Source organism: Cryptotermes secundus, unplaced genomic scaffold (assembly GCF_002891405.2).
Source record: "Cryptotermes secundus unplaced genomic scaffold, Csec_1.0 scaffold93, whole genome shotgun sequence".
Lineage (NCBI taxonomy): Eukaryota > Metazoa > Arthropoda > Insecta > Blattodea > Kalotermitidae > Cryptotermes > Cryptotermes secundus.
Window position 1 is genome coordinate 195,200 of NW_019736393.1, and position 72,089 is coordinate 267,288.

At 42.4% G+C, this 72,089-nt stretch overlaps 1 protein-coding gene across 1 annotated transcript; it reads left to right on the forward strand.

The window, feature by feature from the left end:
* The first annotated feature begins 13,477 nt into the window (after window positions 1-13,477).
* On the forward strand, window positions 13,478-57,120 carry LOC111869780 (protein decapentaplegic). Its single transcript, XM_023861538.2, has 3 exons — window positions 13,478-14,442; window positions 50,755-51,081; window positions 55,538-57,120. Exons 2-3 carry the CDS (start codon window positions 50,769-50,771, stop codon window positions 56,608-56,610), a joined length of 1,386 nt encoding a protein of 461 aa, XP_023717306.1. The 5' UTR covers window positions 13,478-14,442; window positions 50,755-50,768; the 3' UTR covers window positions 56,611-57,120.
* The last annotated feature ends 14,969 nt before the right edge of the window (window positions 57,121-72,089 follow it).

Here is a 72,089-nt window from a genome sequence, read left to right on the forward strand (position 1 = left end):
GGTCTAGGAAACCGAAATTAACGGCCATGGGGATTCGTTGCGCTAGCCACGCGACACCCTCTATCCATTAAAGTTGGCACTAACTTCGCCGACAAGCGGCGGTCGCTCGGTCGGTATAGTTCGCTTGCGGACTACAGGCCACGGAGTTTGTTTAGGTGCTGGCAGTGAGTTTCAGCGAAATGCCTGTTACGATATACAAGACTTCACGGCGTCACATCCCAGAAGTCAGTAATCATCAAGAAGAAGATGTTTTTTTCGTCTTCACAAAAGTTCACCACTGGACAAGATTCTGATCTAGAGGAATGAAGTCCACAACCTCATCACGTTTCGTTAAGAAACACAGGTGCCCTCGTTATAACGAACTAATAGGTAGGAAAGGGTGTCCGTTATCGCCGATGTCCACTATAACCGAGTGAAGGAGCATTCACGGAAATACATAGCATACATAACCAATACACGCAATAAATATAGAAACATACAGTGTGATTACATATAGGGTTTTATAATGGGGGTCTTTTCATTATTTTGAATAGTTTTCTAAAAATTTAAAACTGTATACAACATTTTGTCCTTTATACCGAAATTCTTCATGACCGGGTCCGTTATAACGAAGTGTTACTGTACAAATAAAGTAAAGTTATCCCTGTAACAGGCCATGGAAGCCCATAGGGTTGTGAGACGTCGAGGCTTCCACATTTTCTGCAGACAATTGGCTCACAGATGGCGGTAAGGTTGTTAGCCTTACGCGCAGGCCGCCCTTTACCCCCAGGAAGATTCCTGGTACTAATTTCTGTTAGAGGCTAAGTCGACCCCAGGGCCATAGTGAGGCTGGAAGGATTAGGTCACATGAAAAATCCAATGACCTCAACGGGTGTCGAAACCGAGACCTTCAGGCTTGTAGAATAGTGTCTCAACGAACTACGCTATGGCATGTAATTGATGGAGGGGGGTACTGTTCTTAATACTATTTTCTATCTACGCTTAGGTTTACCAAATAGGCTCTCATTTCTCGCCCTTCCTGTCTCTACTAAATGATGCGAAATGATTTGATGATTGAAGAGAGCAAATTGTAGATTTCATCATGCAGTTGTCTCCATGCTCTTGTTACCTTCTCACTCCCTCTCTCCCTCTCTGATGTCCAAATACTGTTCTCAAACCACTTCCTTTTGGTCTTCCCTTAGGGTAAGAGACCAGATTATACGCCCATTCAAAACAACAGGTAAAATTACAGCTTTGTGTAGCCCATTTCATATTTATGTTTGTATATAGGAAATGGGGGGAAAAACAAAGGGATTCTGAACTGGTTGGTAGCAAAGAAATTCTGAATTTAATCTGTTCTTAACTCGTATGCGAATAGAATTTTGATTTGTTACTGCTGTTCTCAAATTTCTGAACTTTCTCACGTTTTTGGGTCTGTTTCCATATTGAACGCAATTCCTACGTAACCACAGCGTTCACAAAATAGTTACAGCCCTTTGAGCTAACCCATATGATCAGTTCATTTCATTCCCCTGAATGTCTGCAAATAAAATAATATAAAATAAATTCCACGAGGAAAATTTGCTGAATGGGTGAACACATCTGAGAAAGCACAACCGAATACTGAATTTATAGGATCAATTTTCGTTTCTGATAGTTTTCAAAACCCTCTCTGTAATTAGAGAAGCACGCGGTAGCGTAGTTGGTTGAGGCACTATGCTACAAGCCGGAAGGTAGCCGATTCGGTTCCTGATTACGTCATTGGATTTTTTAAATAACCTAATACTTCCAGCCGCACTATGTCCCTGGGGTCGACTCAGCCCAAACGAAAATGAGTACCAGGAATCTTCCTGGGAGTAAAGGGCGGCCGGCGCGTAAGGTTGACATCTTCACCGTTGTGAGCAGACTGTCTAGAAATTGTGAGAGCTTCGACGCCTCACAACCCTATGGGCCTCCACGGCCTGTTACAGGGATAGCTTTACCATTTGTTCTGTAATTAAACGCCACAAACACAACATATCAGACAACATTAAACTGAAATTAACGCTCTCAATTATGGTGATGTTCTAAACCACCTGCATCTTTGTTATTTCTGGTACACTTTAAACCCGCTGTCAGTGGCCCTCTGGCGTTAAGGGGAGAACATATACCAAACGTATTTGAGAACAGGGTGCTGAGGAGAATATTTTGACTTAAGAGAGATGAAATAATAGGTCAGAGAAAATTACATAATAAGGAGCTTCATAACTTTCATTCTTCGCCAAATATAACCACAATGATCAAGTCAAGGAGGATTACATAAGTAGGGCATGTAGAACACATGGGGAGAAGAGGAGCACGTATTGGATTCTGGTAGGATAGACAGAAAGAAAGAGGCAACTGGGAAGTTCCAAACCTAGATGGGGGAAATGTTGTTAACGTTAGACGAATAAGATGGGGGTGTGGATTGGATTTATCTACCTCATGATAGAGACAAATGGAGGGCTGTAATGTACACAGTAATAAACTTTCAGGTTTCATAAAATGTTGGGAAATTCTTGAGTATCTGCCCAACTGGCGGCTTATGAAGAAGGGCTCACGTCTCTGGAGTTATCAGTATCTGAGATTGCAGCCCTACAGCGTCGAATGCTGGGATTGGCAGTGAATGATTAATTGAGAAGGATGTGAAAGGAAGCGGTCGTGGCCAAATTTGAAATATTATCCCGGAATTTTCCTGAAGCGATTGAGAAAGACCATCAAAAACGTCAGTCAGGATAAGCGATGTCCCTGTTGACATTGGAACCCAACATCTCCCAAATAAAATCCAATTTTCTCGGTGAAGTTTAGTAATCACACTGCTCTCTTCTACCCTGAAGCTGGAGATAGTATGTTCCTTAAATATTTGATAAGAATTTACCAGACTTTATGGAGTCACATCTCAGAAGATTCACTGACATCCACGAGGACTGCGAATTTCACATATTTATCATAGTAAGTAAAAAGTAAAGGAAAGGTATCCCTGTAACAGGCTGTGGAGGCCCATAGGGTTGTGAGATGTCGAGGTTCCCCACATTTTCTGTAGACAAACGGCTCACAGATGGCGGTGAAGTTGTCACCCTTACGCGCCGGCAACCCTTTACCCCCAAGAATATTCCTGATACTCATTTCTGTTAGACTCTGAGTCGACCCCAGGCCCATAGTGCGGCTGGAAGGATTAGGTAAAATGAAAAAAATCCAATGACCTTATACGGATTCGATCCCGCGACCTTCCGGCGTGTAACTTAGTGCCTCTACCAACTGCGCTACCGAGTGCCCCGTATTTATCTTAGTTCTGAATTATTATTTTCTTCTGGTATATAACACTGCTTCGTGCTTGTTTCTTACTTAATCTTCAACATATGTTCTGCTGAAACGTCGGTTGAGTTTCAACGGACTACACCGCGTTATTATATCCCAGAAGATAGAAATGTTCATAATCATCGCTGTGAGAACCTCAAATCCTACTTATCACAGCTTTGTTACACCACGGCAATGAATACACCTGTGATGTAGGGCACCAAAAAAAAGTTGAAAGTGTTGAGAGATCAGGTTGGCCTTGACATCTCGGTAATTGACACCCCTGGCCGAACAGGTGCACTGCATGCAGTAGCATTATAGAGGTATGTGTTGAGGAATGTTTGTCTAAACCACTCCCCCACACAGTTCTTTCCCAAGCTCAACCCTCCTTTCCTCCCCCCGAACAACTTCCTTAACCCCCCCTCTCGTGCCCCCCTTATCATCTTCAAAAACTTGTAATTATGCATACCTCTGTAATACCAAGAAGTGGGTATGTAAACACTAACGTAGTCACAAACTGTTCCCGCTTCTTGTCTCCTTCTTCCTATTGGCTGAAAATTCGAGATGCATTGCGTTGACTAACCTTTCGTCTGATCCGCGGTTGGCTGAAAGGAAGAATTAGGGGCGGGTTGTAACTTTTTTTTTTTTACTTTGAAAAAGAAGAAACGAAACTTCAAGATGTTTGTGAGAGAGACAGAGAAGAGGATGGCATATTTCCTTAGTAATGGAAAATAATTGAAAGAAGTTTCCAAAAGAGGCGAGAAATTTTTCAGTACGTAGACAATTTTTTTAATATTAGAGAAGTCATTTCTGGAAATTAACCACCTTCACTATTCTCATTAAAAATATATAATAACATGATACTGGTGGGTTATAGATAACCAGAAGAATATGGGGAATTTTGTAAGATTAACTCCGTGGCCTGTAGTCCGCAATCGAACTATACCGACCGAGCGACCACCGCTTGTCGGCAAAGTTAGTGCTAACTTTAGCGGATAGAGAGTGTCGCGTGATTAGCGCAACGGATCCCCACGGCCGTTAATTTAGGGTTTCTAGACAAGAGCCGCTATTTCCTTGAAATAGCTCCTTAATTATCCTCATGAGGCTAAGTGGACCCCGTTCCAGATCCACTACTTCTCAGAAAATCTGGCAGCGCCGGGGAATCGAACTCGGGACCTCTGGATCTGTAGCCAGGAACTCTGACCACTAGACCACAGAGGTTGTCTTCGTGAGATTTTACTTATTATTCAAGATTTTCAAGTGCGTTAATTTTAAATTTTACTGAATTTTATTGATTTATGAAATCAATAGAAATGATTCAGAGTGAGCTGTACTTCACGTCATGAATGATTGTGATCAAGGCTGTTGTTAAACATTATTAAAGCTGTTAATTTTCAAACGCAAGAAGCATCCCACAAACCATAAACTAGGTACAGATAAAGATATTCTTGTTTAGATGAACCCTTCGGGTTTCACGATTAAAATTTTGTATACATATCTAATTCTTCCCATAGGCGATACATTTCGTTGCTATGCCATCCTCCTGGTTTTGACCTCTCTAACAATATTTGATGAAAACTACAGAATACAAAGTTCTATCGTCCTGTAGCGCTTTCTTCACATATTTAGACAACATTTCTTTTCAATAGCCTACTCTCAGATTATGAGCATATTTAACTTTCTACCGGGTGATCAGCCTGGTGAGGATAATTGAGGAGCTACTTGAATGGAAAAGTAGCGGCTCCGGTCTAGAAAACCGCAATTAACGGCAATATTTTAGTATTAGTTTTATTAATTCTATAACTGTTTTAATAATAACTGGCAGTTTCGAATCCATATCAAACCATAATTTATAACCCCAAAATTTACTAAATTCTTATGTGGGATTACAATTTATTTCAAGATGCAGACTCAAAATTTCGTAGAGTAGCCATCTTTGTAATCCCAGAATTATATGTATATATCATTCATAACACATAGAAATGTTTATAATCTATCTTCCTATAAAGCTTCAAAAACCCAACTTCAATAATGAAATAGTTACTATTGCCAAAATAATGTTTCTTGCACTGACGCCATGTTGTTTTACATTCTAGAAAAAATCTGATAGCGATTTCAGTGTTTCATAGATTCTATGACGATATATCATTTCAATATTCTACATCAATGGTTAGCTATAAAAAAATAAACTCCGTGGTTTTAATCTGCAAGCGAACAATACCGATCGAGCGACCGGCGCTTGTCGGCGAAATTAGTACCAACTTTGGCGGACAGAGGGTGTCACGTGGTCCCTACGGCCATTAATCTCGGTTTTTTAGACTGGAGTCGCTACTTTTCCATTCAAGTAGCTCCTCAGTTATCCTCACGAGGCCGACTGGACCCCGTTCAGACACACTACTTCTCGGAAAACGTGGTAGTGCTGGAAATCGAATCCGGGATCTCTGGATCTGTAGCCAGGAACTCTGGCCACTAGACTACAGAGGCGGTAAATCGTTAGGTACACTCCCATAAATTTGTTGCAAACTCACAAAAGCTTCAATCTTTCTGTTTACTCTAGTGCAGTCACAAAATATTCAGATAATGTACATCAACGATAATTTCACAAATTATTTCAATCTAGGCAAAGGTATGTTGTCCTTACGCTTAATTAAGCACAATGCCAAGAAGACACGTGATGTTCGGAGTGGAGATACGGGCCCACACATTCTTAAATCTCGGCACTAGATGGGGTTCAGTGGTTAGGTTCATGCCTAAGCGGCTGTACATGCCGGAGGAAAAAGGATGAAAGATTTACGGTGAAAAATACTGTCACGTAGTATGTGTGTGACTCTAGACGATGTTTTGGATTGGGTATTGGATTTTTTGACCATTTATAACATACAATTCGGAACTACAAACAATCACAGAGCCACAGCTAATCCCCACAGCACCCGCTAAGAGTTTCCAGCATGCTGTCTTCATCGGGCGTTCCCTGGTAAAGATTTCTAATACTGGGGATTCTTCAGCTACCGCGATCTAGTCCTCTCTGAAAGGCAGCTCCCTTCCAACTGTTCCTTTTCTTCACAGCTTCCCGTAAAGAACTGATTTGGTTGCACCAGTTGTCTTCCTTATAGATCATGGGCACGGCCCGCGCAGATATCATTCCTCTGTTACTTGCGAATTCGTTGCCGCGGGAACGTGTTTACCGAGTCGTTCCCTAGTGGCGGTCATCTTCCGAGTCCCGCTGAATATAAATGCTTTGTCGGTATCTCAACACAGGAACAACTACATTTCGAAGAAAGAAAAATCTTCGAATAAAAAGAAACTAAATGTATTTGAGATTAACAATCAAGTTCCTTCCGTCAAATGTGACACTTTTTTAAGTTTTCCACCTCGTCAGCACCTGCCTTACATGCCTTAAAAGTATTTGAGATTCTCATAGCCATGAATATGAAATTATTATACTCTGCTGTATGACGCCGTGTAGCCCGGTGGATGTTTATCGAAGTTTGCATATGTTCCCTTCGTCTTCATGGTTCTACCAATGTGTAGTGTCTTAAAAGACAGTATTTTCCTTAAGAAATTAAACTTCTATCGTGTTATTAAAAACATCGAGGCTCATGATTCCTGTCACACCCAAAAACTCCACGCAATACCCGCACATAGATTTAAACAGCCGTGGCCAGCATACACATTGATAAGACTAAGCAGTGAGGCGAGAAACAGAAAAGTTAAATGGAGGATTTGAGGTTTTCACAGTCGTCGTCACGAGGAGTTATATCTTCTGGGATATAATACCGTGTAGTTCGTTGAAATTCAGGCGACGTTTCGGAGGAACATATCGCGTCTTGAGGGCCGAAGAATAGGCCAAGCAAGAAACATGGAAACATGTTCCTCCGAAAAGTCGGTTGGCTTTCAACGGACTACATTGCTTTATATCCTAGAAGATAGAACTCCTCAGAAATTCACATTCTCTACCAGGTCAAGGGCCCCGCCATAGCTCAAGCGGTTAGTCGCTGGCTTCCCAAAGCGGCGGCCCGGGTTCGGTTCCGGGTCTGGTCAAGTGGGATTTGTGGTGAACAAAGTGGCGCTGGAGCAGGTTTTCTCCGAGTACTTCGGTTTCCCTTACCAATCTTCATTCCATCAATTGCACCACAATTACCCTCACCTATCATCTGCGGCTGGTACAATAGGTCAGAAGTGGCCGCAGCACAAGGGACTTAATTCCACCCCACTAGCAGTAAAAAAAAACAGGGGAAGCTGTTCAGGTCGGACTGATGACTGAAGCTAGTCTGAAGACAATTCCCGCTACCATCTTTACACCATATTCTATAACTTCCTGATGCAAGGTTCATAAATACACTAATTGATATAAAGTAAGGTAAAGGTATCCCTGTAACAGGCCGTGAAGGCCCATAGGGTTGTGAGATGTTGAGGTTCCCACAATTTCTAGACAATCGGCTCAAAGATGGCGGTTAGGTTGTCAACCTTACGCGTCGGCCGCCCTTTACGCCCAGGAAGATTCCTGGTACTCATTTCTGTTAAGAGTCTGAGTCGACTCCAGGGCCATAGTGCGGCTGGAAGGATTAGGTAAACTGAAAAAAAAAATCCACCTCAAACAACTTATTCGATATTTACGAAGTAGATAAATCTATATATCCCATTAAAGTGATGCAAAAAAAACATGGAGGTAAAATAAGTTAAAATTTTCGTTGTGTTTAATTAGCTAAGCACTGTGTCATGAAGACATACGGGGGAATTGTGGTATAGCTCCGTCTTTCTTGACCTCGGCAATAGATAGAGGTGAGTGGTCATCTTCACGTCCCTACCGCTTTACTCCCGGGGAAAGAACGCCAGATATCCATTGGATATGAGGCTGGGTAGGCCCCAGAGATGGTCTGGACGCTGTGGAAGAGAGAAAAATCTTGTATTGCTGGGAATCGAACCCAAGCCAACCAGCTTATATCATGACGGAAAACATGAAATGTGAAGAAGATATTCCATGGATCCCCCGTAACAAGGACATTGTTTCCATACACGTGAGAGCTGATGAAATAAATGTCCTACACAAAAATTCACATTTTTAATTTTCTGTTGTTTTTTAGTTCGATATTTTTTTATTGCTAGTGGGGTGGGACTAAGTCCCTTGTACTGCGGCCACTTCTGGCCTATTGTACCAGCCCCAGATGATAGGTGAGGGTGACTGTGGAGCAATTGGTGGAATTAAGATTGGCAGGGGAAACCGAAGTACTCGGAGAAAACCTGCCCCAGCTCCACTTTTTCCACCGCAAATCCCACTTGAACAGACCTGGGATCGAACCCGGGCCGACGCGGTGGGAAGCCAGAGACTAACCGCTTGAGCTATTGCGCGGCCTGAGTTCGATATAACGCATTTCCTCCTGGAAAGAAAACACTATAGGACCAGAATGCTGGACGCTGGATGTGAACGTCATGACACTGGTTCACCGCACTGTTTGTACGTACTGTACCCGCCCTCAACGATATTACATGGTAGCATTATGAAATCTTAAGTGGGTTGAAAATACAGTAAACCCTAGCTATGACCGCGCCATAGCTCAATTTCTGAGTTTTCTATCTATGAATAAATGTGTTGTACGTTTATAGTTTTTAAATAAAGGTTCTATAGTGATATTTTTTGTTTTCATTAGCACTATTTATATCGTTAAATTTCAAATTTATTCGTTTTCTAAGTTTTATTGTCGTTTAGGATGCATTTTGCTTCACTAATCCTAATTATCGCTTAATCCAGATGGCTTCTCCCCCTCCCCAATTAACCCGGATTAGCAAGGGTTTATTGTACTGCCAATCACTGCATGAATGAAATTTGGAAAGCAACTATATTTAAGGTTCGGTCTAGAAAACCGAGATTAACGGCAGTGGGGATCCGGTGCGCTGACCACGCGACACCCTCTCTCCGCTAAAGTTGGCACTAACTTCGCCGACAAGCGACGGTCGCTCGGTCGGTACAGTTAGCTTTCGGAAAACAGGCCACGGAGTTTTTTTTTTTGTTTGTTACTATTTTTAAGGTTAGGTTTATCTCGAATGAGTATTAAATGTATTGCTAAGATTTCTGGGTAAAATAAACTGAGATTGATAATGTCTAGTCCTGAAAATAACTTAGCGTTGTGGACAGGACCGACTTGAAGGAAGAAGCTTCTCGTTTTTCCGCAAGAGCCAGAGTTCGCACCTCACTCCATGCATTTGTTTTGTGGCTCTTATAAGCTTAAACTATAGTTATCTTCGTAACAGAACACATAAAATTTTTTATAGTAATTATTCTTGCGTTGGAAAATTATGGCGACCGAAATAATTCGTTGTTGACGCATTTCATTTTAGTAATAAAAAAAAATTGCACATAACACATTTAACTTTCATGACTACTATTTCTCAGGAATTATGTTTATATAATTTTATTTCCAGATTTATACGCTTTAAAAACTAAACAAATGAGGATGAAATTGGCGGGGCATATACCACGGATAAGGAATGCGCATAAAAATTTTCTCGGAAATACTGAATGGAAGACCCTCACTTGTAAGATCTAGGCATAGATGGAAGGATAACACTAAAATAGATCTTGAAGATATAATAGTGTATGGAATGGATTCATCTGGTTCAGGATAAGTAATTAGCTGAGAAACTCCTAAATTCTCAGAGGACTCTTTTCCTCTAACTTGGTTATAGTTACAGAAGCAGCAGGAAGTTCCGCGTAGGACATCGAGTCCTGTAAGTTTCATGCAACTTTAATGCAATAAATTCAGTTTAGCTCTCCTCTCTCTGTACTCAACTCGTGCGCAAATAGCCACGAGAAATAAGAGAAGCTGGAAAATATTTATACCGCTTCGAATGGAAATTATTTTACATTTTATTATTATTATTATTATTATTATTAGTATTATTATTATTAAATAACTTATTATTTAAGTAAAAATTTGATCTATGTTAATTTTATTTAAAATAATCTTTAAATTTCGTATCGTCGCCATGTTTGTAACTGTATACCGATAACGAAAATGGAACATAGAATTTGTAGGCATGCCTGTCATCTCTGTCGACGTCAAATATAAAACGCCTTCCTCCAATTATGCATTAGTATTCTTACGTACATAAAGATACAGCTAAAGCTATCCGTATAACAGGCCGTGGAGGCCCATAGGGTTGAGACGTCGAGGCTCCCACATTTTCCCTGGACAATCGGCTCACAGACTGCGGTGAGGTTGTCAACCTTAAAAGCCGGCCGCCCTTTACCTCCAGGAGGGTTCCTCGCAATCATTTCTATTACAGGCTGAGTCGACCCCAGGGCCACAGTGGAGCTAGAAGGTCTAGAAGCCGTGACCTTTCGGCTTGTAGCATAGTGCCTCAACCAACTACGTTACCGCCTGCCCCTCTGAATGCGCAGGTACAGTATGAATTTCACTGATACGAAGCCCGGACCGTCTGATCTTTTCAGTGCTCTCAGTCATCATTCTGCACATAAGTCATGAAGAGAACTGTATAAATTTCTCATCTCTCTCTCTTGCTTGCGTGCTAAGTATTTGACTCATCATTTTCCTAGTAATTTAATCACTCCAGTATTTCGAGCCCGGTCTAGAAAACCGAAATTAACGGCCGTGGGGATCCGTTGCGTTTACCACGCGACACCCTCTATCCGCTAAAGTTTGCACTTACTTCACCGACAATTGGAGGTCGCTCGGTCGATATAGTTCGCTTGCGGACTAAACCCACGTCCGCCGTCCGAAGTCGCTACCAATCAACGGCAGTGAAGATGTGACACTAGATTATGCACAATAGTGGAATGTAGTCACACCGTGTATCAAAGAGTTCAATGGCTCCGATCATCAATCCAAAACCAGTCAACAGTCACTCTACATAAATCGTGTGAAAATATGAACTATTAAATATTCAAATGTAACTACGTCCTTGTGTTTCATTAATTATTACTCTATTAAGACTTCTGGGGGTGGGGCAATAGAGATAGAGCTCCATGCATTCTTAAACGTAGCACTAAATGAAAGTGAATGGACACCTTCAAGCCTCGATCGCTTTAACTCCAACGAAGAAGTTCCGGTACGTCTGTGTAGGGGGCTAGGTGGGCCCCAGTTACTAACGGAATTCTGTGGAGAAAAGAAAAATCTCTTGCCCCCCACCGGAAATCAAACGTATTTATATCGGAGCAGTCGGTTGGGTAATCGCTATACCGACTGGGTTATTCCGTCTTGTAAAGACATTCTTTCATCAGGAATCTGATCTGCTGGTTCCATACTTCCACTTAATTTAAGCTAAATTATCTTCACAGAGAATCAGAGCAAGTTGAATAGAGTTCCGGTCTACAAAATCGAGATTAACGGCCGTGGGGAACCGTTGCGCTGACCACGTGACACCCTCTATCCGCTAAAGTTTGCACTACATCTCCGACAAGCGGCGGTCGCTCGGTCGGTATAGTTCGCTCGCGGATTACAGGCCAGGAAGTTAAGTTCAGTAGAGTACATTTTCAGAATTTAATAATTACTCAGGTAGAAAAATGTAATGCTATCCCTGTAACAGGCCATGAAGGCTCATAGGGTTGTGAGACGTCGAGGCTCCCACATTTTCTAGACAATCGGCTCGCAGATGGCGGCGAGGTTGTCAGCCCTACACGCCAAGCTATCCCTGTAACAGGGCGTGGAGGCTCGTAGATTTGTGAGACGTCGAGACTCCCATATTTTTCTAGATAATCGGCTCACAGGCGGGGGTGAGGCTGTCAGCCAAGGGAAAAATAAATATTAAAATGAGCCTTAAAGAAACATGGGCGTAAAGTGTGTTCATATATGGAAAGATGGAGGATTATTATTAACAAAGAAATGAATATTCGGGTTTCATAAAGGGCGTGAAATTCCTTAAACAGGCAGACAAATATCAGTTTCTCGAGAAGAATTCTGCTTGGGGGAGATAGTTTCTTAAACAGTTATTGAATTTTCTTTCAGTACTGAAATGTTTACATTGCTAAGAACTTGTTTAATTAAAGTTTACTCCTACATGCGTTTACACAGTCATCTTAATCTGCTGTCTCAAATGTTTGCTGTGAGGGGAAGGTGTATTGAAAGGAAATGTAGCATGTTTTCATAACCTCCCGTACTCACGAATTCCCAGTGAACTCAGATGAACTCAAATCGCTGTTATATTCACTTAGGTAGATTTTATTCTGATAAGCCTAGAATGATGTGTTCTTTCGAAATAATATCTATGAAGCATATAGCCAAGTCTTCACACATCAGAGTAAGTCTCTAAGATGGTACAATAGGCCAGAAGTGGCCGCAGTACAAGGGGCTTAGTCCCACCCAACTAGCAATTAAAAAAAAAAAGTCTCTCTGAGGTCCTCACAGCAGTCATATAACGTCGTGGAGTCCGGTGAAAGGCAACTGACTTTTCAAACACATCGCTTCCATCTTCAGGGTTTAAGAGAAATTCGAGCAAGTAATTAGCGTTAAGGAGACAGCAAGTAGAGCTTACCTTTCGACCCTGAAGATGGGAGCACTGTATCCAAGGAAACAGATCTCGTGTATTTATATAATAATTTTCATAACCTCTATGTCTAATACAAATCAGTTATGTAAAGTTAAATTTGTCCCTGTGCTTAACTAATTAAGCATTACGCCATGACTACGTATGGGGAAGTGGATGTATAGACCCACCTTTTCCTCATCTCGGCAATAGTTAGAGGTGAGTGGTCAGTTTCACTGCCCGGCTGCTTTACCCCTAGGGAAAGAGCCCCCGGTACCTTTTGGATAAGAGGTTGGGTGGGCCTTAGAGCCGATCTGGACGACGCGGAGACGATAAAATTCTTGACCGTACCGGGACTCTTAACTCTGAACCCTCGGTCTAGTCCGTAGCCAGTCGCTATACCGACTGAGCTATCCCGGCTGCTAAATCAGTTCAATATAAAACATAAATCTGTTGCCACTTCCTTTAGGAACCACTACACATAGCTTTCTTCTGCTATAAGAGTCCCCGTATATAATTACAGTCCTCTTACTCGGTATGAATCCATTATCGCATTTAAAATATCGGATTCCCCACCTCTCGTGCTCGGCGCTGTTGGCATCCTTGTAGTGCAGCTAAGTGTCTCTTTCTCTCCGGGAACTCCTAGGCCCACTGGAGGCCCCATGGAGGCTGACTCCTCTATGTCTCGTTAGTCGTGTGCCTATCGCTGTGGGGACCGGTTGTGGAAAGCGGTTCACACCAGCCACTAGCTCTAAGCCGCTGTTCTGTGTAGTTACGGGCGTCAGGCCAACTAGATAGTCAGTTAGGGGAATATTCGGAAACCCGGTTTGAAATCAGTGGTAAGAGGAAATTAGATAAATTATACATCATTCTCTATTGTTAACTGTAGTTTATAGTATTATTGGCATAAAGTATATACTGTTGTTTAGGGAACGCGTTATGAAGTACGTGGTGTTGGTGATGTCTCTATACTGTTACCAGTGAATGCCTTTCTAATCTGTGGAAAAAAGTTTCTGATAACCAAGCAACATGTGTGGTGTGCATACTGTGATTTTTTCTCGTGTACATTAATGAAACCAACATACATGAAGAGGAAAACTGGAAGTTTATTTAGTGATCTATCTTCCTGCAACATTTCAAAAGTGAGGTGTCTTATATAAGGACTTTTAGTTTGAAATAGTGTTACCATATACCATCAAACTAAAATAATTAAATCCCTACTTATATTAATTAAACTTTGCATTTAATTTTACTTTAATTATCTTTCGGAGGTGACTTCGAAGAATGAAATAAACAAAATGATTACGAATATTATCCATTCAGAATTTGTGTAAAGTTAAAGAACGTAAATAAATAAATAAATCGAATAAGTGAATTATCGATAAAAAGTTTTGTGCATCTGAAAGCGCATCAGATCATCAGTGGTGATGCCTGCAGTATCATCTAGCCGGACACGATTATTGTCATATTCCGAAACTTTTGACATTACTTCAGATATCCTCAAACCCAGAAGCATCAGTGGTCACCCGCCAAGCATATTTTACACACAACATCGCCAACACAACAATCGTAACACGACTAGAACCGAACTCAAGTCCTGCTCTCCCCATGTAGCGAATGTGTGCCCAGCATTTCAAGTCTATAGACGACAACACATAGACGAGAAAGGTGAGTTATTCGCATTATTGCATCTGAACATGACAAAATACAACACTGCACATTTCTATATCACGTATACATGTGTATGCTACTGCAAGGAAATGCCTTTACTCATTTGCAGTCCGGTCTTCTAGACAAGATATCGCATATCTTCTTTTGAGAACAAAAAAATATGATTCTATTTCAAAGAAAGGTTTCAAAAATCAACCAGCTGGGACGTATTTTATTACATAGACTAAAAAATATGTTACATGAGCCGGGATAGCGTAGTCGGTATAGCGATTGGCGATGGGCTGGACAACAGAGGGGTCGGAGTTCGAGCCCCGGTAGGGTCAAGATTTTTCACTTCTCCGCTTCGTCCAGACCGTTTCTGGGATCCACCTAACCTCATATCTAATGAGTACTTGGTGTTCTTTCCTTTTGGGTAAAGCGGCAGGGGCGTGAAGCTGATAACTTACTTCCAACTAGTGCCGAGGTCAAGAAAATGTGGATCTATGCATTGACTCCCACTTACGGCTTCATGGCGTAGTGCTTAATTAGTTAAGCACAGGGACAACTTTACCTTTTACACTACTAAAACAGGTGTTGGTTCCCATAAATATTTAAGGCTTATTATATATAATATAAAGAACTGTATTTTTCTCAAAGAATGTATTTATATGCTTGGAGTAAACAGTTATTTTTCTGCAAGGGCACGAGGAGCTTCATAACTTGTACTCTTCTCCAGATATAATTAGAATGATCAAGTCAAGGAGGATGAGATGAGCAGGGCATGTAGCAGAAAAGGGGGGAAGATGAATGCATATAGGATATTGGTGGGAAAGCCAGAAGGAAAGAGACCAATAGGAAGACGAAGACGTAAGTGGGTGAAGAATATTAAAATAGATATAACAGAGATAGGATGGGGTGTTATGGATTAGATTTATCTGGTTCAAGATAGGGACCAGTACACGATACTGAATCTTCTGGTGCTACACGCCCTTCCCATCTCATTCTTTCTGACTTGATATTAGTAATTGTATTTTTACTATTAAATTTTTATTATTAAATATCGCAAGTACTCGCCACTTGCAAGGCGTATTCTAGGCAAACTTTTCTTAGATGCAGGAACGCGCCCCACTGTTAGGAGCCAATAGGTGGCATCGGGAGACATCAAGTCTCATAAATAGCGTTCAGTGGAAACTAACCTTTGAAATAATATTTAAACAGTACCTATATTCCAAACAACATCTACGCCATACACAAAGACGACAAGCATACATGTCGCATAACAATCTTACTGTTAAGTTTTAGAAGACTAAGCAAAAAGTATTGTGTACCTTTTGCCCAAGAATTATACTAATAGTTTGATTTGTTTCATTCTGGTCCGTCACACTAACAATTACAAATATAAATACTATGTATTGTAGCACATAAGTGTACGTACTTTACGTCTAAACAACATATCTGATGTAAGATTTAAGGCTTTCACGGCGGTGACTATGAAGAAAGCAGTCTTTTGGGATTTGGCANGTAGTAAAAACTTACAGGTCACATTGGACGGAGTGATTTATATTTGTAATTATACTAATAGTTTTCAATGTTCAGTGACTTTTACATGTGATGTTACTATGCGCCTATTTATTATTTGTTAATCAGTATTATTTTTAACGTTCAGTGAACACCTGAAAGGCCAATGGATCCATTTAGCTATTTTCTTTCATTGCTAGTGGGGAGGGACTAAGTCCCTTGTACTGCGGCCACTTCTGGCCTATTGTACCAGCCCCAGATGATAGGTGAGGGTGATTGTGGAGCAATTGGTGGAATTAAGATTGACAGGGGAAACCGAAGTACTCGGAGAAAACCTACTCCAGCCCTATTTTGTCCACCATAAATCCCACTTGACCAGACCCGGGATCGAACCCGGGCCGCCGCGGTGGGAAGCCAGCGACTAACCTCTTGAGCTATGGCGCGGCCCCATCTATTTAGCTAAATTACATACATACTTGATACACATACAACCATAACACAAATTTGGTTATGTATTCAAGTTTACATGAAAAATTTTATCCAAGTTTATGATAGAATAATTACAATTAAAAACCAGACGCAAATATGGCACACATGTACCTAATCACGTAGTTCTAGACAGCAAATTCCACCTGCTGGAAATAGTGTTGTGTTGACAGGAATATATTAAATGGTATCTGTACGCATTCAAGTATTCGAGAGTCTAAAGGACGTGACAGAGTATAAGTTGTGCGACTGAAAATTTATACATTTCGAAAATTATGACTGCGTTGCAAAAAGTTCAGCTCGCAGGAACTTCCTACACTGTAAAAATAGGCTCCGCAGAGTACTTCTTGCTAATAAAGCGATATAGTTTTATATAATTATAGAAAAGTGCCGGCGCTACCAGATTTTCTGAGAAGTAGTGGTTCTGAAACAGGGTCCAACTCAGCCTCGTGAAGATAATTGAGGAGCTATGATTGCGGCGCCGGTCTAGAAAACCGAAATTAACGGCCGTGGGGATCCGTTGCGCTGACCACGCGACACCCTCTATCCGCTAAAGTTGGCACTGGCTTCGCCGACGAGCTGGGGTTGCTCGGTCGGTATAGTTCGCTTGCGGACTCAAGCCACGGAGTTTGTCAATAACATCTTACATAGCGCTGAATAATGAAAGGCAGTGAACAATTAGTTGGAAAGGATGTGAAAGGAATCGGTCATAGTGTAATTGAAGATGTTATTCCAGCATTTTCCTGGAGTCACTGAGTAAATCTACGAAAAATATCAGTCATTTAGTTTTCTGGCCGAGAATCGATCAGAAGCCGTCAGAAGCGGTTACCGATTGAGCCAACCTTCTTGTTGGACCTCTGTCGGAATTCTGGTTTATTGTGGTCCAATTTATTCCTCACAGTTGAGTCCTAGGATACAGGAAAGGTAAAGTTATCCCCGTGCCCAATGAATTACGCACTAATCCACGAATACATACGAGGACTGAAGGTGTATAGCTCAGGACTAGATGGAGGTGAACGGGCAGCTTCCCCTGCTGCTTTACCTCAGGGGAAAGACCTTGCAGTGGGCCATAGCTTAGGTCTGGACGCGATGGATTAGAGGAAATTTCTTACCCCTGCCCAGAATCTAACGAAGACTCTTCCGGCGTCCATCTGGTAGCCTGGTCACGGCTCCTCGACTATTTGAATTATGCCTAAATATCTTAATCAGGCCACAAAAATATTATAATCAATCTTCTGTATCTAGGCTTAGCTGTAAGCAACACGCAGTACATTTTTCTGTGAGCTCATGAAGCTGTCCCGCAGTAACGGAAATGAGAACAGGCCTCAGCTTGTAGATTCAAGGAAAACGCGTTCTTATTAAAAGGTATGCTTGACATAAGACAGGATCTAGCGTCACTTGTCCATGTGAAACTCACTCTGTTCGTGTTACACAGCGGTTCTCAAAAATAAGTCTTTGGGCCATGCCAGGTTCTTCTCAGATTTGAAAAGTAACTTTTGTGGCATATACGACGCGGTTCTGAAATATAGGTCCTCAGGCTGTGCCAAGTTTTTCTCGTATTTTAAAATTCACTTTTGTGGTTGGCTCAATGTCTTTATCAAACAAGTCCTCAGGCAGTGCCAAGTTTTTCTCAGATTTGAAAAGTCGCTTTTGTGGCACATACGACGCGGTTCTCAAACTTAGGTCCTCAGGCTGTGCCAAATATTTCTCGTATTTTAAAAAGTCACTTTTGTGGTTGGCAGAATGTCTTTCTCAAAGAGGTCCTCATGCAGTGGTAAGTTTTTCTCAGATCTGAAAAGTAGCTTTTCTGGCTGGCATACAAAAGTTATCAACATAGGTTCTCAGTCCATGCAACGCCTTTCATCGGGTCTGAAATACATTTTCTTTACTTGTCACACAGACCCGACACGAATGGGGCATGAAACTGAAACTCACTCTTGTACGTAAGACTAAGAAATGCTGTCAGAATGTGTTAGTGCATATAGCGTATTGTAACTCGTGTATAATATATGCAAGGGTACATAAATGTTGGCTCATTTTGATTGGCAATTTGCCTGAATACCAGAGCGTATTTATCTTTTTATATTAAGATGAGATACAACTAAAGTGGAAAGGTGACATATTTTCCTAACGATACCTTTGCAATTCTTCCTACGTCACTGGCCATGATACCCATTTATTGCAACTACAATCCCATTAATGCAAAGGTATTCACACCAAAGATACCACACTCCATTAACAAATAAACTATTTTCCTATATGTAGTCTCCATCTTCATGGTAGAAGCCTGGAGATGGAATCAAAAGGTTCCCCCGAATAACCACAAAGAAAGCACAAATATGGTTGGGACAAAGATTTTATAAAGAAAGCAGTCTTCTGGGATTTGGCACCGTGTATATGTGGTGTTAACCGACGTTTCGGAGGAACGTATCGCCTCCATCTTCAGGGTAGAAGGAAAAATATAAGAAATCCGCAAGCGAAGAGACCGTGAGAACCGGTAAAAGCAGACTGCTTTCTTCATAGTCACCGCCGTGAAAGCCTCAAATCTTACAAAGATTTTATAACTTAGATGAGAGATGGACGTTATCAGGTCTGTTACTAGCAGACGTGTGAAGAGATGTTCTTGAGGAGAAAACAGTCACTAGTCAATAAATTATAGAACTTCTAGAGAACACGGAGCCAGATTAATCCAGATAGCATCCTTACACCCGATATAAAATGGCCTCTTTTAATACTAAATAATATTTGATTCCCGAAAGGGTCAAGAGATTTTCTCTTCTCCACAGCTTCCAGAAGGCCCCTGAGGCCCACCCAGACTCCTCACCAATGGGAAACGTGGGCTCTTCCTGGAGGTAAAGTGGCAGGGGCATGAAATTGACCATCCATTTCCACCTACAGTCCCGCCGCGTTAATATGAACCCTCAGTATTAGAACTCAGCATTATTTGTCTCGATACAGAATTGGCCGACAGTCACGTATTTGCCAGGCGCGTTGCTATGCGTCTTTCTTTGCGCTGTTAGACACATTGGTACGTATTTAACCGCTGTAGTCTTGAGACTAGAATAGTTTTCGACTGTTTGTAGTTAATATAAAGATCTGACAACAGTGCTACATTCGCCTGCCTGAACTGTCATAAGTGGATAAAGGAATCTTTAAATGGCGACGTTCGAAGTTCTACATGCATTTATCATTTCTTCCATGCATACTACAGTTCTTCCTCGTGATTCTGCCACAATAACATGTCTATCTATCTATCCTGTTGCTCCCACTTGGAGCATAGGGCATCCGTGAAAACCTTTGTTTCACTTCAGTTTCTTGATCCTATGCACAGTCGGTAGGATTCCTTGGACGGGGGACGAACCCGTCGCATGGCCGCTACCACAGAACAACACAAACAGAACAAACGCCTACAGACATCCATGACTTGTGTGGGACTCGAGCCCACGATCCCACTGTTCGAGCGAGATAAGACGGTTCATGCCTTAGACCGAGCGGCCACTGTGACCGGCAAGCAGTGTATAAGGTTCGATAATTAGGACACGTCCAATGTGTCAAGCGAGACAGAACAGATGACGCTTCCCGCCGGAAAGCCCTAGACGCCACTGAAGACTCAAGATGCAGCAGAAGCCTGCGCATTTTCTAGGAAATGAATTCATGAGAGAAATCGACAAACGGGCACAGTACGAAGCCTGTAGAAGCCCGTACATCCGGAACATGGACAGGGGAAGTGTTCAGTTACACCACATGCTAAGATGCGCTTGCATCGGGGTCGGCACACTTCCTATAAGTAAGAACTGAATTCATCTGGCTCAGGATTCAGACACTTCTTCCCAGAAGTGATATTTTTTCACTACCTAAGCAACCATTCAGTCGCTACGGGATGGACGGCCGGAGTTCTATTCCCGGCAAGACTTTCTCTTTTTCACAGCTTCCACACCGGCTCTGGGGCCAAGTCAGCCTGCCAAGCAATAAGTAGTAGGATGCCGCGCCATAGCTCCAGCGGTTAGTAGCTAGCTTTCCACTGCGGCGGTCCGGGTTCAAATCCGGGTCTGGTCAAGTGGGATTTCTGGAGGACAAAGTGGCGCTGGGGTAGGTTTTCTCCGAGTACTTCGGTTTCCCCTGCCAATCTTTATTCCACCAATTTCTACATCATCATAATCACCCGGGGCAGGTACAATAGACCAATCAGCAGCCGCCGTGCCGAGTGGATCCAGCTGGACTCCACCCCCGACTATGCGAATTAAAAAAAAATCAGTACTAGGAGCTATTTCCATGGAGGTAAAACGTCAGTGACATGAAGCTGACTACTCAACTCCATCTAGTACCGAGGTCAACAATGTGGAGCTACACATCAACTCCCCAGTACGTCTTCATGGCATAGGGCTTAATTAAGCATTAGGACAACTTTATCCTTTTTCACCTAAACAACCATTGGTTTCAGTTAGAAAACACAAGTCCGTCCAATGTGACTATTTCAGTTTTCTCACTTGATGATTCACTAGCCTTACATGTTTCGATCCATTTGGATCATCTTCAGAGCACCAAACACTTTTTTGAAACCATTGGTTTCTCAAAAAACTGTTCCATGTTCCAGTTCACAAAACTCTAAGCAGACTCTTACACTGTGCACTGAAATTGCGGAAGCAAGTGGTTCCACCTTCATTTTTGATGCATTTGGCCTCATTTCCGTTTTAAATCGTTTTTAAACAATAAAAAGATCCTTGTATCTGTCTGTACCACACTATCAGTACCTATATAGTATATTATATATTATAAAATATATATATTATATAATATATTATTATTAATTCTGAATGAAATGATTTCAGTAATGTCTTTGGGCAGTTCAGATTAAAAAAATACTGATCGAAAATAAATTGGACACTATTCGAGGCCACGAACACGCTTCCTCATATACATAATAAACCGTTAGTCAAACGTTAAACATCATGCGACCGCAGCGAACTGTGAACAATGCCGCTGGGAGTGTTATGTACTCTTACAATTACGTTCTGAATTTAGATGACGTCACACTACGCCATGAACCGCAGGGTAAATGTTTTCGAATAATATTTATAGGCATAAGCCGAGTGCCTGAGACTTTTACTTAAAAATAATATATATGGCACACCTCTACGTTAAGATTACACATTTTTTTACTGTTTTTTGTTTACTGGTTACAGAGACTTTTATGCTATAATTCAGAGAAATTGTTTTCCTTACTCCTATAATTTATCTAAAACTTCTGGTTTTATTTCTTAAAATCTTAGGTAGATGTGTTATGTAATATCAAAAACTAATTTAGATGAATTTATGTACGTTTTGTTACAAATCTTTTTCTTCTTCCTGTGTTATCTGGTTTTGGGGGTGCGCGGTAGCGTAGTTGGTTGAGGCATTACGAGTATGTTACTAGCCAGAATGTCGCGGGTTCGATTCCCGATGATGTCACTGGATTTTTCAATTGACCTAACCTTTTCAGTCGCACCAAGACCCTCAGTTTGACTCAGCCTCTAACAGAAATGAGTACCAGGATTTTTCCTGGGGGTTAAGGGCGGCCGGAGCGTAATGCTGACAACCTCACCGCCATCTGCCAGCGGACTGTCTAGAAAACGTGAGAGCTTCGACGTCTCACAACCCTGCGGGCCTCCACTGCCTGCTACAGGGATAGTTTACCTCTGTTTACCAATTCTCTGGTTTACACGTTATGTATAACAGAATATTTTACGCAACATAGTGTCTTAACCAATGTGACGTCTGCAGTTACGATCTAGCAACAATCTTCACGTCACTAGAACGACTGGAGAACGTAGCTTATCTGCTGAACTGGTAGTCTATAACTGATGATACTGCGAACTGAAGACGTGTAGAAGGAAGGGGCAGTTCTTGGTTTCTACATAAACAATTAGTCTATGTGCCATTTAAAGATCAGTACATATACTGATAGATACTGCGTTCTAAAGCATGAACTGTCTTCGTCCCTTCGTTCGCTCGGATTGTGGGTTCGAATCCCACTTGAGGCATGGATGTCTCTTTGTGTTTATTCTGTGTTTGTGTGCGATCCTGTGTGCAGGTAGCGGCCTTGCGACAGGCTGATCTCCCATCCAAGGAGTCCTATGAACTGTGTAAAAGATTAAGAAATGAAAGAATGGCCTAAGACCAACAGGGGGCAATAGAATCACAGATAGATAAGCCATACTGACTCATTGGGTTTCCAGCTATTATTTTTTTCTTACGGTTCCTGCGGTTCGGGGACGTCAGAAATGTTCTACATTTAAGGGTGAAGCAGGGAATCGCCACAGCAAATAACTGTAATTTATTGTTACCCTTGCTCGGAATCGAACCCATTTTCTTCGGTCGCCCAGCCCCTAGCCTACTTCTTGCACCGAGCCATCCCGTCTCTAAATACCGGTACTAATCATAAAATTCAGAACTCGTATTCCAATCACATTCAAATATTCTATTTTTATCGCGTACGTGGGCGACAATCTGGTGCATACCTTGAAATTATTTTCCCCGGAACTGCAAAAGCTCGTAGATGCTGTCCTGATGCGACTGCGCCTAGCCACGGTTTGGGCACACTGTCATCATAGTGAGACAGCAGCTCCTTCACAAGGTCCAATTTGAGCCTAATTTCCTTATCTTGATATAAGTAAAAAAGGCTTATGAGATTACCGACCGTGTCTGTGGTCCAGTGGTCAGAGTTTATGGCTATAGATCCAGAGGTCCGGGTTAGATTCCCGGCGCTATCAGATTTTCTGAGAAGTAGTGAGTCTGGAACGGGTCCCACTAAGCCTCGTGATGATAACTGAGGAGCTACTTCAAGGAAATAGCGACTCCGGTCTATAAAACCGAAATTAACGGCCCTGGGGATTCGTTGCGCTGAACACGCGACACCCTCTATCCTCTAAAGCTCTCGCTAACTTCGCCGACAAGCTTCGGTCGCTCGGTCGGTATAGTTCGTTTGCGGACTAAATTCACGGAGTTTCTTTTGTTTATCACCTTGCTGCATCTAGTCCCTCCGTAATTGTTGTCAGGAAGCTTATGAGGTTACAGCGCTGTATGTTGTGTCTGTATGTGTCCGTCTTACCGTTGATAAGCAACGGACCGTCTGTGTATCTGTGTCACACCCAAATTTTTAGTCTTCTATGTGGCACGTGTCGTATCAAAGGAAAATAGGCGATTAGTTTTTTTTTCCCCAGAACTTCATATCAACCTCTAGTAGACGTCTTGATCTTGTTCCAAGCCTACTCACCAAAGTTTTATATAAAAAAAAAACTTGTTTGTATAACCTCCATGTTACAATGACTCACGTACTACTAGGTAAGAAATTCGTGGTATCTCAACTGGTTAAGGCAAATGATACAAGGTCGGTATGTCAGAATTCTTCTGATATTGGTTCTAGGAATATTCTCAGTTTCCTATGCAGGAATATGAACTATAAAAGCGCCCACAGAGTGGAGATGTCACAGATAACATATACTCCAAAAGACAGAATGCATGTACATAATTATGGCTTGTGTGACAGTGAATAAAAAAAACAATCTCCGAGGCCTGTAGTCCGCAAGCGAACTATACTGACCGAGCGACCGCCGCTTGTTGGCGAAGTTTAGTGCCAACTTCAGCGGATAGAGCGTGTCACGTGGTCAGCACAACGAATCCCCAGGGCTGTTAATTTCGGTTTTCTAGACCGGAGCCGCTATATCCTTGAAATAGCTCCTCAATTATCATCACGAGGCTGAGTGGACCCCGTTCCAGACCCACTACTTCTCAGAAAAGTTCTGGTAGCGCCGGGAATGGAACCCGGACCTCTGGCTCTGTAGCCAGGAACTCTGACCACTAGACCACAGAGGCGGTCCGTGATAGTGAATAGACTATATATAATAACCACATGCTTTACTCTATCACATATAGAACTCGACATATACGGACGTGATAATGTGTTGCTTTCTTCTTCTTATAAGCTAACAGTCTCCCAGATATTCAAAAAATTTCACACATTTTACGCAATTTAATTCTTCATTATTGCGCTCACCAATTGAACGCACCTCACACTCTCTTCCTACTCCTTTAATTTATTATCCTCCAATTTAAGCCTACAATTTTAAACTTATCTTTATTCTTCATGTCTCCCCTCTAAAATTACCTGAATATCTCATGTTTTCCATGAGCGCTAGATGCAAATTCCTCAGAATGTTACAATAGGATTTTAGGCTCCCTCATCGGTGTTATGAGGACTTCTACCTTCTGGGATATAACGCGCGCGCAGTCCTTTGAAAAACAACCGACATTTCGGAGAAACCTTCACCTTCAGGGTCGAAGATCATAGAAGAAAGAAAGCAGCTTGAAGCAGGTAGCAAGTGTAGGAATCCGTTTGCCGGAAGCTCAGTTTACATAGCAAACAGGAAGTAACTGCAAGCCGTCTCGTTAGTTGTCACTTCTATAGTTAAATTTCCTGAACAAAGAGTTTTAAATTACTGTTCTTTTTCTGCACGTAAAGAAATTACGTTTCTCACGAATAACGCAGTTCTTTACAACGGGCGAAACAAGAACAAGAATTGTTATGGCTCTTATGAGGCCTAAAATACAAATACGATACGGCCATATAATTCAAAACAAAAACTCCATGGTCTGTGGTCCGCAAGCGAGCTATACCGACCGTGCGACCGCCACTTGTCAGCGAATTTAGTACCAACTTTTGCAGATAGAGGATGTTACGTGGTCAGCGCAACGGATCCCCAAGGGCGTTAATCTCGGTTTTCTAGACCGGAGCCGCCTTTTCCTTGAAATATCTCAATTACCTGCACGAGGCTGAGTGAGCCCCATTCCAGACACACTACGCCTCAGAAAATCTGGTAGAGCCGGGAATCGAACCCGGACCTCTGGATCTGTAGCCAGGAACTCTTGACCACTAGGCCACAGAGGCGGTCACGTCCACATAATATAGAAGGAAAAGTAAAGTTGACATATTCCACAAATGAGGACACAGGCTTACCATTATGTGGTAGAAAGGATTAAGCACGAAAATGCAGAAATAAAAGCAAAGCTGTGTGCTGATGCGCATGACAAAAGAGTTGCCATTGGCTCGTCTCCGTAAACTCAATGCCTGATCTGATGTCTGTCTTCAGCGAGGGAGAGCATAGACCGGACAGTTCGCGTGCAGTGCACCGCAGTGAAATCCTTTTGGAAGTCTGCTACTTAGGGACCAAGTCACTTGTCAAGTGAAAACATTATTCTCGGCTTTCGGAAGAATGGATAGAGGGTGTTCGTGAAGAGGATACTGAAGGAAATATTTGGACATAGGATAGAGGAAATTTTGACAGGGACACCTAAGTCAGTAGAGTGCTTAGCCTACGAGATGGATAACCGTAGAGTCGCGTGTTACATTCCTGGTGGGAAAAACAAATACAAATTTCCTTCACAGAGTTCAGACCGGCTCTGGAGTCGACCCAGACTCTTCAAGTAGTGGGTATAAGGGGCCATTTCTCCTGTAATAAATCTCCTAAAGCGCGAAGCTGGCCATTTGCCTCCATACAGTGCCGACATTAGCTGATCACAGTTGTCGCGCAGACTAAGGCATGAAATATCTTCCCCCGCTCTAACACTGGGATCGTAGGTTCGAATCCCACTCAAGACATGGATGTTAGTCTTCGGTTATTGTGTGTTTGTGTGTAGGTAAAGGCCTTACCCCGCTCAAGGAGTCCTACCGACTGTCTAAAGGCGCTTCCACATTACTCGTGCTCGTCGGGAGACTCGTCTGGCTTTTACTTGTGCTCCTAAATCTTCGTCCACACTACTTCAGTTGCTCGCCAGGCTTCGGCGCGTTAGGACCCTTATATTTACTCGTAGTGTGTAGAGGCTGTAGTCGTATTTTAATTTATTGGCTATAGTTTTTAAATTAAAAATTTGCTTGTCTAGTGACTTGTCAAATCGTCCACATTACTCGCGAGCATAGCGAGTCACACGAGCACGGGTGATGTGGACGCGCCTTAAGATCAAGAAACTGTAGTCAAACGAAGCTTTTCAGAGATGTCCTATGCTTCGAGTGGGAGCAACAGAAATAGATAGATAGATGCGGATAGAAGGTGTCGTTTGGTCAGCGCAACGGATCCCACGGCCGTTAATATCGGTTTTCTAGACCGGAGCCGCTACTTTTCCATTTAAATTATATCTCCTCGATTATCCTCACGTGGCTGAGTGTACCCCGTTCCAGACCCAGTACTTAGAAAATTTTATAGCGCCGGGAATCGAACCGCTAAAACTGAACGAATGAGACCAGAACATGTTTTAGAGAAGCTGGCTGAGCGAGGGATATTCTTCGGGAAGCTGTTCCCTTGTTATCGTTATCAGCAGACGCAGATATCCTCTACCAATTAACGCAACACATGAAGTATATAAAAAGATATGCCTCGTTCGTCATACAGAAAGCAGATATGAAGCCACGCGTGCGTTCGTGATAGCTGCCGAGAAATTTTTCATATCTTTATTTTGACGTATTTCCCACGAGTGCTTTAATGTTCGGAGTAGCATCAGAGAGCGAACATATTGTGATTCACTTTACAACGATGTTGACGCTTAGGATCAAGTAATGCCGAATGGAAAGATGATTGATGAAAAATAAATTTTAAAATATTTGGAATGTATAGGATATAATCTAATTGAGATAAAAAGGTAAAGTTGTCCCTGTGCTTAACTAATTAAGCACTATGCTATGAAGGCGTATGTTGCAGTGGATGTATAGATCCCCATTTTCTTGACCTCGGCAGTAGCTGGAGATGAATGGTCAACTACACGCTCCATCCGTTTTACCCTCAGAGAAAGAACACCCGGTGCCCATTGGATAGTTGGTTGAGTGGGCCGCAAGCCGATCTGGATGACTGGAGAAGTGACCCTACCGGGACTCGAACTACGACCCCTCGGTCGTCCATCCCTTAGCTACACGCTATACCGACTACGCTATCCTGACACCGTGTAGTTCTGTACGATCTTTTCAACATTAGGAGGAAAGCTGGCTCCATCTTCAGATAACAGATAGAGGCAGCAGGTTCCTTCCTGCCAAATTTCAAGGGTTCATAACCCAGAAAATTATAATCAAATATTAAACCTCAACGTTTATGAATTACTCAATTTAATCATTATCATCACTGTTACGGCGACAGTTGTCTAAGCCGGTACGTTCAGATTTGTATTTGTAATCGGGAGGTGCATGGTTCGAATCTCGGCTGGGACAATAACTATACTAATCGAGTTTCTCTGTGGTTTCCTTCAGTCCCATGGCAAATGTCGGAATACCAACTCAAACTGAGCTGCAGCTGCTCCCCCCCCCCCCACATCCATTCCAGTTTTATTAGTCGTAGCCTAGCCCATCACAGTGGCCGCGCGCGCGGTCTGAGGCATGAACTGTTTTCGCTCGGTCTAACACTGGGATCGTGGGTTCGAATCCCGTCGAAGGCATAGATGTTTGTCTGCGTTTATTCTGTGTTTCTGTTATCCTGTATATGTAGTGGCCTTGCGACGTGCTGATCCTCCGTGCAAGGAGTCCTACCAACTGTCTTAGGATCAAGAAACTGAAGTAAGATGAAGCGTTTCACGGATGCCCTATGCTCAAAACTGGGAACAACAGGAAAGAGCGCGAGAGTCATAGTTTAAGCTACTGAGAGAGACATTAAATAAACCATAAGTAAGGAAATCATAATATTTATTTACTAGTTCTGTAAATTTATTAGGGTTAAAAAAGGCTGGAAAATTATTGGAATTTTGTAAACAAATTCTTACAGAATTCAGTTTCAGTACCCGCCAAATGTGTTGGACATAATGAGGTCGCAGAAACAATGCGTTGTTTGATACATCTGACCATGTTCATGCAGACTCTTAAACAAAGTTTACCTGAAGTAACAAAAGGTTTCTGTAATGGTCAGTGTCCTTTTCAATAGGGTTCCTGTACACTTTCCAATAGCCTTCCCATATACCTGCAGTATCGCGAGGGAGCATCCAGGGGTGTAGCAAATTTTTAAAGATTAGGTCAAGTTAACTGACACATATTGGACATCTTACATTAATCTCGGTTTGGTGCAAGATGCGAAACTGATCAAATAATTTCGCATGAAGGAACTCGAGAACCGCTCAACTGATTTTCATGAAAGTTAATTCTGGGAAGTTTATAATTAAATTTCGCTGACGTATTCCAACCCTAGTTACAGTCCAATAACAGTGGATAATGTTGCCTGAGGTTTATGGATGCGGTTCTGTGCTTATCTGCTACGTTAACACGACAAAGATTTATCGGAGAAAAAGTATTTGGAACAAATACTGTGAAGAAAAGAGATATTATTGTTTAATATTAATAAATCTTCTAAGGTTTTACGCATAACTAGTGTAACGCCCGTTGAAACGTGAACGGAGAATCTAATTATCTGTAATATAAGCTCGTGTAATCATAAACCATCTCTTATATAGTATACTACATTTCATATATCCACCTCAAAAGTATCACATAATAGACACGATACACTGAGATAACATATTTCTCGCTTGTCTGTCATCTAGTAATATAAGTTTATTCAAATTTTTAATGCTCAAATAATTCGTTCTTACGATAACCATAAATTGCATAAGTTCAGGGCTTTCATCTCACCGTTACTATAAAAGTATTAATCAAAATATAGCAAATGAGCCAAAACTGTTCAGCTGTATCTACCTTTCTTAATTAGGCCCACCATTTTAGGACTTTCAGCCATTTTGTTCTAAACGTAGCTGAAGCCTTGAGTACAGGAATGCAGGCCATGTCTCTTACTACATGCAGAGCTATATAGGAAATAAGAATANAAAACAGTGTAATCTTACAGAAGTTTATCGATGTTTCGGAGGAACGTATTGCTTCCATCTTCCATGTCGAACAATAAGACAAGCAGGTAGCGCCCTGATGATGGACAAAATACGTTATTCCGAAACTTCGGTACCTAACTACACGGCGTTATATTACAGAAGATAAGACTCTTCATCGCCGAAGTTGTTAAGTATACAACTTGTTGTTGGAGGATGTTCCAATTACATTTAAGTGTGAAATTCAAAATGGCTGATGGAAAGGCAAAACCTGTAGAACGAGTCTAGCTGGTCAGTGTTGGCTAATATTTCAAGGTGGTATCTATACTACTATTACACAGCTGCACCTATATTTAAAGTCTCAATAAACTTATTCTCTTTATTACACAAAAGATTTGTAGGATCCACGTTGCACCGAATTACATGTCAAACAGAACTACACCATGAACTATGAAATGCTCGTATCAGATAAACGTAACACTTAACGGTTTTATGTTCTAGCGTCTTAGGTCTTCAATATGAAGACTTGTCGGGCGTATATTGAGCCGTGCGTCCTATATTGCGGCCAATGGTCACAGAAAAGTGAACATGCTTTGTTCAGTTATGATTTATATAATGACGCTTTATAATTTATAGATTACATAAGGCACATCAGAAAATGTTTTTGAATGGTGCATTGACGATGTGGGCGATATCGATCATAGTGTCATGTATATGAGTGTCTAGAGACCGGGTTTTGGATTGGTGATTTATTTACTGACCACTTACAGATAGTAAATACTCGTGCAAGTAATTATAAGGCTCTCGCTAATTGAAGCATTCGTCTTCTCACTAGAGCACATATTAAGCTTTCTCAGTTTGATTTCATTAGCCGTTTCCTGGTAACGGATACTAACAATGTCCTCTGCTTACGTCCTTACCGCCTGGCGAAAGTCACATAACTGACTCATTGCTCAGACTTTCCAGGTTGTAACATCTCGGTACGGACAGCGTAGAAAACACCGTTTCAATGTTGCTTTTTAATTGCTTTCATGGGAACATGTTCGTTTGAGAAGCCGTTACACAGTAAATGCTCCTGTATATTTCATCTACATTCTCATTTGCGTTGCTTGCCTGTTCCGAACCGGAATTAATTCTGGTGATGAACTTTTTTCTGACCATCCTTGTGGTCTAGAGGTCAGAGTTCCTGGCTACAGATTCAGAGGTCCCGGGTTCCATTCTCGGCGCTAACAGATTTTCTGAGAAGTAGTGGGTCTGGTATGGGGTCCACTAAGCAAATATACTGTCATAATTTAGGCTGCTGTTGCCTGACTTAAAAGACGAGTTCTGAATTAGATGATTGCATTTACTGACACCTTATACACAATACGAAGCCGGGATAGCGCAGTCAATATAGTGACTGGCTACGGGATGGACGACCGAGGGGTCAGAGTTCGAGTCCCGTTGGGGTAAAAAGTTTTCTCTTCTCAACGTTGTCCAGACCGGTATAGGGGTCCACTCAACCTCCTATCCAATGGGCACCGGAGTGTTTCCGCGAGGGTAAAGCGGCCGGGGCGTCAAGGTGAGCACTCATCTCCAGCTAGTGCCGAGGTCAAGAAAATGTGGATCTATACATTAACTCACACATACAACTTCATGGCATACTGCTTATTTAAGCACAGGGCAATTTTACTTTATACAAAATACTCTCGGAACTACAGGCATTTACAGCGTTATCGATATTCCCACACTTTACAGTTCACCGTTGCTCACACTAGGGTTCTCAGTGTTCCCTGGTCGTATCCTGACAACGGCAACAATCTCACTGTATCTTCACATATGAAGTCTTGAAATTCGACTCAATTTTTTTCAACTGAACTCTTCTTTATAACCATTTTGCACGGACCACGCACAAAACACAGCCTTCTATTGTTGGGAAGTCGTGTGAACAGCAACGGAACTTACTGAATTATTGTTTGCGTATTCATAGATTGTCAACACTCTACCATCAAGGCATACTCGGACACAGTAACAGACGAGTTGTGGAAATTAGCAACCCACCAAATGTAAGAAGACTGAGGAGACAGCGGCAGTCTCACCTACCACAACCCGCAGATGACGAAGATTAAAACCATCATCATTCCTCAACAGGGCCTGTCAGAATATCATCAGTGGATGACTTCTCTACTCAAGACACCTACTTAGAACAAATTCACTTATTACTCCATATTATCGGGAGTAGATTGTAAATATGCTATTAATTAAATAAAAAATTGCCGCCGATGCGTTTACCGAGTAGTTGCCTAGCAATGGACGTCTATTCTAACTTCGCTACTCGGGCATCATGTCACAATATATTCGTACAACTCGAAAAGCGGCTGGACAACGCATGAATGTCAGCCACCCATGATTCAAGGGGGACGGCGCTGAACGCTAATGGTAGGGATCACCAAATCCAGGAGGAACTGCAGACGAAGAAGAGTGATCTATGTCACCGGGTAGAGATAACAGCAGAATGAAATGAAGAGACGGCTGGGTGAAACCGAGGTCCGTTCTGAATGAGGCGCAAAGGCAACTATAGACCTATTATTTTTTCCTTTTATTGCTAGTGAGGTGGGACTAAGTCCGTTGTACTGCGGCCACTTCTGGCCTATTGTACCAGCCCCAGATGATAGGTGAGGGTGATTGTGGAACAATTGGTGGAATGAAGATTGGAAAACCTACCCCAGCGCCACTTTGTCCACCACAAATCCCACTTGACCAGACTCGGGACAGAACCAGGGCCGCCGCGGTGGGAAGCCAGCGACTAACCGCTTGAGCTATGGCGCGGCCAACTATAGACCTAACTCCAGATAGCACAGTCCTAGAGAAAACGATGATTGTTCAGCTGCATAGAAAGTTCCTTGTGTCACGTGGAACCTCAAGATTCATTCACAAGAGCGCGCTACTTGTCGCTATATATAGCGACATGAATCCGATACACATCCCGTATGAAATCCATTTTAATACTGTCTCGATTTAACGGGGTTGCACGTGACTTATAGGCGGGTTTCGGATTGGATTTATTGGCACCTTATTCACACAACTCTTGACTACAGGAAATTACAGCGCTATCGCTGATCTACACACTTTACGGTTCACCGTTACACACGCACTAGGGTTCTGTCTTCACGAGTCGTATCCTGGCAACGGATTTATAGCAGCCTCACTGCAACTTCAAATCACACATGAAGATTTCTTCACACAGCCTAATTCATTTCTTGCCATTATTCTGCAACTGCCAATTCCGAAGACTCGACTCAGTTCAATTCCTCTGCTCCCAAACTCATATCCTGGCAGGCTGCAGTCTCGAAACTCAACTCTTCTCAAGTGAACACTTCTTTACAACCCCTTTGCACGAACCACGCAGAAAACACAGCCTCTCTATTGTTGGAAAGGCGCATTTACAGCGCCCTTTCATAGCAACGGGACTTAGTCGATTGTTGTATAAGTATTCGTTGCTGCGGGAATATATTTACTAAGTCGATGCCTAGCAATGAACGTCTATTCTGACTTCACTATTTCGGCTTTCATGCGTCTTGTCACAATATACGTACTATCCCGTCTAAGCAAATATCTCCCAAATGGTCTCTACCTGTCTTTTTTTTTTTTGTTTCTCGTGTAAAATTGTCTATGTATTCATAATTCCATGTCTTTTTTATACCTTGCCTAAAGTGCATCTCCCTGATTTGATCTACTATCATCCTTATATCCTATTGCTACCCCTGGACTCTTGAACGTGAAAGTCAGGTAGGAGCGCTCATTATCAGCGCTGATTCAATGACAAAAAGCATGCAGCNAGTAGTAAATTCATTTTTATATTTATTTCGTTTAATCAAGTGATAAGTTATAGGTTAAGTATCGTGTAAAAAATTTCTAGCCTCTGTCAAATTCCTTCCCACTTCATAGAACACGCATGATCTGCTGTACAGAGCCTGGACTGACAGAGGCCATGTATATGTTGTATACACATGCATTTAATTACATGAAAAATGTGATTTGTACACACTGACAGACTAATTATGCAGACTGTGACTCTGGCAGACGATAGACTCGTCCTCTCGTCAGAGAGAACACATCAACATACCTACAATACTCTGAGAGTAATAAAGATCTGGTCTTAAGCCCCAGATGGGTGCCTTATTCCAAGACAGACTGGTCGACTGACCGTCGGTCGTAACATAACTTTGACTTTGAGCAGTTAGTTACCGCCAGGAAATGAGTTAGACTCTGGAGTTGGCAGTTGGCATTGTGATTGAATGGCAAGAGAGGAATTAGCTTGTGACGAGGACTTCACATAAGATTTGAAGTGACAGAGAGACTGTTATAAATCTGTTGTCAGGATACGACTAGTGAAGGCTGAGAAACACAGTGTGTGTGCAGCAGTGAACTGTAATGTGTGTAAGTCAGGGATAGCGCTCTAATTGCCTGTATTTGCGAGTACGCGCACACCCCCTACACGTGACAATATGTTGGTGTGTGTGTCTACCTGACTATACAGTGTTACATCATATTCAGACTTTCTTACTTACTCATGGAGCTGGGCCCTTTTTGAGGAGCCGCCAATTCTGCAGCCACTTCCAAGTATTCTATAGAACCCGAAGGTTCATTACCGTGTTCACAAGAGCCTTCCAATGGTCTATATCCTGAGCCAGATCAATCCAATCCATACTATCCCATCCTATCTCTCTAAGATCCATTTTAATATTGTTCACCCACATGGGCCTTGGTCTTCCCAGTTGTCTCTTCCCTTCTGGCTTTCCTATCAATATCCTATATGCATTCCTCTTCTCCCCCATTCGTTCTACATGCCCTGCCCATCTCATCCTCCTTGGCTTGATCATTCTAATTATACTTTGAGAAGAGTACAAGTTATGAAGCTCCTCACAGGTGGGTCTCTTGTCACAACGGCATGGCGCGTCCTCAGGTTGCGGGTGGAAACGCCCTCCAGGTATGGAGGGAAGTTGCAAATAAGCTGTCGCGGACAGCCGACAAGGGGTTGTCCTCCAGCTTGATACTAACAACGCACCGTAAATACTAAGTTTGTTACGAAAACGTTAAAAAAACCTCGGACCTGTACGGATTATATTAAGACACCTTACGAAATTCTTCATTACGAAATTATTTTCAGACTCTTCCTGTTAGGTCCACGTATTCTCCTGAGCTCCCAGTTCTCAAATCCCTTCAATAAAATAGTGTGATAATACAAATGAATAAATATACGGAGTCAGGATTGACAGGGCTTGTTGTGGAGTGCAGTGTGCTACAAGGGTCGGTTCCGGGTGTATATCTAAGGTCTATCCATCATCGCAGTAAGCTCTCTCTTTCTCTCTGGTGGGGAGACAGAGGTGCCGAGCTGGCTGGGGTCTCACCACTGAACTGTACACTACTGGATCTGTACTACGATAATAACATGAAGTCATGACTCAGTACTTGCTTCCGAATGCGGGTAATCAATTTGTAGACATTGGATTTGAGGTTCTCACAGCGGTGAGATATGACGCCATATAGTCTGGTAGGTTATCGATATTTCGGAAGAAGTTATTGCTTCATCTTCAGGGTCAAAAGCGTAAGTGAAGCAAGCAAAACTTATAGTTCAATCCTGAAGTTGGTGGTGGTACTTTTCGTCGAAACATCCACAAAATTCTACCATTACATGGCGTAACATCCAAGAAGAGGGGCCCAATCTACAGTTTGTAGGCGCGTTTCGTGACAGCGCATGAGCTCTGTGTCTCGCCCGTTTCCCTAGTTTATAGATCAGCTGTATAACAACTACATTCCTAATGAACGGATTTGGGAGAAAATTTGTAGGATCTGAGGAATGGATAAAGCGGCCGGTACTTCAAGCTGACCGCGCACATTTGTCTAGTACCGGGGATATGTGTGTGTGGAGCTCTACCTCTACTCACCCACTCTTCACGGTAACGCACTTAATTAAGCACAAAGATAGTTTTACAAGTTATACCCAGTTTATATAACTTAACCTTAACAATAACACAATGACCACAGGACATATCTTACATACAGAGCATGGACATTCAGAATTACACGAAGCGCGAAAAGTCCGCTCTGGCAAGGTAAACGTGTCCCTTTTCTTAATCGATCATGCAATTAAGCATTATGCCACGAAGGCGTAGGGGATGGAGGTATAGTTCCACCATTCTTGTCCTCAGCACTAGATGGATCTGGTGAATTCAGTCGGTATAAGATCGAAACGAGGTGAAAATTATTGTCCTTCTGTGCGTTACTTTACGACGCAGTAAGCAATCAGTAAAAAGAAAAGTAAAAGGTAAAACTATCCCTGTAACAGGCCGTGAATGTCCATAGGGTTGTGAGACGTTGAGGGTCCCATATTTTCTAGACAATCGGCTCAAAGATGTCGGTAAGGTTGTCAGCCCTACAATTAGCGAGAGAGTGAAGTTACCCAGCGTGGAGGTGGGTTGGAATACCTCCATCGTAGCCCTGCGAGTCGTAGGAGGTTACGAAAAGGCAACCCAGTGCCTGGGGGTATAATTGGGCCACACTATTCTTGGGAGTATAAATACGGGGACCTGCTCTTGCAGATTGGGGGAGTCTCAAATCTGAGAGAGCAAAATGTGGTCATGAGCCCCGCTGGACTCGGACTCAAGAATGACTACACTGGCGAGGACCAACAGCAATTGTAGATGTTATATGAGGACAATAATCGGAAAGGTTCAGTTGACAAAGATACTGGCCGGGTTCTCAAGAGGTTTGTCGCCAAGATGAACTGATTGGCGGTAAACAGGCACTCTGACTTTGACTTTTGAGAATGCAGTGCAGTTCAGTTCAGTTCAGTTCAGTGAAGTGCAGAAAAGTAAAGAGTTGGTTGGTGAGTCAGTGAGTTAGAAAACTGAGGTTCAGTCCTTGTGAGCTATTGCTGTTAGAAGATGGCAGCTGAGGCACGGGGATAATTTGGGAAGCCATAGTGAGGGGAAAGTCTGCCATTGGCAGCCGCTACCAGGCAACGACTGGTGAAGACATTGGGAAAGGCTTAGTGTGTGCTGTAGCGAACTGCAGAGTGTGCGTATGAGCGATATAGCGCTATAGTTCTTTGTAGTTACGATCTGTAAGTGGTCAATAAATTCAATTACCTATCCAAACCCCGTCTATAGTCACTCATACACGTGACGATACAGTATTATAAATTGAAAATAAATATGCAGAGGGGGAATACTGGGTTCACGGAATCAAATCCAATGTAACGCTTCGACGCTTGCGAGTGTGCGTTTATTCACTGAGAAAACAAACTCCGTGGCCTGTAGCCCGCAAGAAACTATACTGACCGAGCGACCGCTGCTGGTCGGCGAAGTTAGTGCCATTTTTTGCGGATAGAGGGTGTCACGTGGTCAGGGCAACGGATCCCCACGGCCGTTAATTTCGGTTTTCTAGACCGAAGGCGCTATTTCCTTGAAATAGCTCTTCAATTATCCTCACGAGGCTGAGTGGACGTCGTTCCAGACCTACCACTTCTCAGAAAATCTGGTAGTGTCGGGAATCGAAACCAGGACCTCTGAATATGTAGCCAGGAACTCTGACCTCTAGAACAAAGAGGCGGTCAAGGTTTCCAATAGCTTCATAAAAGTCTTTACAGCATCCTCAGCACCAATTTCTCCTAGACCTTGCAGGAAACTTCTTCGAAAAATGTCATTATATTTCATCATAGTGGTCAGAAGCTGAAAAGTGTGATATATGGATATGAAAGCGAAGACTTTCCGACAGATTGAGAGATGGATGGGCAGACTGCTATTCAGGGCATGTCTACGAGTAGGCGTATAAAACGTTCAATGTGTTAGACCAAGCGCGTGGAATTCAAATGGTGACAACTCCATGAGATAACATTCCTATATCCATTTTTTTGCAAGTTTTATTCTAAATATTTTATTCTAGAATATTCCTGTCCTCTATCAGCTATGATTTCTCCCAATACCTTTTTCTAGAGGATATGTTAATCTACAAACATTTTTAATACATTTCACAATTAATTTTTTATTATTCTTTGAAGTACTTCCGTTTCCTTCTAACAAATTCACGTCCCTAGCATTAAAATAGATCATGGACCATACAGATCCATTAGTGACGAGTGCAAACCCTGTTGAAATTAAATACAGATAATTTTTTCTTATTCCCACCCTTCATCCATTTTTCATAATTTCCCTTATCTCGTTTATCTCCTTCTTTCCTTTCCCTGTAAAATAGTGAATTAATGTACGTCTTTTTCATTCAGCTGGCACAGTTGCATACATACAGTTGCTACCTGTGGAAGTATGTGAAAATTATCACAGCGCGACGATATAACATAAGCTCAGTCAGATGATATAAATCAGGGCTTGAAATTGTAGTAAACGGAGGTAGACATCATCTATTTTAAGCGCGCCATTCCTAGTGCGTTAAGATACCATGAACAACGTTCCAAACAAAGATAAAGTTCGAATTCAGGGTTTTGCACGCGGTAGCGTAGTTGGTTGAGGCACTATGCTACAAGCCGGAAGGTTGGGGGTTCAAGTCCCACTGAGGTGGATTTCTTTTTCAATTTACTTAATCCTTCCAGTCGCACTATGGCCCTGGGGCCGACTCAGCCTCTGGCTTCTCTACTGATCTGGAGCGTCTACCTATTTCTGAAGCCATTTCCATCCTTGATAGACACAAATATCCCCTCATTACAGACTGTAGATTTGTAGATACTTCTTTATATGTTATCAGGCACACGATCCGCAAGATTGTAAAGCATCCCTTCACTTTCATATACAGATATTTAGCGTCCATCAAAAAAATTTAACAAGTACGAAACCTTTTTGAATGGGAGTGCATATGAAATCCTCAGGAGAGTGAGGTTAAAGAGTCGATATACTGCACAGAATACACATTACTATTCATCCAATATGTCTCTGATATAGAAGAGTTGAATAATATTTTCCCTTTTACTCCAAAATCCAAGATTTTCAGTCCATAATTTTTATGTTTATACATTATAGAAGTGGATAAATGTTTTATATTATTTACACCAGTTACAAGTATAGAAATATTAAATGACGATGACATAAATATCACAATTTATTATTATTATTGTCTCCTAATTTGTGTGAAATTATGTAATCACTACTACCAACCGTATCAAATTATATGCACTTACAGCAGGGTCAAGTTAAGTGAATATTTCTGTAAAATATACGTTCGAGACAACTCGAAACACGAAGAATATTATCTTCTGTTTTGTAATGCCGTGTAGTCCGGTAGAAGCTCACCAACGCTTCAGAGGAACATACTAATTCCATCTTCAGGTTCAAGGAGTAAACCAAGCAGGCTGTCAGCAAGAAGTAGTTGTCAAGCTTGTTTGCTAACTGCTTGGCTTTTTGTTCGATCCTGAAGATGGAAGGAGGGGAATGTCTTCCCTAAGATCGGTGAACTTGTACCAACGTACATGGTGTAACATCCCAGAACAGTGTGGGCTTTACAGTGACCGCTGAAAGAACCTCAAATGGAACAGTTCGACATACACTGCCATTTTCATAGAGATCTATATAATTTGTCTTCTGGTTAATTTCAAATCGTTCAGAAATTTCGGAACATTTTGTGCTGCACTCGATGGATCTGTTTACGTGACAAGTCAGCACTATACACGCTTACATCAAGCAGCATGTGTCCCAGATTACTCACGTTTCGATTAATATATCTACTTCCTGTTTCCGCTCGGTTCTCTGTATTCTCCGCTTGTTACAGTCAACTCCGTCAGCCTCGAAGGCGTTAAACGAGAAGTCGAGTGTTCGATGAATCGCCGAGTATGGAATTCCCTCTCTCGTCTTATTCGCAATTTGCATTTTGACGCAGAATTCCTCTGCCTACAGACCCGTCTGATAGCGACAGGCCTTGTTGCGTCACTGTGCTATGTTGAATGTTATATTCACGCACTTAATGATGTTTCTGGTTTCCCTTGTCTGGAACTACACAGACGCCATTAATCAAAACAGCGCGAATGAAACTTTAATTGTATTCGTCTAACTGGCCACCGGCAAGGTAAAGGTAAATTGGTCCCTGTCCTTGACTAATTAAGCACTACGCCATGAAGGCTTATGGAGGAGTGGACGAACAGATCCACATTTTCTTGATCTCGGCACTAGCTGGAGGTGAGTGATCAGTTTCACGCCCCGGGCCGCTTTATACACCGATGAAAGAGCCCCTGCTACCCCTTGGTTAGGAGGTTATTTTTTTTTTAATTCGCTTAGTGGGGGGTGGAGTCCAACTGGGTCCGCTCGGCACGGCGGCCACTGATTGGTCTATTGTAGCCTGTCCCTGGTGATTATGATGATGGAGAATTTGATGGAATGAAGTTTGGCAGGGGAAACCGAAGTACTCGGAGAAAACCCGCCCCAGCGCCACTTTGTCCACCACAAATCCCACTTGACCAGACCCGGAATCGAAACCGGGCCGTCGCGGTGGGAAGCCAGGGACTAACCGCTTGGGTCAGGAGGTTAGGTGGACCCCAGAGCCGTTCTTGATGACGTGGAGAAGAGAAAATTCTTGACCCTACCGGGACTCGAACTCCAGCCCGTAACCAGTCGCTATACCGACTACGCTATCTCGGCACCACAACTTGACCATCGGTTCTCAAGCAAAATATCCCGTGTTCTCATTTAGAAGTTAAAAATATTTCTGTGGTAACATAATTTAAAAGACAGGTTTACAAATTTCTAAGTGTAAAACATTTTGTAAAGACTGTTAATGAAGATATCTTTCAGAATGTGATAACGTGTAGTCCAGTGTAAGTTTACTGACGTTTTGGAGGGACCTACTGACCCCCGATTATGGCAATGTAAATAAAACACCTCATATTCGCTGGCTCAGTAAATCTGGCATACTGAAACGTGCTCACAATGAGGAATGGAACGAAGTTCTGATTCAAATAGAAGAACTGAGGTGTTGTGGAGTTTGGTGATGAAAATTGGACGTTTCATTTTGCATATTGAATGGACATGACGCAACACGTGAATAAACAATGAATTATTTTAAGGCAGAGGAAAATACATTGGTAAGCTATTCGCATTCGCAAAGAAAGTACTTAGGAGAGATTTAAAACTTCAGTGTCACAAATGATAAAAAAAATACTATTGTGCGTTTGCTGATCATGAAGTTTCTGGGAAGCAATGTGCGAAGTAAGCAAAGAGAATGACAGGTTTGCTGAAGAGCTTCAAGCAAGATTTGGTGTTACGCAAGTACTCGTAAAGTCTGGAGCAACGGAATATTTTAATTTCAATTCCATCTTCTTGTTGACAGGGTTCCTGATAGATTTCAAACGTAATAAACTGACTTTCAGCGCTCTGTGGTCTAGTGGTCAGAGCTCATGGCTACAGTTCCAGAGGTCCGGGTTCGATTTCCGGCGCTACCAGATTTTCTGAGAAGTACTGGGTCTGGAAAGGGGTCCACTCAGCCTCGTGAGGATAACTGAGGAATTATTTCAAGGAAATAGAGGCTCCGGTCTATAAAACCGAAATTAATGGCTGTGGGGATTTGTTGCGCCGACCACGCGACACCCTCTATCCAGAAAAGTTGGCACTAACTTCGCCGACAAGCGGCGGTCGCTCGGTCGGTATAGTTCGCTTGCGAACTACAGGCCACGGAGTCAAATAACAGAATAATCTAAATTCTTTCTGAGGGAAAAAAATATATCTTATGATAGCAAGGTGATACCTTACACACCTGAAAAATTCTTCTCCAAGATGAACATCACGAAAAGTATGGGCCTGTCGTCTCTGAAGAGAAGTAATTTACAAAATATATTTTCTGTGGCTATATCATGCGTGGAAGTATACTGACGTAACAAATACAACCCACTGAAATGCGACTCGATTAATACTGTTCCCAAAACGCTTGAACAGCTGCGTATTATTTTAGTACACCTTGGTTCAAAATGAGGCACGCGGTAGCGTAGTTGGTTGAGGCATTATACTACAAGATGGAAGGTCGCGGGTTCAATTTCCAATGAGGTCACTGGATTTTTCACTTGACTTAATTCTTCCAACCGCACTATGGTCCTGGGGTCGACTCTAACAGAAATGAGTACCAGGAATATTCTTGGGGGTAAAGGGCGGCAGGCGTATAAGGATGACACCGCCATCTGTGAGCCGAGTGTCAAGAGGAAATGTGGGAGTTTCGACGTATCACAAACCTATAGGCCTTAACGGCCCATTACAGAGATAGCTTTACATTTTTAGCTTTTAAGTTCAAGATGTAAAAAATAAGATTACGTAAGGAAAACGTTTTATTCTTCAATTCGCGGACGCGTCTGTTGGATACAGCCGAGTCTGTGAGGAAAAGTCCTTATTTCTTTATTTACCGATAAAAGCTGATTACATTTTAGATAAAATTATCAACATTTTTAGAATTCAACAAACAGTACTGAATTACGAAAGTATTTCATTATCTAAAACAATTGCTATGTTAGATAAAAACAGTACTGACATGTATAATTCTTATTTTGTGTTCAGTGATAAATTTGCAGCGAAATTTCTCCTGTAAAACTGTTGTTTGAATTGCATGACGTACAAAGGCGTTTCGGATGTGTTAGGCAACGTGGAGTTAAAAGCATTATAATTATTGCACGACATTTCTACGATAATACTTTTGCATAGTGGCATACCTCTTTATGTAACACAATTTTGATCACTCGACTAATATATAGACAGCGAGGTCCACGGTATTTCCTACAACTCTAATTTTGGTCGTCTGGTTTCAGTAGTTCTAACGACCCTACATTAAGGTAGGAAACCAAGTCTCACATTCCTGCAGAAGAAGAAATTTATATATATATGTACTTGGCGGTGACTGTGTATAGTGGCTCAGCGTGCGAACTTGGACTGGTTGACATATGTCAGGGGGACTGCAGGGGCTTAGGCGCAGAATGCGAGGCTTGAACGCCATCATTCCCATTATCCAAGTTACTACTCGTCGTGGTCTAAATATAACATCAATTTATATTAATATCTAACATAATTATGTTTCTTGCTGTAACATACGAGTACGTTGGTTTTGCTTAGTTTAATGCTCATTCGCTCGACGTGTGTCCAGTTCAAGGCACTTATGCACGACGTATGTCCATCTTAGCGCATCTATACACGAAGTGTGTCCAGTTTAGTGTATCTGTACAAGGGGTGTGTCTAGTTTAGTGTATCTGTACACGATATGTTCCCCGTTTAGTATATCTACACGAGATGTGTTCAGTTCAGTGTATCTATACACGAGTTATGCCCGGTTTAGTTTATCTGCACACGAGATGTGTTCAGTTCAGTGTATCTGTACACGAGGTGTGTCCAGTTAAGTGTAACTGCACAAGAGATGTGCCCTGTTTAGTGTATCACACGAGGTGTGCCCAATTTAGTGCATCTGTAAACGAGGTGTGTCTAGTTCAATGTATCTGTACATGAGGTGCGGTCAGTTTATTGCAGTGGTGTGCGATATGCTCAGTGACGTACCTCAGCATACAAACGTAAGGTCCATCTCATATCTTGTTCAAGAAACCCGGTTGAACGCCGTGATATCAGACAAAGAGAGAATTTCGTTCTAGTCTTACACAGATTGTTATTGAAGTGATATTTACTAACAGGGCCGCACCAAGCTCAAGCGGTTAGTAGCTGGCTTCCCATCGCGGCGGCCCGGGTTCGATCCCGGGTCTGGTCAAGTGGGATTTGTGGTGGACAAAGTGACATTGGGGCAGGTTTTCTCCGAGTACTTCGGTTTCCCCTACCAATCTTCATCCCACCAATTAATCCATAATGATCCTCACCTATCTTCTGGGACTGATACAATAGGCCAGAAGTGGCCGCAGTACAAGGGACACCACACTAGCAATAAAATATATTTACTACATAATTTAACAAAAAATCAAAACAAACTGTAGCCCCCAAAATGCCATATCCAACAAAGTAAAAAAAAGACCACAATTCCGAATGAACTCATTAAATCTGAACAAGGAATAACACACAAACACACGCGAATGCTCACCAACCTACCCTTCGTTCAAGTGTGTCAGATACAGCGTTGTGTGTCCTGTTACGGCAGTAACACGCAAAGTATGCTCATTTGCACACCTTTATGTGTAAATATGTGTTCAGCCTCATATTACGAGTGTGCTAGGTGTGCTGACAGTCTTAATTCCGCGCAGTGGTGTGGAATCTTTCCTAAGTTTCGTGCCACGGTGTGCACGATATGTTGAACTTTGTGCCATGGTGTGATACGTTTTCAGCGCTCTCTAGCTAGACGGCTGCACTTCCATTCGAAGTAATTCAGTGTGTTGGGGGAACCCACAGCGGGCAATTGGACTAATCTAACTCTGGGAAACCAACCTCCGGCATCTACTTTACCCACGTGATTAATGGAGCGACGCAGCTCAGCTTGGTCCAGCCAAATCATTTGTTCATCGAGATATTCACAGATCGGAACAAACGTGACAATATAAAATCACTTAACTTACTACCACGTGTGAATACAGACGGGGTTTGGGATTCGATGGTTGGATTTATTGCACCTTATACATTCACATAGCTCGGGACTACAGGCAATACAGCCCTGTCGCTATTCTGCACAGTTTACGGTTCAACGTTACACGCGCACTAGGTTTCTCAGTCTCCACTAGTCGTATCCTGGCAACGGACTTATCACAGTCTCACTTTAACTTAAAATCACGCATGAAGTCTTCTTATCACAGCCCAATTCCTTCCTTGTCATTATTCTTCAGTTTCCAATGCGAAGATTCGACTAAATTCAATTCTTCTGCTCCCAAGTTCATATCCCGGCAGGTTGGCTTCCCGAAAATCGACTCTTCACTCTCGATTTCTACTGTGCTTGGTCGCGTCTTCTGTGTCCTTTTATAACCCCTCGGCACAGACCACACAGAAAACACAGCCTCTATTGATATGTGTTTACTGGTTAGTTGCCTAGCAGTGGGTATACACGTCACATTATGAAAATTATTTGCGTGCTGACACACAGATCGGATAAGCAAGAAAGAGAATATAGGGCTTATCTGGCTCAGAATACAGACTAGTGTCTGGATTTTTCCGAAAAAAATTTCAGCATTTCAAGAGAAACTCAGATCTACAGACTCCTTTCTTGCATGTGCAAGTACATTAGATCATGTGAAAGAATCAGAATGGGACCCAACAATGACCATAAATGTAACAATGGACGCTGACCGATCTCTCTTCATCGCGTAATAAAGGTAAGGTAAAATTGCTCATGTGCTTAAGTAATTAAGCACTACGCCATGAGGGTGTATGGGGGAGTGTATGTATAGATCCACATTTTCTTTACCTCGGCACTAGCTGGAAGTGAGTGGTCATCTTCACGCCTAGGCCGTTTTACCCCCTGAGAAAGAGCACCCTGTACCCAATGGATAGGAGGTTGGGTGGACCCAGATTCGGTCTGGACGACGTGAAGAAGAGAAAATTCTTGGCACTATCGCGACCCGAACCCCGATCCGTCGTTCGCAATGCCGACTTCAGTATCTCGGCCCCCTTCGTTGCACAGTATCACGTAATATAACTACTTGCTATTTTCCGCCTCCAAATCCTTTTGAGGTGCTTTGTACACGGCCACTCGTAACATTTTTTGCAGAACCGGATATACTACAAAGGAATACCCCTGAACCTCCCCTGTTGTTCTTTGTGATTAGTGTCTCATGAGTGACGTCATGTGCACAAATCTTTTCCTTAGGCTTTAGTAAGGAGGCGGGTTAATAACCCATAATTATAACAAAGAAAACAGGAAGCCTTATGAAGATTTGTAAGTAGTTTGGTAGATCGTTAACTGACGTTTTGCAGAATCGTTTCTCTGAAACGTCACTACCTTACTATCATTCTACAAAGCGTTGCTTACAGACATCGTAATCTTCATAGGTGACTGTGAAGTTGCAAAAATGTTATGAAATATCTTCGAATTTGGATGGATTTTTCCAGCGATCTAAAGAACGGAGAATGAGATGAGATTTGGAGCTTGGGGATGTTCATAGTCTTTGTAGGTCAATTTGTTCAGTGTGAACAATGTCTTATATATATATATATATATATTTCCCACACTTGCGAAAAATATTTTTAGCCATTTTAATATTATCCTTCCATCTAGTCCGAGTGGCCTCCTCTATATATTGTATTCGACTGAAGTGAAGTTATCCATAGACTTTAATTAAGTAATCACCACATCATACAGATGTATCAGTGAGCGGACGTATACTCCCATCATTCTTAACCTCGGCACCAGATGGAGATGTGTGGTTATGTTCATGCCCCTACCGCTCAACCCTGGAGAAAGAACCCCCAGTACTCATCGGACAGGAGACTGAGTAGGCCTCATAGCCAGTCTTAACGTAAAAAAAAAAACTCCGCGGCTTTAGTCCGCATGCGAACTATACCGACCGCCGCTTGTCGGCTAAGTTAGTACCAACTTTTGCGGATAGAGGGTGTCGCGTGGTCAGCGCAACGGATCCCCACGACCGTTAATCTCGCTTTTCTAGACCGGAGCCGCTATTTCCTTGAAATAGCTCCTCAATTATCACGAGGCTGAGTGGACAACTATGGGGAAAGAATTTATTGCCCTTACTGGGAATCGAATCCCCGGTCGTCCAGCCACTATACTGACTGAACTAACTTCACTCTACTTTCCAAATAAGGCTGTTAATAAATGAATTATCTACCGATTGGAGTAAGAAACCCAATCGCCTTGAAAGCCATCAATAAGATATAAAGAAATTCTCGACTGAGAAACGTATGTTAATGGAGGAGTTGAATGTATGAGTAGCTACAACAAAGTCAGATTATGCAGTGACACTCGCACAGTGTAACATAGCAGTTATACCCTCAGGAAGTAATAAACTGCAGTGGTAATGGAAGAAGACTCTAATTAAAACACCACAGTACATAACATAAGAAGTGTCTGGTATTTCGCAGGTGTTTCTATTGCGTAAATTACATTTGCATGAGTAAGAGCAATAGAGTTCCATCCTATCTAAATAAACTTCTTTAAGGATAGTCATTCTTGAGGATGTAACATACGCTTTTAATGAAATTACGTGTTTTCTGGGAACCCAAGTATTATCCTGTTCAAAGGGGCATGTGGCTGCTCCGTATCATATATATTTTCACATATCAGGGGTCTGAGTGACTCATAAGACGGGGTTTTGCATTGGTGATCGAAATTTGTTGGACCTCTATACAACTGGTTACAATTCACATATTAGTATCCAACATGCTGTCATCTTCCGACTGGACATTCCACGGGAACTATTCTCATTTCCAACTAAACTATCAACCATTCGCGTCACATGGCATTTTTTTTTGTCTTCTCGTTACATAGCCTCGGGTCGGACCACAGCACAGAAAACCACAGTTGTCTAGCAAATTATACATGCGAACCACATACAAAAACTTTTGCGACACCATTTCCATTGTTGCGTGTGTGTATTGCGGACATTGCCTGGAAATGGGTCTACTCTATTGTTGGCTGCGTATTTGTTGCGTGCTTGATTACCGAGTCGCTTCCTAGCGACGGGTCTACATATCACAATACATACACAGACATCCAAAATTCCGTTAAACAGAAACATCCTCTCATCCTCTCGTATTAACGGGAATATTAAGATATAAATCACTCCGTCCAATGTGACGGAGTTTTAAACCTGGCTGTCTCTTTGTGGAGTTAAGTTGTGTACGAGTATCGAACGTTCAAGATCTCGAAATTACTCAGTTTTTGGACTTTGTCCATCATCTGGCACTCTAAAATATTAGAGAACACAATGTTTCTGAAACTGGGCGTCTTTTCCGTCCTGTGGTGAGAGGGAGTGGAGACATCTACTCTGTTGGGTCCGTTAGAAAGAGCTAACCTCAAACACTGGACGATCCAATTTCCGAAACTTTGGGTTCTCTAATTTTTTTACAATATCAGACGATGGACGAAGTAAAAAATCCCAGTAATTATGGGCGTTATACACCATCGTCAACCACCTCTGTGGTCTAGTGGTTAGGATTCCTGCTTACAGATCCAAAGGTCCGGGTTAGATTCCCGGCACTACCAGATTTTTCTGAGAAGTGGGTCTGGAACGGTGTCCACTCAGCCTCGTGATGATAATTGAAGAGCTACTTGAAGGAAATAGCGTCTCCGGTCTAGAAAACCGAAATTAACGGCAGTGGGGATTCGTTGCGCTGACCATGCGACACCCTCTACCCGCAAAAGTTGGCAATAAACTTCGCTGACAAGCGGCGGTCGCTCGGTCGGTATATTTCGCTTGTGGACTAAAGTCATGGAGTTAGTTTTTTTTTTGTTATACACCATCGTTAGAACCCTTTATAATCTACATGTAGAGCAGGTCTGGAACCAGGAGGCTGGGTGGGGAAGTGCCCCCGATACCTTTGTCGCCCAGCCAGTAGCGTAGTTGATTGAGGCACTATGTTACAGGCCGGAAGGTCTCGGGTTCGAGTCCCGATGACGTGGATTATATTTCACAATTTGTACTCTACATAAAATATTATCAGAATGATCAACTCTAGGCAAATGTCAAGATGGCGACTATTTTCAAACAATTCCCAATCCAATATTCATCGATTACTACAACATTCGGTTCCTGACACTGAAGACGCCGAAATTTGGCGCACAACAGACGCTTACATGCGTGGCTACTATGCCACATTTGGGTTTGTTTGGTCGAATCGTCTACATAGCACAAATCTGTTTCTCTGATAGACTATACAATCATTAGGAAACGGTGGAGCCAAGACTGTAGAATGCATCTACAACAACAGAAGCGGTTATTCACATCATCTAGCCATGTTGTTTACATAATTAATTCATGCCAATGTTCCATAATATTCGGGCCGTCATTCAGGAGATTCTTAAGTATAAGAAGTTCTTCTCATCCACGCATTCAAGTCTCCAATGCGTTATGTTTTGGATGCAGGGCACGTACACAATCTTGAAGCAACAAACAAGTAATTCCTCTTTTTGTATTCATTTCTCACTCGAAATAAATTAAAAGAATCGTGACGTAAGAAAATTTATCTTACAAATGACGCCATTTCCAAGCACTGTTGAATTTCTTATATTAATACAGGTGTCCATGTCTAAGTCCCACCATTTCAGTTAATAAATTATGAATACTTCTAGCTGTAGACATAATAAAACAAAAGAAATATCTTCATAAGATAAAGACTGATTTTATAAAGCGAACCAGCTACGGTAGTTCTGGGGTTCTGTACGTTGGAATTTTAAAGGTGTACAATCCAAAAGACAGGGAATCCTTGTCACTTGCTTAATTTTACGCCAGAAGACGATCAATTCAGATGTCACAGAAAATGTACGGTCTGTAGAGTCAAGCAACAACAAACTCCGTGCCCTGTAGTCCGCAAGCGAACTATACCTACCCAGCGACCACCGCTTGTCTGCAAAGTTAGTGCCAGCATTAGCGGATAGAGGGTGCCGCGTGGTCAGCGCAACGAATCCCCACGGCCCTTAATTTCGGTTTTCTAGACCGGAGCCGCTATTTTCTTGAAATAGCTCCTCAATTATCCTCACGAGGCTGAGTGGGCTCCGTTCCAGACCCACTACTTCTCAGAAAATCAGGTAGCGCCGGGAATCGAACCCGGACCTCTGGATCTGTAGCCAGGAACTCTGATCACTAGACCACAGAGGCGGTCAGTCGACCATGATATATTTATCGTAATGTTCATTGTACGTATCGGATATTTAACGAAGCTTTTTCAGTATCGAGCATATGTAATGTCGGATAAGACGGTGGTAGGTTAATTGGAAATACAATGAAGCTCTCGAGGCTCAATTCGAGTTACTACCCAGGCGTTTTCACGAAGGGACTAAGGAAAACCACGATCTTAGTTAATATAGGCGGTCTCCCTATCGAGATTCAAACCGAAATCGTCCCCGAAAAGAAGTATACAGCTTACGTATAGACCAATGTTCGGTGTATTAATGTACTGTCACGTATCCTGGGTTTGCGTGACTAATAAGACGGGGCTTGTATTGGTGATCGAATGTACTGGACCTTTATACAACTGATCACAACAGTTCGCAAATCACTATCGGACACACTGTCATCTTCTTTGGCTGGACACTCCACTGGAACTCTTCTGAATTCCGACTGAACTGTCAATTATTATTGGCTTTTTGTTATATAGCCTCGAGTCGGACGTTAGCACATAAATATATCCGTTGCCTAGCGATTGACGTTCTTCTGTTGTTTGGCACGTAACTTCGGGAATGTTTAACGAGCCGTTGCCTAGCAATGGGGATATGCGTCACAGTATATATATATATACATATAGGTGTGTGTGTTTCCTAGTCGATGTAATATATCGGTCTTTGAGGGGCTGAGGACAACCGTGGAAAACTAGCCAAAACAGCTGGTATCCCGGCCAGGAACCGAAGAACGCACTTCTCGAATACAGGTCCAGAGCGTTACCGCTAGAAAACCTGCCCGGCATTTAACTGCAGCTCTGTATAACGGGAACCTGAGAACTTGCGCTCTAAAAAGTGAATCTGCCTTTCAGTGAAGAAAACTCGAGAGAAACAAAGGCTGTAAGATTGGGATTCTTTCACGTAAACAATGACCTAGTTTTTATACACCCTGTGAGATGCCGGCCACGGATTTGGAGAATGTTTTTCCGGAGGTATTAAATGACCTATTCTGCTGGCTGAAGGGCAATAAGGGGGAATCCCAGGACGTGTCAGAGGTCGCAGAGCCATTGAGACTGCGTGCCTCCATCCAGCAGTTCTCATGGCGAACAGTGCCTCGCGGTCTGCCAAGTCCTCGCTGTACACCTGTTCCAACCCTCGCTAGCCCAACCTGTTCGCCCTCATTCCTTCGCTCCAAGCTGCATTCACATCCGAACGAGCATATGTATGTAGCATATTGGTGGGAAAGCCAGAAGAAAAGAGAACACTGGGAAGACCAAGGAAAGGTCATGGTAACAGAAACCTCGCTTAGTAACGGGTATATATACGGTCACTAACACAGTGTAGCGTGGTAGAACTAAAAATGACTAATGGATTTGAAGCCGGTCACGGTAGCTGAACTGTCTAAGTCATGTATTGTCTTCGCTCGCTCGGAAGCCGGGATCGTGGGTTCGAATCCCACATAAGGCATGGGTGTTTGGTGTGTGTATGTGTTTAATCTGTGTTTGGGTAGAGCCTTGCGACGAGCTGATCACCCGTCCAAGGAGTCTTAGCGTCTGTAAAATGATCATAAAACTGAGAAATGAGCTCTATGCTCCAAAATGGGAGCGAGAGGAGAGACAGACAAAAATAGATTTGAAAAATGTGGAAGAGGTCTAATTTGAAGTACTGCCATTTGCCTAGGAGACTTTTGAAACCCCGGGAAAACCATCAGTGTCCTTACTGGGATAAGAACCGAACACCTCCGGAATACAAGGAGGAAGGCTTATGACTTTAGCTTAATTACTGTCTCTCCATTTGTTACAGGAGTGTGAGCGACAATGCGCGGGTTGCTGATGGTTCTACCCGTGCTGCTCGCGACCCTTCACCAGCCAGCGTGTTCCTCCTTCAGCTCCAAGTCTGCCAATACCAACAGCCTTAAGGAGAATTCCGAAGTCCTGGCGAACGTGGAGGCCAGTCTACTGTCAATGTTCGGGTTCAAAAAAAGGCCGCGTCCCGCTAAGGTGGTTGTGCCCGAAGCCATGTTGGAATTGTACCGAAAGCAGACCGGGTTCGAAGTGGATACCACGGCACTGCCCCTACCTGGCAGACACACTCGCACTGCCAACACGGTGCGGAGTTTTCCTCACGTCGGTAAGTATAACGATGTTCAAATCACCTCTGTAATTATAATGCGGCCTACATAACAAACCGACCCAAACCAATCCAGTTTCCATCCTGAAGATTTATATTTTTTGGGACAGAGCCCAGTGTAGTCCGTTGAAATTCAAACGACATTTAGGAGGAACATGTCTCCCCCATCTTCAGGGTCGAAGAATAAGCCAAGCATTTAACCAACGTAAAAGTAGATGGCAAGCAGAGTCACTCTGGAGGCGATACGTCTCTCCGAAACGTCGGTTGATTTTTAACATACTAAAAGGCATTATATCCCAGAAGATCCATTGTTCTTCCAGTATTGCCGTGCTAGAGCTTAGGCAGTTCGACTCTGGTTCCTCACCGCAAGGTCCAGGTGAAACCCGAATGACTTCAGATTCATGGCGGTTTTAAGTGGTACTGGAGTAGCCAAATCCTTCTTCTCTAATCACCATTCCACCATCGCTCCATGATGACCTACAGCACCTTGAGGCGAGTAGAAGAACCCTGATCACGCAGTGCGTTATTATGCATCTAAAACAACTCAGAAAATGTCACCATCAAGTAGCGACTTTTAAGATTTGAGGTCCACAAAGCTGTGGTTATGAAGAGTTACATTTTCTGAGATACAACGTCGTTTATTACGTTGAAAGTCAACCGACGTTTAGGAAGAACATGTCTCGATCTTTAGGGTTCTAGGATAAGTCAGGCAAGAAATCAGCATGATGCAGCAGTCACAAAGCGGCTAAACAATGCCTATACATAAATTTTCGGTGCAGTGTGTTTCAGAACGTCAGATTGTCCGTCTGTTTAATAACTATTTTCAAAATAATTTTTATATAAAATATCACTCCAAACTTCATCTCATCTCGCTACCTTCTGCACGTTTCATAGGAAACGTATCATTTGATAAAAACGAGAAAATACATGTAAGATTTGAGGTACTTACGACCCTGAAAATGAATGTGCTGTCTTCTGAGATGTGACACCGGGTAATCTCATATATATATATATATATATATACACACATCCCATTGCTTCGGGCTGGCTTATTGTCTTCATTTTCATGGTAGGGCATTTTTTAGCCTGGCGCCTTCTGGAATGTGACATCGTAGAATTTTGTAGATATTTAGGAATATTTTGAAAAAAAAAACATACAACCTCCGTCTTCGAGGCAGAAGATTCTTTAAGAAGCCTACCTTCTGAAATGTGAGACCGTGTAGTCTGGTAAATATTTACCAATATTTCCGGGAATCATAAAGATGGAGGTAACGGGCCTTCTGAAACTCTAGTAAATATTTACAAAATTAACCTTGAAGACTGAGGCAGTAAATTACTCCGAAATGTTTGTAAACATCTACCAGATTATACGGCGTCACATCTGAGAAGCGACTGCTTTTAATAAAATGTTTAGATAAATCTTCAAGCAAAATTAAACCACATGGCATACACCAGGTGTCCCGTGTGTTTTGCGCGAAGAAAGTATAGAATTTCAGTATTATGTACCTTCATGGGATGTGACGTGAAGGTTCATATTCTAGTCTTCTGAATTATGGCATCGTGCACACGGCGCATAACGTCTACATGATATCACTCACTCATGGAGCTGAGCCCTTCTGGAGAATCTGCCAATTGTGCAGCGACTCAAGAATTTCCCAGCATTTTACGGAACCCGAAGATTCATTACCGTGTTCACAAGAGCCCTCCACTGGTCTCTATCCTGAGCCAGATCGATCCAATCCATACCATCCCATCCTATCTGTCTAAGATCCATTTTAATACTGTCCACCCACCTACGTCTTGGTCTTCCTAGTGGCCTTATTCCTTCCGGCTTTCCTACCAATATCCTATATGCATTCCTCCTCTCCCCATTCGTGCTACATGCCCTGTCAACCTCATCCTCCTCAACTTGATCATTCTAATTATACTTGGAGAAGAGTACAAGTTATGAAGCTCCTCACTATGCAGTTTTCTCCAACTTCCTGTCACTTCATCCCTCTTCGGTCCAAATATTCTCCTCAGCACACTGTTCTACATGGTATCAACACAGATGGAAACAATAGAGAGCATGCCTCCCTTGTGTAAGGCAACTTCATTAAGGCATGACACGCTTAACAGTTCTACTAGCAAATTCTGTAAAAAAATGAAAAAAAAAATGGAAAATCATCACGGCCGGGCGAAGCGATCTTATACAGTTTTACCCCAATTTAGGCGTAGCATATCACAATGGCTTGTTTAAATAGTAGACAGAAGGTCCTGTCTGACCGTGCTTTGTGTATTGGTGTGTGTATGTGTGAGAGAGAGATTTCCAAACAGGTAAACGAGTATTTGAGAGGGCGAGGCACTGTTTAACTGTCAAAACTTCACGGATACGTAAGTCGTATTGTTAAACTTATACTGCACAAAGGCATTTAAGGTAAGCCTCCGTTATATTTTTTAGCAGAACAAAAAAAATATCTCAAAATATCGGATTACATTATTACCACAACAAAGGTAATTTAAGGACCTAACAGTTTGCGAATCCTCTTACCGCTGACATCACGATGGAGGGTTTATCAGTAAGGACTGTCCAAATATTTCCACCGTTCCCCATCTTCAGATGGAACTATAGAGAAAGCCGACCCTTCGCTATAAACACGCTCTCGTTTACAGGGTCATCGAAAAAGTATGCTAGGATTTTGAACATCTATTATTCAAAAAACTGTTAAACATGAAAAATGATTCAAGTTTAAAAATACGGCGAAGGAACATAAGTTTTGGATATGCTGAATGATGGTGTGTAGCGAGCGACGTTGAGATGCTTTCGTCTGTTGACCAATCGATACAATTTCAATGAGAGGTTCCTTAAACCCTGGAGTAGGAGGGGCGGACCAATCTTCTGGCCTCCTTGAAGCCCAGATATTACTCCGATAGACTTTTTTGTGGGGATAGATCAAGAACATTGAGTGTGGTGATAAGATTCCGTTCCTCCGTTGCCTTTAGTCTACAAGCGAACTATACCGACCGAGCGACCGCCGCTGTCGGCAAAGTTAGTGCTAAATTTTGCGGATAGAGGGTGTCACGTGGTCAGCGTAACGGATCCCCACGGCCGTTAATCTCGGTTTTCTAGACCGGATGTTGATAAAATTAGGGACATTATATTTGAGCATCCTACTGCATTGAGTTCTCACTTACAGTCCATTTCCGTCTATAACGCAACAATTAACAACAATGCTACATGTTCCGCTCTCGCAAGGGACACTTGATACGCACAATCAAGAAAACAACACACGAACCAAAATAAATACAGCCGCATTTCAAACGACACGAAGAAGAAAACACCAATGACGTAACGAAAAAAGGGCATTAGATTAGTGCGCAGTGCACTGGATTACTTATAAAACTGTTGCCTCAATATGGCCTTATATGGCCGAAAAATGTAGCATTGTACATAATGCATATATCTAATATTTTAATGATTTTAATAATATTTTATACACATAACCACGACTGTATGGATTAAGTGTGGATCAGTGTTAATAGACTGTAAATAAGATTTGGGATCTCCGGCGTGTACGGGATAAGATAACAGCAGCCATTGGAATGGTAACTCCAGATATGATTCGGCGGACTTGGCACAAGTTCGAACACAAATGGAGCACATATCGAAACATACTAAATTAAGACAAAATCTTCAGATATTTCTTATCAATTTAAAGCTAAAATCATGCCGATATGTTTAACAGTTTTCGAGTGATAGTTTTCTTTATAACCCCGGCACTCTTTCTCGATGGCCCTGTAACTGGCTTTACACTGATAGCACTTTCTACATGAATGTTAACAACTAATTCCGCAAGATTATTTTTAAGAACTTAACAATCGTTCGACTTTTCAAGATATTCCTTCATTTTACTAAATCGGAAAATTCGTTGCGATATCCATTTATGCTCGCCACTCGTCCCTGGTTCCTGCCCACAGTTCACACTTCTCCGTGGTTTTAGTCCGCAAGTGAACTATACCGACCGAGCGACTGCCGCTTTTCGGAGAAGTTAATGCCAACTTTAGTGAACAGAGGGTGTCGCCTCGTCATTGCAACGAAACTCCACGGCTGTTAATTTCGGTTTTCTAGACCTGAGCCGCTATTTTTCCATTCAAGTAGCTCCTCAATTTACCTCACGAGGCTGAATTGACGCAATTCCAGGAATGGAACCTGGGACCTGTGTATCTGCAGCCAGGAACTCTTACCTCTAGACCACAGAGGCGGACATTTACCCTTCATCTACGTCTATGAATACCTTATGGTTCCATACCTCTGGTTTTCCGATACAATTCTGTAGAAATTTATCATCTATCCCATGCGTGCTGCATGTCGCACCCATATCAACTTCCATTTTGTGTTCACATTAATAATCAAGCACCCATTATAAAGCATTAATGGGCAATTTGTAACACTAATCCTACACTTTTCTCATTGCAGAGAGCAGCGCAGATGCACGTTTTCCGAGCCAACAGAAATTCCGTCTTGCTTTCGACATAAAAAACATCCCCAAAGGAGAAAAACTGAAGGCAGCAGAATTGCAGATAAATCGTCAACCAGTGATTCCAGAGGCTGGCAAGGAGACACGGCGTAGTAATGCAGTGAGTAATGTGGAAAACAGGGTCTCGGAAAGTGATGACCAAATGAATGTACTGAAGGTGCATGCAGAAACAAAAGAGGCTACAGACAGTGTGACAGCCAACTTCGCTGCAAGAGCTCAACACAGTGATCGGGCGAGTTCGATAAGGAAACAAAGGAAGGGTCTATCACGGCGTTACCTCTTCTGGCTTCTAGTACACGACATTGTGAAGCCAGGAATCCACGGACGTCGAGAGCCTATAATCCGCCTCATCGACTCGAAAGTTATAGACATTCGAGACGACAACCCTGTAATCTTAGACGTTGTTCCAGCTGTCGAACGCTGGATTGAAACTCCAAACGAGAATCATGGACTGCTTATCGAAGTGATGCCTGTAGACAATAACATTAATATGTCAAAGAGTGAAAATCACTTGCGATTGCGTCGAGAAATAAATGAAGACGACAGAGAGTGGTTGCCGAAACAGCCAATCCTGTTCACATATACAGATGACGGTAAGAACAGACCGAGATATGGGGAAGAGATAGTGAGTAGGTCCAAACGCGCTTCACAGTCATCTAAACGCGCTGCACAATCCAGGAAACGGAAGGAAGGCCGTGAGAATTGTCGCAGGTACCCTCTTTACGTGGACTTTCAAGACGTTGGATGGAATGATTGGATCGTAGCTCCACCGGGCTATGACGCTTTCTATTGTCATGGTGATTGTCCTTTCCCATTGGCAGATCATCTCAATTCGACGAATCACGCAATTGTGCAGACCCTGGTGAATTCTGTGAACCCCAGTGCGGTGCCGAAAGCATGTTGTGTCCCCACTTCTCTGACATCAATTTCAATGTTGTATCTGGATGAAGAAAGTAAGGTAGTGCTCAAAAACTATCAAGACATGGCTGTACTTGGGTGTGGTTGCCGGTAAATGTATCAGACTTCCATAAACTATTCTTTCCACATCACCAAGTTTGGATGTACGAGTGAATAAAGTACGGATTGAGTCCTGTTCTTAGCGGGCTTGAGATCACTTCATCCACTTTAACATAGAACACACAGACACGTAACAATAATAAATTGTCGGTTTCTTGAGCGAGTGAATGTTTTTGAGTGCTGAATGTGAGGAGTGAGTGCGGTGATGTTGGGTGTGGTTGCAGCAGTGTCCAGCGCCGAATAATTTAAGAGCCTGCCATGTTGAAACGATACACTACGGGTTTTCTGTTCCCTGGCGAGGTCCAGGCGTTCCTGTGGTTGTTCTTTATACAAGTACCGTAACTGGTCATCATTCTGTTCTATTGGTGCGAGCTGATGGGATCCGTTTGCAGATTTCATCTCGCTGACACTAAACAGTTCAAACATGGCCAAACATACAAATATATTATGGACAAAATTTCTGAAACATAATACAATATACTTATATAAAAAAATCCGTGGTTTTAGTCCACAAGCGAACTATACCGACTGAGCGACCGCCGCTTGTAGGCGAGGTGAGTGCCAAACGGATAGAGAGTGTCGCGTGGTCAGCGCAACGGATCCCCACGGCCGTTAATCTAGGTGTTCTAGACCGGAGTCGCTATTTCCTTGAAAGAGCTCCTCAATTATCCTCACGAGGCTGAGTGGACCCCGTTACAGGCCCACTGCTTCTCAGAAAATCTGGTAGCGCCGGGAATCGAACCCGGAACCTCTGGATCTGTAGCCAGGAACCCTGACCACTAGACGAAAGAAGGGGTCGGCAATATACTTATAGAATTTCATAAATAAATTCTAAGCATTAATTGCACCGATATCACGACAACAGCAATTAGAGTGCATCTAAGATATTTGTGCGAAACAGAAGAACAGACAACACAAAAATTATATGCCGGGTTCGAGTTCCAGCAGGCGCAGAAACCTCCCACTTCGGTATCTTGTCCAGATTGGGTCTGGGACCACCGAGTAGACAATGCAGTGCCAAGGTTACACTGCGAGGTGCAATTACTCTGTATCCCACGGGTCTTCATGGTACGTGCTCAACTAATTCACTGCATAGTGCTTCATTATGCTCAGGGAATGTTACCTCACTGGAATCCCAAACAGACTGGAATATATAAAGGTATACCAATACAGTGTCTCCATTCGCCTAAGTTTTTTTTTTTTTACTGCTCGGATACCGTAAAAATTTAAGCTGTCCCGTGCTCAACTTAATTAAGCACTACGCCATGAAGACGTATGAGGGAGTGGATGTATCCATCCACGTTTTCTTGACGTCGGGACTAGCTGGACATGAGTGGTCAACTTCAGACCCCGACCGCTTTACCCCAGGTACCCGTTGGATAGGAGGATGCGTGGGCCCCAAAACCGGCCTGGACGACAGTGAAAAGTGAAAATTCTTGCCCCTAACAGGGACTAGAACTCGGACCATTTGCTCGTCCAGCTCGTAGACAGTCGCTATACCGACTGAGCTATAAAACGCCTAATTGTACTGAATCTTAAAATCTGAGTTTAGCTCACAATTTATGTAACCGAACACATATGTGGACTGGAACGCAGCTCCTTTTAACAGAGAAGCTGCACTTCACTACGTTTCAGAACTGTTCTTGAGCCCCAGCCAATAACAGCCACGATGGAGAATCATTTCTCGATTTACCTGGTAAATGCGTTTTCGAAAATTATAACCTAAATTAAAAACGATAATGGGTAATGAGGCTGAGTGCACTGGCCATCAACCCAGAGGGTTATATTGAGTTCCAGCCTTTACTGTGACATCCACAGCCTGTCCAATGTTAAAGGATTTCCACTGGGTTTGCCGTCGCCATCTTATTACAAAACAGTGCCGTTTCATCAAAGTGGCCCAAGATGGCCTTGTGATCTCTGCGCGCAACTATATTCGCGCAGCTTCTATTGCCTTCAAAGCAACGCAGTCGTCCGCCATTTGCCTGTAACTGATCGTGTACTCTCATTAAAGTCAGAATTGAAACTATGTAAATTGAGAAGTGATATTTGTATTCTTTAATTGCGTTAAATCGAAACTGTGTTTATGGTACACAAGTAACCGTGAAAAAAAGAAAACAGCCTTATTATTCTGTAACAAGATTTCAAAAGCTGGATCAAAGCATGTAAACACATCTCCATTTCATTTTCACTTAATGATTTATATTCTGACCGCTAGAAAGAGAAACTATTCCTATCAGATCGATTTGGACCAATACCAAGAGTAAAAATAACAACCTGAATAATTACTTTGTTTACAACGCACAGAAAAAGAAATAAAACGAGCATGTATCAGATTTATTTCTTTTCGGCGTGATATTGGGAAATATGCGTTGGCGTAAAGAGAACAAAAACAAGATTGGAACTTAGTATGCGGAACACGTGGGGCTCTGTTCCACTGCTAGAACACGGGGACGTTACCTGTGTGAAAGTAAGTGTAATCTTTGTTGTTCGTCCTCTTTTCATGACATTATGCAAACAATATTTTGGGGGGTTATTTGGAAAGATCATGTTGTTCCTAGATAACATCAATTACACAACTGAATTTTAAGTCTTTGTTATGTATGATGGAATTAGGCCGCGCCATAGCTCAAGCGGTTAGTCGCTGGTTTCCCATCGCGGCGGGTTCGATCCCGGGTCTGGTCAAGTGGGATTTGTGGTGGACAAAGTAGTGCTGGGGAAGGTTTTCTCAGAGTACTTCGGTTTCCCTGTCAATCTTCATTCCACCAATTGTTCCACAATCACCATCACCTATCATCTGGGGCTGGTACAATAGGCCAGAAGTGGCCGTAGTACAAGGGACTTAGTCACACCCCACTAGAACTAAAAATGATGGAATTATATTCGATCCGAATAAAACGAGTACTATATTGATGTTAATCACACACGTACAGCAGTTGAGCCAAGTTTTCTCACATTACTAAATAAAATAATGCGCCAGAAACTTTATATATAAATGTGAATAAACCAGTAATTACGCATAATACTCGGTAATTATACATAATTAGCAATAACAATGATAAATGTTATCAATCTTATAATGATAATCACTTTTACAGGCATTTGTGAATACTCCTTTTTATTTGAAATTACGAACGTCAGTTAGCAAATGTAATAAAAAAACTATATTTCCCTTCGTGTTGCCCATCTGTATTGTCCTTCGAAATGCAGAGGTTAGTAGCCCTGCTTTATTAAAGTAGAAATGGCGAATCACATGAAATGTGACACATCATAAAAGTTATTTATTAAATTTACCAATAAACGTTGGTAACTATTAATAATTACAGATGAGAGTGATTATTTTTTGCGGGATTCATCACGTCTATTCATAATTGCTAATTATTCCTTTCGCCGTAACGTGTATATGCAGATGATAAATTTGTGGTCTGTCCGCGCTGCTCGGAGAGGTCATAGGAATTCCTCAGTTACATAAATAATCTCGTGTATTTATTAATTTCATCAAAGAAATACAATTAAATAATTCTCTGGTCTTTGATATTAAAAAAAAAGAAACAGAACTCGAACAGCTACGTAACAAACGAAAAGTTCAATGCAATAATCTAAACATCGCAATGACCAAAAAAATAGTGAATTAACAGAAGAAAAATGCTAGTTATATGAACAAAGTACATATCTCGAAACAGTAGCTACAATTATTTCGTAAGTAATCAGCGGAAAATTTTTGATTTCTCATTAAAATTTCGTGGGTGCCCTTAAAGATTCTGAGCCGGAATAACGCGGTCGCTAAAGCGACTGTCAAATGGGTCGGAGTTCGAGTCTCGGTGGGGGCAAGATTTTTCACCTTCTCCATGTCCATACCGACTGTGAGGCCAACAATCAGTCTGTAGGTTTTCGTGTGGTAATGGGGCTGTAAGTTAATGTTAAACTTACATTACAGAATAGTGGACATTTTTCAGAATACAAGTTGGCATTCAGTCCATGAAGTAGAATTCCATCGAGCGCAACAATTTTTAATAAATAGGTAAAATATTTTCTTGCTTCATATATTTCGGCCTTGGCTGGCCACATCCAAGAGGCCAACCAACAGTGTTATAGAACATTCTTTACATAAGTATTTATAACAGCACTAGTTGTCCTCTATGAAGGATGCAGTACTTTCAAAATAAATGATACGGTCTCTGCCAGTAATGAAGCAAATTTTGTACAACCTTCACACGTATCTAAACAGATATCTTCAGTCACTTCAACTGGCTAACTTGAACAACCATAAGTTTACGTTACTGGTAATTGACGTGCTATTCCTGCATTTATCGCCGTTAGCAGTCAAATTGATTTCTATTACAAAAATAAAATACAAAAAGCAAAGTTTTCCCTGTGCTCAACTAATTAAGCACTACGCCATGAATACATATCGGGCTGTGGATGTATATACCCACATTTTTTCTGACCTCGGCACTAGTTGGAGGTGAGTGGTCAGCTACACGACCCGGCCGCTTTACTCCCGGGGAAAGACCCCGGTACTTATTGGATAGGAGGTTGGGTGGGACCCACAGCCGGTCTAGACGACTGGAGCAGTGAAAATTCTTGCCCTCACCGGAACTCGAACTCCGACCCCTTGGTCGTCCAGCCCGTAGCCGGTCGCTGTACCGACTGCGCTATCCCGGCACATAAATAGAATCATATTAATTTCATTAACAAACTTCATTTACCCAGCACTTTCTAATTCTTTTTTCTGTAAGGATAAGAGCTGTTGGTTTCATAAGCTATGCTGTTATGATAAATAATAACACACATTGACTAAAAACGTAATGCGAAATCTGATATAATCCTATATGAATTATTTCCTTCTTTCAATTTTGATTTTTTTTAAAATATCCAGGGCTTGCCGCCCTGTAGGTGCTCATGCCATACTTGACTACGAAATTGTAGCTTTTTGTATAAATATAACACGAATTACAAGGCCTCTCGAGTAATTAAAGTTCCCTCAGAATATGGCGAAGGATTTCTTTATACCAGGCACTGGAACGCATGACCACACAAGGGACATTACGAACCACAATGTATCATTTTATATGTATGAATGTTTATCTAATTATGCGAGTGAAATAATCGTACCTGGAGTTGGAGTAATTAATATTTATTTTTTTAATTGTGAATAATGTATCATAGTCATTTCACAAGAACACTCGGTTTGTAAGTATTAAACTATTGATATGATATAGCATTGTTATGTTGCAGGACAATAGGCTCTCGGATGTACAGTAATACTGTTGTATATACATTAGTAATGTAAAAATCAAGTTTTGCTATGAAGAATTTCTTCCGTAAATAAATGAATTTTGTCACCATTTGTTTCAGTGTGTGTTATTCATCTGTTACCTTCCGATCCAAGTTACATTTTAGCCTGTGCATATTGTTTTAACTTACAGACGAACAAGTGTTACTCTTTCACATGATTTCAAGAATCCCTGTACCAAATATTTGATCTTGCCTAAAAGTAAGGTAAAACGTAGATCTCCCTTGTGCTAAATTAATTAACCACTATGGCATTAACACATTAAAGAGTGCAGATATAGCTCCATAATTCATGATGTCTGCACTAGATGAAGGTGAGTGAAGAGCTTCACGCCTCAGCCGCTTTAATTCCGAGGAAACTGCACCCTGTACCCATTGGTTGGAGGCCGGATGGGCCCCAGAGCCGGTCTGAAAGCTATGGAGAAGATGAACATATTGTCTCTGTCAGGAATCGAATCCCGGCCATCATGCACGTAGCCCGGCGCTATACCGTTTAATTATTTCTACATCAAAATTTAGCCATGAAAGGAAAAGTATTGTGACATGTTGATCCCTACCGTCCCAGCTCCACGTAGCGGTAACTTAGCGATCGCGTAATAGGTGAGTAATCACCCCGCAATGCTAATCAACAGCGGTGACGTCACGCGCGGTGACGTCACGAGCGGAGCCGAAGAGAGCCGAGCGGAGCCGAAGATAGCCGAGCCCCCGTAACCTGGTAACTATGCAATGCTAATCAACAGCGGTGGCGTCACACTAGCAACAGCGTCCTGGGCTATACGCCACGTCACACTAGCAACAGCGAAAGGCTATATAAGTGGACTCCACAGCCGTCAAAGACAGTTCAGAGTTGTACGGCAACAGTTATACCGTGGATATCGCCGAGTCGAGACGTAGAGTCAGCCAGTCAGTTGTATTCTGGCATTTGGAGTGTAATATTTGTGATACTGCAGATAGCAGTAATCGTCAGATTGTAATATTGAGTGATTGTGAGAGCGGATGTGAAATAAAGTTCGCTATATAAAATACATCGTGAACTTATTTGTCGCGTCATACCCCCGATACGCGACAGTATTTATAAGGACAAAAAGAGTATAAGGTGAAGGTAAATCTGTCCCTGTAGGTCTGTGAAGGCCAGGCCCATAGGGTTGTGAGACGTCGAGGTTCCCATATTTTCTAGACAATCGGCTCACAGATGGCGGTGAGGTTGTCAGCCTTATGCGCCGGCCGCCCTTTACCTCCAGGAAGATTCCTGGTTATTCATAGAGGCTGAGTCGACCCCAGAGCCATAGTGCGACTGGAAGGATTAGGTCAGTTGAAAATTCCAGCGACGTCATGACTACCTTCTGGCTTGTAGCATTAGTGCCTCAACCAACTACGCTACCGCGTGCCTCCTGTCCTTTGGTTCAAAAGAAATAATTTTCAAGACATTCATGCCGAATTATGGGCTGTTAATACCCAGTGACACCAAGAGATACTGCAATTCTTTCTGGTAGGAATCAAACTCGTGAAGCCAGATTTGAAACACTCTGTTTACCGGCGTTTGTACGACAACGCGCCTGCTCACAAGGTCAATGTACAGATCTTTCTGCCCCCCCCACCCCAAAGGGGAGCATACTCAATCAACCTCCTTATTTCACTGACCCGGCTCAAGCAGATCCTTCTGTTTCCAAACTTGAAACTGAGACTAAAAGTTCAACGAATTGATCGATGGAATTCAAAAGAATCTGACGGCAGAAGTGAATGTCATCAGGTTCGCCACCCGAGTCAGTTCTTCATGGAACCAAGTCAGTTTTATGACGCCCTCATAAATAAAGTCATACATTTCATTCGAAGTGTAGGATTAATAAAGGGTTAATCCAAGGGATAAGCACACTAGATCAGTGAAGGTCGCAGTGCGAGGGCCGGATTATATAGCCCACTCCTTACATACATACATGGTCCACTCGCCAACTTAATATCTGTACAATCTATATTTTATTGTGAAGAAAAAATATAAAGATTATATCGTATCAGACGGGTCTGCTACAACCCTTTGTGCTTAAAGTAAAGTTGTCCCTGTGCTTAACTTTTTTTTTTCCTGTGGCGCTACAGCCCCAATTTTGGCCTAGGCCTACCTCCATGAAACTCTCCGTTTCACTTCGGTTTACTACATCTTACACATATGGTAGGACTCCTTGGGCGAGTGATCAGCTCGTCGCAAGGCCTCTACCTGTAGACAAACACAGAAAAACGCACACAAACATCCATGCCCTGAGTGGGATTCGAACCAACGATCTCGGTTTCCGAGCGAGCGAAAACAAGTGCATGCTTTAGACCGCTCGGCTACCGTGACCGGCCTGCGCTTAACTTATTAAGCACTATACCATGAAGGCGTATGGGGGTGTGGATGTATAGATCAACAACCCTTAGTGCTTACTTTGTTTAAACAAAATACAAAAAAAAAAAGCTGGTAGCACGGAATTAAATATCTAATTATATGCATCATTAAGATCAATTTAAGCGATTCTACTCTTGTCGGCCTATATCATCAGAACAATTGACTGCAGAAGAGAGACATGTTTTACGTACGCCAAAATACGCCAGTTATATGAATATTTTGATCAACTCGAAACGTAAGTTGCGTCCGCGGTCATACGCCGCAGAGCAAAATACATGACATCACATACTCCGAAGTACTGTAATATAATACAGGATGGTCCTGCTTTTTCTAACGGACCCAGCTAAGTACTTATCCTCCACCGCCACCCCTGAGGATGGAAACAGATCCAGTTTCCGAAACGTTGTGTTTTTTAGAATGCTGAAACACGGACAGAGTCCAAAAATGCAATAATCCTGGGCGCATTCCCAGGAATTCCATAAAATTGGGGGAAATTCTTTGTCCATTAGCTTATCCATAGAGATATTGTTAGGATAGTCTGGAGATTTAGACTGGATGTTGGAAACTACATGAGTATTCTTGAGAGAGACGCGAGAAGCACGTAATTTATTTTCTTGTGCTGTTGCACTTCTAAGAGTGTCACAAACTGCGCAGTAGTGGGGCTGACTAGTTTTGGAGACGTTTTATACTCGCAAGTCTGATGCAGCAGTAACAAACATTCTCGTCTGCAAGTGATCAGCAGCCCGTCACATGCCCCTCTGCTGCTTTACTTCTAGCTGGACCAGTTCTGTTACAAACATGTGACGTTCCTTGCCACTGCAGAAACTCACTATGCAGAAATTTGTTTTAATCCTTAAATTATAGTAAACCGAGATCCTGGATAGCTCAGTCGGTACAGCGACTGACTACGGGCTGGACGACCGAATGGTCGGAGTTCGAATCCCGGTAGGGTCTAAAATTTCCTCTTCTTCACGTCGTCCAGACCGGCTCTGTGGCCCACCGAACATCCTATCCAATGGGTACCGGGGGCTCTTTTCTCGGGAGTAAAGCGGCCGGGGCATGAAGCTGATCACTCACCTCCAAATAGTGCCGAAGTCAAGAATACGTGGAGCTATAACTCGACTCCTCCATACTTAGGCACAGGGACATCTTCATTTTTATCTTATATCTTCTGGGTTGTAACGACATGCAGTCTGGTGAAAGTCGACGATGATTCAGAGGAACATATTGCCATCAATTTCAGTGTCGAATAGTCCCTCCGAATTGTTGGTCGACTTAAACTGAAATACACGTGGATGCAATCATGAATATCATGCTCTTCATTAAAAGGTAAAGTTGCCCCTATACTTTACTAAGAACTAGGCCGTGAACATGTATGGGGGAGTGCATGTATAGATCCACGTATTCTTGACCTCGGCACTAGTTAGAGCTGAGTGGTCAGTTCACGCACCCGACCGCTTTACCCCGGTACCCACTGGATAGGAAGCTATGTGGGTCCCAGAACCGGTCTTGGTGACGCTGAGAGGAGAAAATTCTTCTCCCTACCGGGACTCGAACTCCGATCCCTCGGACGTCCAGCCAGTGTCCATTCCCTATACAGGTTGCGCTATCCCAATTCTCGTATACTAAGCATTAATAATTTTAATTATATGTAAGTTTTTTAATGATAGGGTCTACAATACAAAGTGGAACAGAAGGTTTTGTTCGAGAACTGCCTTTCTACTATGGGCCCCAGGAGGGGTATAAAGCCAGGAACCTGACACTCCCCGTGGATTTTTTAAAAAAGAAGCACGTATACCAAATATTGATAACAAGTTTAGACATATTTTCTAGTAGTAGTATTCTTAAGAACTATATATTCTGGGATAAAACGCTGTGGAGTAGGTTGATAGTTAACCGACGTTTCAGAGGAAAACGTCACCTCGACCACCTGGATTGACGAGTAATTGAAGCTAGAAACCAGCCAATGAAGAGCTCTCCTTGCTATATGCTTCATTATGGCTCTCTGCTTGTTTTACTTTTCAACCACTAAGATAAAAATGAAACGACCCTCCGAAACGTCGATTGACTCTCAACGGACTACACGGAATTATATCACAGAGGACATAATTCTTCATAAGCACCGCTGTGGGAACCTCAAACTATATATATACCCCGAATAACCTACAGCGATTAGTAACAAATATCCTTAAAAGTGCAAATACTTTAAGCAAAACATGTTGCTTCCCCTTTTGAAAGCTGACTGCACACCTTTTGCGAAAGAAACTGACTGAACCCATCGCGAACACTCAGGAATTATTGCTCAGCACTTAAAATCATGCCATTAGTAATCCTCCACGCTGAAAATACTGTAAACCGTTACCGTGGATCCTGATGATGGCTGGGTTCAATACAGTGGAGACTCGCAAACAACACAATACAAGTAGGTAAGGCCATTCTGTTAGGGTTTCCACACCTGTTACAACTGGGATTATCGACCACAAGTGTCATTTTAAGGGGCAGAGACCTGTCAATATTCCTAATTGCCATTTAGCTTCAATAGCCCCCAGCTGCTCTACACGGAAGGTTCTGAAATAAGGAGATTCTCACGCCTTTGAACACGCGTTTCCGGTACTCCAGGTGTCTTCTAGCCTTCCTTAGACTTCATGATTGAAGAAAGACCTTACAAGGTGGTGAAATATAACTGATTATATTCTTACCAGTAAAACATGTTTTGTAAGGTCACGTATTGGGAAATTGGTGTTAATCCTGTTCTTAGGTTGTTGCACCTTCTGGATTTTGGTGATATTGTCGACATTTCGGAGGTATATTCTGCCTCAATCTCCAGGGCTGAAGTCTGTAGATTGGTGATTTTCTTCGTATATAAGTCACAGCGTTCCGTTTTGAAAAGGAACGATGTAAGGAAAATGAATTATGAATTGGTGCGTGTAGGGACCGCCCCTGTGGTCAAGTGGTTAGAGTTCCTGCCTACAGATCCAGAGATCCCGAGTTCGATTTCCGGCGCTACCAGAATATCTGAGAAGTAATGGGTCTGGAACGGGGTCCACTAAGCCCCGTGAGGACAACCGAGGAGCGATTTCAAGGAAATTGCGGCTTCGGTCTAGAAAACCGAGATTAACGGCCATGGGGATACGTTGCGCTGACCACGCGACACTCTCTATCCACAAAGTTGGCATTAACTTTGCCGACAAGCTGCGGTCGCTCGGTCGGTATTGTTTGCTAGCGGACTACAGGCCACGGAGTTTGTTTTGTTTTTGCCTCGTCTAGGCCAGTCCAGACAGACGACCAGGAAAGTAGTGCAGACGTCCCGTTCGAGGCCCCAGGTATGTAGCAAAATCTCATAGGCAAGTGGAGTTCTCCCGTCCAAGTGCTCACTGGTCAAAATGTTACTAAACTTTTGAACCGTTGATCGAGCGGGGCTATGTATACGTACACAGCGATCAAACAACCTACGCACTTCTACCCTCAAGATAGAGGCAGCATATGCTTCCGAAACGTTGGCAACGTAGTCCACAACCACACTAAGCAACAACCCAAGAACAGAAATAATATGAATAACTAAACACCGCAAAAGTTTAAACTCAGTTACAGAAAACCGTCGTTAATTGCCTTCAGTAGAGAATTATTCATTCATTTATTTTTCTCATGGGGTGAGACTGAGTCCACTTAGTACTGCGGCCATTGTTTGGCGTATTGTACCAGCCCTGGATTTTAGATGATGAGTGTGGATCAGTCGGTGGAATGCGAATTGGCAGGGGAAACCGAAGTACTCGGAGATTACCCGACCCAGTGCCACTTTGTCCACCACAAATGTCACTTGACCAGACCCGCCGCGGTGGGAAGCCAGCGACTAACCGCTTGAGCTATGGCGCGGCCTATCGGTACATGTTATTTCAGCCTGCAATTCTGCAATATCACCTGATCTGGGTTCGAATCCGAGCCGCCGCGGTGGGAAGTCGGCAACTAACTGCCTGAGCTATGACACGGCCGTTCAGTAGACATCATGCCACCATTACCAGCATTCAGAGATTCTGTAGAAAAGATCTGTTCCGAATTACAGTTCCATTTCTTATTGAGCTGCCGAAATTCCTCTTTGTTCTTAATCGGCATTTAATAATTTGTTTCAGAAAAAGTCAAAATTCGTACCCTCCAAACGCTGTTCCAGCTTTGATTATCGGTACATGTTGGTTGGGGGTGGAGTCCAACTGGGGCCACTCGGCACGGTGGCCATTGATTGGCCTATTGTAGCCTGCCCCGAGTGATTATGATGATGGAGAATTTGGTGGAATGAAGATTGGCAGGGGAAACCGCAGTATTCGGAGAAAACCCGTCCCAGCGCTACTTTGTCCACCACAAATGCCACTTGACCAGACCCGCCGCGGTGGGAAGCCAGCGACTAACCGCTTGAGCTATGGCGCGGCCTATCGGTACATGTTATTTCAGCCTGCAATTCTGTAATTCTCACGGATTTTATATTTTCGCCATGTTTAGTTGTTGATGTTCTGCTCTTGGGTTGTTGTGGGCGATGTTACCAACATTTCGGAGATAATGACTCTATTTTCGGCAGCATGAACCTCAAAATCGCTGGTAACATCGCTCACAATCACACGACGCAACAATCGAAGAGCAGGATTAATATAAATCAGTAATTTTTGTTCAATTTCTTGATCTCACGAACCTTTTCGCCTTCTTTTGTCCACCTTTTCACGGCACACACGAATTTAAGTTTTGTTGACGTAATGTTAATTGTACATTTTTATCTGAATCAAACACAGATGCTCGTAGGAAGGAAATTATTAGTGACAAGATTACGGGCAGAACGACCGGAAAATCGGGGGTTCGATTCACGGCTGGGATAAGAAATTAGTATATTTACCACCGTACCGATAACTAATTCCGATTGCGATACAATCCAATCTGCGTTAAGAAAACCTACATGACAAGGTTCAGATTTTTTACCGACGTTTCGGAGCAATTTACTTACTCCGTCGTTAGGGCCGGGGATTTCGGGCGATAAAAATATTGGTAAAATTGCACAAAACTACGCGCGGTAACGTCTTAGGGCTTTTCAACCCGTATTGTAATTATACTAGGATATCACATTTTCTGTCTTTCACGTGAACATTTTCGAAGAATTCTCAATACCAAAATTATGGATGTGTTTTATTCTTTCCACTCCTTAAGCTCTGTGGCCAGCTCAAGAGAATATTTTTATTTCATTAAAATTACAAAAATATTTAGTAAAATTGTGGTCTTTTGGGTTGTAAAGCTGTGTATATTTGTATGCGGACAGCAGAATATCGGAGAAATGTGCGACATCCTGGAGGCTAAACCAAGAACATGCCTCCGTATTTTGGGTTGAAGTGTATCACAAGAATAAAACTCTTAACAATCACTGCCACGAAACCCTCAATATATTTAGATTTACGTTGCAGACGGAAATGTGGATGTGAGAAGGATTTAAAGCGATATCTGCTGTCATGAATTCTGCAGTGCAAGAAATAATTCCAGCATTGAGCTACTGTGAGTTAATTGATATTCAAACAAGCTAGTTTTATATTAAGCAGCACTACCTACTCAGCCTGCTAGGTATCCATGCCACCAGACGGCCGTAATCAGCAGAGAAACAAAAACTAAAAAATATATACATACATTGCAGATACATACTCTATCCAGGCGTGAGAAAGTGGTGTGTAACTCGTAATTTGTGCCTTTAATTGACGGGCAGAGCTGGTATGCTTCTGCAGAGAAATAGTTGTTCATTAGAACAGAATACATTTGTTTAATTCTAATGAGGATCCCTTTCTGCTTTAACAGCCTTGATACAAGTTGTCCGATTTGATTCTCTTTCGCTTTGGGGCAATGCGTCTCAGTAATACTTAACTGGGACCGGAGAGAAATTAAACCTGGGTACAAGTCTAGGTAATACGGACACAGCTGGAGACACTGTGCTGTAACAGTGGAAGAATGGGTGTATAAAACATCTCTGTCGGTAGCTTAGTCGGTTGAGGCACTAAGCTACAAGCCGGAAGGTCGCGGTATCAGTTCTCGATGTGTTGGGGTTTTCCAATTGATCTAATCCTTCCAGCCGCACTATGGCCCTGGGGTGGACTCAGCCTCTAACAGAAATTAGTAACAGGAATCTTCCTGGGGTTAAAGGGCGGCAGATGCGTAAGGTTGACAACCATACCGCCACCTGTGAGCCGATATTCTAGAAAATGTGGGGGCCTCAACGTCCTACAATCCTATGGGCCTCAATGGCCTGTTACAGGGATAGCTTCATCTTTTTAGGAACGAATAAGTCATCATGTTCCTTTTTTCCTATTTCTGCTATCATTAAAATGCTTCTTGAATGCTTGGTTTAGGTTATCGCTTCTTCCAGCATCATTAATTTTTATGTCCTCCTCCATCTTCTTCTTGCTGGTGTCATGCAGTTTCTTCCATTAGAGTTTTAAGTAAAAGCATGTAAAAGGATACCAAATTTTTTCACTATTACTAAACATTTCTTACATTTTCATCTACTGGTTTACAACGCCTCCTAATAGAGTGTAAGTCCATCGACGTTTCGGAGGAAAGTTTTGGTACCTTCTTCTAGGTCGAAGAGTAAGCCAAGCAAAAAACCAGCATGCAGGCGAAAAACAGCTGCTCTTCGATCCTTAAGATACAGGCGAAACGTAGGTTTTCTACTGAAGTACATGGCGTTAGAAACCAGAAGATCACACTCTCCATAGCCATCGCTGTGAGGACCTCATATCGATAAATTCTTCCATTTATTTCTGTTTGCAACGATTTCTTAAAGAGATTAAAACATATCCAATTCTCTTCTTGTGTCTTTGTTTCGAACGCCCTCGAACTCTTAAACCTTGGATATCTCTCGGTTATAAGTATCCTACTTCACATTGAGATCATGTTATTAATGAAAATATGCCGCTATTAGGCTCTTAACAGCGTAATACATCTATGAAACGTAGTCTCTCACTATGAACAGATGTGTGATATATTTTAGATTGGACAGTTCAGAGAAAAGTTCAGATGAAAAAAAAAAGGAATTAACGGTAAGAGGCAGAAAAATAACGTAACGTGCCATAAATTTTACAATAAGTTAAATATTATCCGGTTAAAGATCTGATCTTTCAGATCAGATATTCCATGGTCCGGGACCATCTGTGGTAAGACAAGAGTTTAGTTTGCCAGATGGTCCCTCGGTATGGCTTCAGTAGAAGCAGTAAACAGCGGCGTTTTTGGCAGTGCGTATAAGCGAAATATGGTAAATCAGATATTAAAGTTGGTGACAATAAGATGATTGACTTTTTGTACATTATCCATTGTTGTGTTATTATATAAACCAGCGTTTCAAACACTGCACTCTACCTCCGTCCTCAGGTAAAAAGCTTACTCAGTTTGACACAATCGATAGAGCTAGTCCCTACTGCTGGACACCAGAACCAACACAAGATAGCATATATAAACTAAATTCATTCATTTATCAGTAATCTGTCAGACGACAGGTCCACAGTCTCTTCCAAAACAGTTCCTCCACTTAATGCGACCTTCTGTTTTTGGAAAGAGACTATCCAGGAAAAGTGATAATGTGGTAGTTTTTCCATTTGCTTTCCACATCGCAGTACAACAGCCGTTCAAACCACTCTGGTCACGCCTGTTGCTATACGAACTTGAACCATCTTGAGCATCATTTGCTCTGTGCTTCAAGTCGCTGCTGATGACGCTGCTTCCGGCATCAGTTTTTGGTTTTTGGTGTCTCTCTTCGTCTGATGCCTACCCTTTGACCTGTCCAGCAAGGGAGG

Bases quoted from the DNA above. Each gene is read 5' to 3' on its own strand.
- LOC111869780 (XM_023861538.2), top strand. From the start codon at position 50,769: ATGCGCGGGTTGCTGATGGTTCTACCCGTGCTGCTCGCGACCCTTCAC. The intron at 51,082-55,537 runs GTAAGTATAACG...TTCTCATTGCAG, and splicing joins GCGGAGTTTTCCTCACGTCG to AGAGCAGCGCAGATGCACGT.